The 70,203-nt window shown below is 40.9% G+C and overlaps 5 protein-coding genes and 3 pseudogenes across 12 annotated transcripts; 4 read left to right on the top strand and 4 right to left on the bottom strand.

Annotated features, from left to right (window-relative positions):
• Positions 1-826: 826 nt before the first annotated feature.
• Positions 827-3,564, top strand: LOC103417814 (multiple organellar RNA editing factor 2, chloroplastic-like). The gene is made up of 4 exons (XM_029096166.2): positions 827-1,328; positions 1,655-1,752; positions 1,853-1,918; positions 3,176-3,564. Exons 1-4 carry the CDS (start codon positions 895-897, stop codon positions 3,316-3,318), a joined length of 741 nt encoding a protein of 246 aa, XP_028951999.1. The 5' UTR covers positions 827-894; the 3' UTR covers positions 3,319-3,564.
• Positions 3,565-10,871: 7,307 nt separating this feature from the next.
• Positions 10,872-12,610, top strand: LOC114822101 (large ribosomal subunit protein bL28c-like). The gene is made up of 2 exons (XM_029096179.2): positions 10,872-11,252; positions 12,177-12,610. The coding sequence occupies exons 1-2, from the start codon at positions 11,021-11,023 to the stop codon at positions 12,407-12,409; spliced, it is 465 nt and encodes a 154-aa protein (XP_028952012.2). The 5' UTR covers positions 10,872-11,020; the 3' UTR covers positions 12,410-12,610.
• Positions 12,611-13,575: 965 nt separating this feature from the next.
• Positions 13,576-14,794, top strand: LOC103430869 (exopolygalacturonase-like; annotated as a pseudogene).
• Positions 14,795-15,481: 687 nt separating this feature from the next.
• Positions 15,482-16,674, top strand: LOC114822276 (exopolygalacturonase-like; annotated as a pseudogene).
• Positions 16,675-16,779: 105 nt separating this feature from the next.
• LOC103416726 (uncharacterized) lies at positions 16,780-33,731 on the bottom strand. 3 transcript variants are annotated; one of them, XR_011577485.1, is made up of 7 exons: positions 33,575-33,731; positions 33,364-33,464; positions 32,666-32,774; positions 32,540-32,580; positions 18,054-18,235; positions 17,520-17,658; positions 16,780-17,040 (listed from the first exon to the last, which is right to left on the bottom strand). XR_011577485.1 is itself a non-coding variant. In XM_008354949.4 (5 exons), exons 1-5 carry the CDS (start codon positions 33,590-33,592, stop codon positions 32,385-32,387), a joined length of 276 nt encoding a protein of 91 aa, XP_008353171.3. In that variant the 5' UTR covers positions 33,593-33,731; the 3' UTR covers positions 32,253-32,384. The 3 variants fall into 3 exon arrangements, 2 of the variants coding, with proteins under 2 accessions (XP_008353171.3, XP_008353170.3); XM_008354949.4 differs by lacking the exons at positions 16,780-17,040; positions 17,520-17,658; positions 18,054-18,235 and adding an exon at positions 32,253-32,391; XM_008354948.4 differs by lacking the exons at positions 16,780-17,040; positions 17,520-17,658; positions 18,054-18,235 and having other exon boundaries at positions 32,409-32,580.
• Positions 33,732-36,554: 2,823 nt separating this feature from the next.
• Positions 36,555-38,554, bottom strand: LOC103426452 (large ribosomal subunit protein eL14z-like). Its single transcript, XM_008364538.4, has 5 exons — positions 38,328-38,554; positions 38,103-38,204; positions 37,119-37,248; positions 36,925-37,037; positions 36,555-36,755 (listed from the first exon to the last, which is right to left on the bottom strand). The coding sequence occupies exons 1-5, from the start codon at positions 38,328-38,330 to the stop codon at positions 36,699-36,701; spliced, it is 405 nt and encodes a 134-aa protein (XP_008362760.2). The 5' UTR covers positions 38,331-38,554; the 3' UTR covers positions 36,555-36,698.
• Positions 38,555-49,276: 10,722 nt separating this feature from the next.
• Positions 49,277-57,699, bottom strand: LOC103417816 (uncharacterized; annotated as a pseudogene).
• Positions 57,700-58,350: 651 nt separating this feature from the next.
• Positions 58,351-64,590, bottom strand: LOC103439128 (protein NPGR2-like). 6 transcript variants are annotated; one of them, XM_070815312.1, is made up of 8 exons: positions 64,282-64,574; positions 63,520-63,803; positions 62,086-62,338; positions 60,262-60,804; positions 59,588-59,910; positions 59,119-59,272; positions 58,954-58,998; positions 58,351-58,869 (listed from the first exon to the last, which is right to left on the bottom strand). In XM_070815312.1, the coding sequence occupies exons 2-8, from the start codon at positions 63,781-63,783 to the stop codon at positions 58,553-58,555; spliced, it is 1,899 nt and encodes a 632-aa protein (XP_070671413.1). In that variant the 5' UTR covers positions 63,784-63,803; positions 64,282-64,574; the 3' UTR covers positions 58,351-58,552. The 6 variants fall into 6 exon arrangements, with proteins under 6 accessions (XP_070671413.1, XP_070671409.1, XP_028951482.2 ...); XM_070815308.1 differs by adding an exon at positions 63,986-64,049 and having other exon boundaries at positions 59,588-60,804; positions 64,282-64,420; XM_029095649.2 differs by having other exon boundaries at positions 59,588-60,804.
• Positions 64,591-70,203: the final 5,613 nt, after the last annotated feature.

Here is a 70,203-nt window from a genome sequence, read left to right as displayed (position 1 = left end):
TATTCCGATTGGTTGTAAATTTCAATTTTTCTTAATTCACTAGTTTTTCTCAGTTTCTTCAATTCCAATTACGAATTAGTACATAATTTGTTAATGTGTGATGATGACCTTAGATTGAGAATCAAAAGATTGGGATGCCAAGTTTACTTAAATCCTCAAAGTCATTTATAGATTTCAATGCTCTTAGGCATGTTTACTTTCAAGAAATGAAAATGAAAATTATTTTAATTCTTAAATTCTTTACATTTACTAAAATATAAGAATGGGAATCAGTTCACTTATAGTTTCCAGTATTTAGGACTAACTTCCCTTTAGGTTCTCTCATTCCCTCCTTATTATATTTATGTTAAGTATACATGTCGTTATTCACTCTAAAATTGATCTATACCAAGATTACATCATGAACAATTCTCTGAGTTATTGAGTGGAGGAATGATTTGATCATTGGAAAATATTCACTAATGGAACAATTTATAAGTCCCCATCTTTGAGTTTCTCTAGTTTTGGTTCTAAAAAAAAAAAAAAGGTTTCACTGGTGAATTTAACTCTATTTTCTTTTTAACCAAGAAAAAAGTAGGTTAAGTTTACAAAGTACCATATATAAGTGAATTTTGAGAATTTTTTTTGGTATGGACGATTATATTACGTGACTATCTGACCACACTCTGTACAGAAATAATTGGATGACATTTTGTATAGAGAAAAGGGCCTAATTTTGGAAAAAAAAAAACATTTCAAGCCCAGAAAGTAGCCCAATACCAGTTGTAGTGGCCCAACCCAAAAGACCTAACAAAAATCTAAAAGATAAACTCCCCTGTTAAACCTTATCCCCCACCCTAAACCCTAAACCCTCATCTCATTTCCTGACTCTCACTCTCCCTCAGTCCCCCAAAAATGGTTCAAACCCTAGTCCGAGCAATTGCCATGGCCGCCGCCACCACCACCGCAACCGCTCGCCACCCCACAATCTCTCTCCTCATACCCAAATGCCTCTTCTCCACTTCCAGACTCACCCAACCTCTCTCCATCCCATCCCTCATGCTCGGCCGTCGATCCCTCGCCCCTCTTTCCCACGCCGTCCGATTCCCTACCGCCACCACCCGATACACTCCGATCCGCTGCCGGGTCAACCGCTCTGGCGGTTCTTACTCGCCCCTTAACTCAGGTTCCAACTTCAGCGACCGTCCACCCACTGAAATGGCACCGCTATTTCCTGGCTGTGACTACGAGCACTGGCTCATCGTCATGGATAAGCCCGGTGGGGAGGGTGCTACAAAGCAGCAGATGATCGATTGCTATGTTCAGACCCTGGCTAAAGTTGTTGGGAGGTAATGGGTTCTTTGATTTCTTGTTTGGTTTGCTGGGAAAATGATGAAAAATAACTGGAAAAAGAAAATTCACGTTTTGATATATGTGAATTTTATTTATAGTGTATTTCCTAAGTGACTTCTTTTTTTATTTTTATTTTTTTATGAGAATTTTCGCTTATTTATTCTTTGCTACTTCTTGATGTGATGATGATAGATATGTATACTTAATGGCAAATAGAAATATGTTTGCAATTCAATGGTTGAATTTTGTTTGTATCTTCGGGTTTACGTTTACATAATTATATTTAAGATGTGGGCTTTTGTTGCTTGGTGTGGTGTGGCAGTGAGGAAGAAGCAAAGAAGAAGATATACAATGTGTCATGCGAGAGGTATTTTGGTTTTGGTTGTGAGATTGATGAGGAGACCTCAAATAGGCTTGAAGGTTTGTGCTGTTAAATTGCAGCTATGTTATAATTTCTAAGTATAATTAGTAGATTATTCATACTGTTTATTCATGTTTATGATTCTTTTCTTGTTATCAGGGTTGCCCGGTGTTCTTTTTATTCTTCCGGATTCGTATGTTGATCCTGAATTCAAAGACTATGGTGGTAAGTGTTTAAGGATCTAAAGTTTAAGAACTGTGATTTCAGATCTCGTGTGTTCTAATTTTAATCCGCATGCACCCACATTTCAACATGGAAGTTGCTTGAAGTGACATGGTGTTGGTTCTGAGGTCTAAGCAGTAGTTTTACTTTTTCAACTATCCAATTGAATGATGGAAGACTATCTGTTTTCCTTTTTTCTCTGTATAGGTTACTATAGGTTACGGTTCGCCTGCATTCTTTTCAAGATTCGTTGTCCATCTTGGAGAAGTTAAATAGGCCTTATAGGCATTATTTAACTTTGAATCCTAATGGACTTATATCAAATGTCTCTCTTGACTCTTCTGTACTTAATACTATGTGGAAATGCAGATCAGTGTCTTCTCAAAAAAAAAAAAAAATGCAGATCAGTGGAGATGAAACATACTATAAGATTTTTTTAGTGTAGTGCAATTTTGATGCTATTCATCTTTCCTTGGGTTTGTGTTTTATGAAGTTGCAGCCTCCAATATGTTGGCTATTGACTAACATTAATTTTTCAAAAATTGGAAAGACATCGTTTTTAAAAGTTTGTTTGGTTAACATTTATATTTCTTTTCGTTTAACTCCCAGTCCATCTTGGCGATGCCTAGCTTTGAATGCTAATGGACTTATAATGATTCACTTCTTCCTATTCTGTTGCTTCTTGAGTGTTGTGGAGTTTCAAAATCATTGGAGTTGATACATTTCGTGAGCTTTATCATTGAAAAGACAACCTTGCTGACAATGCAACTTGCAGTCCATCTTGGCAAAAGCTAATAGCCCTCAGTTGGCAATGCCTAGCTTTGAATGCTAATGGACTTATAATGATTCACTTCATCCTGTTCTGTTGCTTCTTGAACATTGTGGTGTTTCGGAATCATTGGAGTCAATACATTTGGTTAGAATTTGTCATGTGATAGTTCATTCATCTCAGACTTGTAATTCCTATGCGGTTCCATTTTCTCTCATTAATTTGTGTTATTTTGGAGCTGTTAATTTTGATTTCTTTCAGATTATACAGAATTCCTTGTTAAAAAAAGGCAAAACTTTGTATTTAGAAACAAGTATGTACATATCTGCATTGTATACTGTTCTCCTGCTAAATGGTTTGCCACTGTTGCATGTTCACCGCTGTTTTAAATGGATGCTTGTTCTGAATTTGTTCATTCTCTCTTAATTATTTTCAAACTTCTAAATGCAACCTATTCTTGTAACTCATGATTGTAACTTTCTTTAATGCAGCTGAGTTGTTTGTGAACGGAGAAATTGTTCAGAGGTCGCCAGAAAGGCAGAGGAGGGTGGAGCCACAGCCGTCAAGAGCTCAGGACAGACCAAGGTACAATGATAGAACCCGTTACGTGCGCCGGAGGGAAAATGCCCGGTGAAATAAATGGAAGGCTAGCTATGTAAATATCTTGGTGAAAATGGGAACTAGTTTCTGAAAGCTTGTGGAGCCTAAAATCCTATGCTCATCTGGGTCATGATTAGTCCAAAGTATGCTTAGTAGTTGAACGATTAAAGTTGTAACTGCGGATTTGTTGATCATTGTCCGCTGTTGTTAAACCCTTGAGTTCACGTTGAACTCGAGCCAAACCTTCAAAGCCATAAGCTATTCTATAACTTGAACAACATTAGTAGTTTTGTGCGATTTGAGACTTTATTAGTGGCATCAGGCCATTTTCTTGACTGCTTTTTGGATGATTCAATTTGAGGCTCAAAGCCCTCTCCTAGGGCAACCATCTTCTTGAGCCCGGCGTACGAGCCGGGTTCTCTTTCATATCTTTATATTGCCATGTTTTGGAGAAGGGTAGGAGATTAAGGTGATTCCACTAAAAAATTGGGCTAGAATGCTGCTGCCTTAGGCTTTGTCCAGCAAGGGAGCACTTCATTCTCATCATATCTAGGGTAAGAGTTCAATTCTTAGCCCTAAAGGAAAAGGGACAATCTCGTTTTGCACCCATATGGTTTAGGGATGTGACAATTTGGTCCATTTTATAAAAGATTTCATAAACGTCTCATCAAAATGCAAATCCCTACGCTATTATTGGTCACGTCGTTAGTTAAACTCTTATTAAAATTTAGGGTAAATATCAGTTTACTACTCTCAAGTTTCGTGATTTTCAACATTTGGTACATGAAGTTTTTTCATCCCAGAGTCATACCTAAATTGTTAATTTTGGAATAGTCTCGTACATCCGTTAGTCTGACTATTAAGTTTTTCGTTAATTGATGATGTGACGTTCATGTGGATAAGAATTAAACGTCACGTGTCATTAAGGGATCCACATGGAAATTAAAAATTCAAGCTGGCCCCACTTGGACATTAAAAAATAATTAAAAAATAATTAAAACTTAAAAACAAGAATAAAAATTTAAAGAAAAAAAAAACTAAGGGTTTTTCCCTTCCCCATTTCAAACCTCCGTCTTCACCATTGCAAATCCCCAGCAACCTTCTGCTCCAAACCCTCATCCTCCACCCTAAAACCCAACCTCAGCCAAGAGACGCCGCTGCATAAGTTATTCACGGAGCCCAATCCTCCAACATGCCAAGCCCAAGGCCGCATATCTTGATAGGTTCTAGGGGGACCAAAAGGCGAATTTGCAGAGAAAAAGGAAATGACAGAGAAATTGTAAAAGAACAGCTTTTCATTCCTATCCCAAATGGGAGTCGCAACAGGGATAATATGCCCCCACCCGCACTACAGACAAGAGTGTTAGGTAAACATGATGAGTCACTATCCTACTACTGATCCATTACTAGATAAAGGAAATAACTAAGGAAATGGGAAAAGGGTCTTAACAGGGCACCCCCCATATAACAAGCCTGTCCTCAGGCGTCAAAATCTGGAAAACGAGTTGCTATGGAGTCATCATCTTCCCATGTTACGTCATGCTCCGGTAGACCTTGCCATTTGATTAACTAGCGAGTGACGGCCTTGTTGTGTCGTTTGAACATGCCACGTTGCAGGGTGTGCTATGGAAACCATAGAAAGGAGCCATCAGCGACCACTGGGGGTAGTTTTGCTGAAGTCACAGAATGAGCACCAATCTTGGGTTTGTGGAGTGACACATGAAAAGTAGGGTGAATGCGGGACTAAGGAGGAAGGTCCAATGTGTAGGCGACTTGGCCGACGCGAGCGAGCACTTGAAATGGTCCGTAATAAAGCGGGGCCAGTTTTGGGCAGTGAGTTTTGGACACAGAAGTTTGCCGATACAGTTGGAGTTTGAGGAAGACCCAATCCCCAATTGAAAAGTCATTTCCGATCAATGCTTGTCTGCCTATTGCTTCATGCGATGTTGTGCCATGTGCATGTTTTCCTTGAGATGCTTAAGAAAGATGTCTCGGTTCCTGAGAGTGACATCCACCAAATGAGCCGGGAAGGTAGAACTGCACAGTGGGTGGAGGATAGCCGTAGACTGCCTGGAATGGAGTCATTTGGATGGTTGACTGAAAGGTGGTGTTATACCACCATTCCGCCCATAACAGCCATCGAATCCAAGTAATGGGTTTGTCCATGGCAAAGCTGCGAAGATAATGCTCTAATGTCTTGTTAAGAACTTCTATCTGGCCATCCGTTTGTGGGTGATAGGCAGAGCTTTTGCAAAGTGCCGTCTGTTGGTGTTTGAAGAAGGCTGTCCAAAACTCACCAAGGAAAATCAGGTCGCGATCACTAACAATAGAAGCAGGCATCCCGTGCAATCTGAACACCTCCTGAATAAAGACTTCAGCAATCTGTGGAGCGGAGTAGGGGTGCTGGATAGGAATGAAGTGACCGTATTTAGAAAGACGATCCACCACTACCAAAATAGCATTCTTGCCATGGTTCGAGGGAAGACCTTCGACAAAGTCCATAGCAATATCAGTCCACACTTGGGTCGGCACCGAGAGTGGCTGTAGAAGTCTTGGTGGTTTAATGGTTTCATAATGAGTTCGTTGGCAGACATCACAAGCGGCCACGAAGCTTTTAACCTCTTTTTTGATGTCGGGCCAATTAAAGTTATGAGTGATGCGTTTGTATGTCCGTAAGAACCCAGAATGTCCGGAAGAATGAGAAGCATGGAATTCCTGTAGAAGGCGGGCACGCCACTGAGATGTGGAATGTACGAAAATACCGTTCTTGTAATAAATCAGGTCACATTGCAGCTTAAAAGAGCCTGTACTGTGGGGGTTATGTTGTAAGTTCTGAAGAAGCTTGGCCGTGGAAGGATCGGCCGCATAGGAATTCTGAATCTCGGATACACAATCAAATAGTGGTTATGATATCCCCATTAGAGATAGAAGGTCGGAACGGCAGGACAGTGCATCAGCAGCTGCATTAGAAGCCCCTGGACGATATTCCAAGGTATAGTTGTACCCAAGTAGTTTCAACAGCCACTTTTGTTGTGCCGGAGTAGTAAGTCGTTGGTCCAAGAAATATTTGAGGGTTTGGTGATCGGTGAGAATTTTAAAGTGATGACCAATCAAGTATGGGCGCCACTTTTGTACAGCAAACACTGCAGCCATCATTTCGTTATGGTACATTGACAAGGTTTGGTGTTTGAGGGCCAAGGGCTTACTGAGGAACTCGATGGGATGGTTATCTTGTGCCAACACTGCTCTTATACCAACGTTTGAAGCGTCACACTCGAAAGTGAACGGCTTGGTGAAGTCTGGGAGAGCCAGCACTGGTGTGGTGGACAGTGCAAGTTTAAGGGCCGAGAATGCCGTGTCGGCTGCCGGGGACCAAAGGAAACTGTCTTTTTGAGCAAGTCTGTGAGAGGCTTGGCAATGAGACCAAAATGGCGGACAAATTTGTGGTAGTATCCTGCTAGACCCAAGAATCCGCGAAGGCCCCTAAGACTTGTAGGCGTCGACCATTCCACAATAGCTGCAATTTTGGATGGGTCAACCTGAACCCCACTAGCTGAAATGATATGGCCTAAATAGGCAATCGAGTCCTGACCAAAAGTACATTTGGATGGTTTCAACCGCAAGTGGTGTAACTGGAGAATGTCGAACACGGCTGTGAGGTGGGAAACACGGCAGTCGAGGGAGTCATTGAAGACTAAAATATCATCAAAAAAGACGAGAACGAATTTCCAGAGCAAGGGCTTCAAGATTGAATTTATCAGTGCTTGGAAGGTGGCTGGTGCGTTGGTTAGGCCAAATGGCATAATTGTGAATTGGTAATGGCCTTCATGTGTGCAAAACGCCGTCTTATGGATGACCGCCTCATGCATTCAGATTTGGTGGTACCCGGAGCGGAGATCAAATTTAGAAAATATCATAACACCTTTCAATTCAGCCAACAGTTCATCAATAATAAGGACCGGGAAGCAATCTTTGATGGTGATGGCATTTAGCTCTCTATAATCCACACAAAAACGCCATGACAAGTCAATTTTGGCCACTAATAAGGTCGGGGACGAGAAGGGACTCGAGCTGGGGCGGATAATGCCTGCGGCGAGCATCTCGTCAACTTGACGGTCCAATTCGGTTTTCTGGGCATGCCCGTAACGATATGGTCGAACATTGATAGGCCCCGTACCTGGGAGTAAGGGAATTCTATGATCGATCTCGCGATGAGGGGGCAAGGATGTTGGGGGTTGGAAGAGACTGTTATATTTAGTAAAGATGGATTGAAATAGGGCCGGTGGTGGATTAGGTTGGTGAAAAGGGTGAGTAAGGCTTGACAACTGGGATACAGCATGGAGAGGCTTGCCAGGAACAATCTCAATACTTGTAGGCATAGGAGAGTGCAGAACAGGGGGATTCGAGGACCCAACCAATCGGTAATTGGTTCTATGGATTGAGAATTCCATAATTTTTAACAAAAATTCCATTCGATGAAACCCAGTGTTTCCAACCAATCCATTCCTAATACCATGTCACATCTCGCCACCGCAAGAATGTGAAAGTCACTGGTAAATGTATAGCCCTGAATGCGCATTGAAACTTAGTGAGCCACCCATTTGGTGCGAAAACAACGTCCTATGGCGACCATGATTGCCTCAGTTCGAGACGGGTCAACGTGTAAGCCCAAACGAGTCATCACTTGCGGGTTGAGAAAACTTTGATCAGCACCAGAGTCAATGAAGACTTGGATCGGTGTTTGGAAAATGAATCCGTCCAAGTGCATCGCACGGCCCCTAGCACGCTTAGTGGCTAATATGGCATTGAAAGCGATGGGATGCTCCGGATGTTCCACCACGGGAGGGGGCGGTGGTGCGGGAATCTCTATCGCTGGAATAGGGTCGGGATCTTCCTCATCCGCTAGTAACAGTAAGATGTGGGATTGACGACACCGGTGACCGGGTCGATACTGGTCATCACAGTTGAAGCAGAGGCCATGCTCGCGGCGGTTGGGCATCTTGGCCTGGGTGAGCTGTAGGATTGGTTTTGGCAGGGGAAGGGTTAGTGTTGTAGGAGGAGGTCGAGATGTAGTGGGTTGGTTAGGTGGGGTGGGTGAGGGGGAAAAGGGTTGTTTAGAAATGTAAGGGGAGGAACGATAGTGTCCGGGACGGACCGCTGGTCGGCGACTCTGTTTGTGCTCGTAGATACGAGCGAGTTCAATTGCTCGTGCTAAAGAGGAAGGTCCCTGGGCCACGACATCATCTTGCAGCTCATTTTTTAGGCCTCCAAAAACCTGCCCAGTAGTTGAGCTTCGGTCTAGTCCGGAATGCGGCAAGAAAGGTGAATGAACTGGCCCACATACTCCTCCACTGTGGTGGTCTGCGTGATATGGGACAAGGCCATATTAATGTTCAAGGAGTCAGTTGGGCCAAATCGTTACAGCAGCTGGGTCGTGAAGGTGGCCCATGAGGAGAGGGGGAATCGTAGCTTGAACCAATGGAGCCAGTGGGCTGCATCGCCTCCAAGATGAAGACCTGCCACTGTGACACGGCGGTGCTCGGTTATCTCGTGATAGTTTAAAAACTCCTCAGCCATCGCAATCCATCCGTAAGGGTCGTCTCCAAAGAAACGAGGAAGTTCGATTTTGAGGTGTTTGTGCCCAGGAAAGGTCGGGGAAGTGGGTTAGGGTGTATGGGTGTAAAACGGGTCGGGGGGAACATAAGAGGTGGTAGGCCCAGTTGTGGATGAGGGAAGGTAGCGGGAGGTGGAGGGTCGGTTCAGAGCCTGGGTGGTGGTGATTGTTGGGGTGAAGGGAAGGGATGAGGTCCCCGCCGTGAGGTGAGATCTCGGGGGTTGAGTTGTTAGGAAGGGTGGGGAAGGAGAGAAAGACCATGTTGATAGTGGTATGGGGGTGTAGAGGCAAAGAAGGGGGTGGGTCCTAGCGAAACGGGAATGGAGCCGATTGGAATTTGTGGGTTAGGTAGGGGAAGGTTTTTGAGGGCACGAACTTCGTCTAAAATCGTTTGCTGCAATTGATCCTGACGAACCCGGTGGATCGAGAGATCGGCCATGGTGTACTGCAGGTCGTCGTAGCGGATATTCAACAGCGAGATGGATTCCTGAAACTCCTGTAGCTGGGTGAGTATCTGGTGTTGTTGAAACTCATGGTCCAATTCGTCCTCTGGTACATCTGCCACCATAACGGACGCCTTACTTTTGCCCATGGTCTCCAACCTGGCTCTGGATACCAAATGATAGGTTCCAGAGGGGACCAAGAGGCGAATTTGCAGAGAAAACGGAAATGACAGAGAAATTGTAAAAGAACAGCTTTTCATTCCTATCCTAAATGGGAGTCGTAACAGGGATAATATGCCCCCACCCGCACTACAGACAAGAATGTTAGGTAAACATGCTGAGTCACTATCTTACTATTGATCCACTACTAGATAAAGGAAATAACTAAGGAAATAGGAAAAGGGTCTTAACATATCTCTACCTTCCTCTTGCGGATCCGATCAAGGCCTCCAAGCCTTCGCTCGAAATCCGACGCCGACGTGGATCTTCCCGAATCCGACTAGGAATTTGTACCGTTGGGAGCTCCCAAATCGGACCCCTACCCACATCTAGCCTGGAGACCCTGACATCCTGCAAATCCACTTGTTTTTTTAGGGAGATTTGATTATGAACTTCCATCAAATTCACAAAAAATAGAAGAAAAAAAAAATCATAGAGGTAGAGAGACAGATCGAGGAGGAGAGAAAGAGTACCTGCAAGATTTGGGTGTCTTCGTGTAAAGAAGAAGAATTGAAAGCGAGAATTAATTACAGTGGGAACTAGTGGTAAAGGAGGGGGATGGTGGCCATCGAAGTGGGAGTTGGACAATCAATTGAATTTAGGGTTGGGTGGGTGGAGAGGAGAGAAGGGAGGGAGGGAGGGAGGGAAGGAGGAAGTGTTGGGACTCGGGGGGAAGAGTAGGAAACAGCCCAGAAAACAAATTTTAATTTTGTTTTAAAGATTTAATTTTTTATTAATTTTTAATGTCTAAGTGGGGCCAACTTGAATTTTTAATTTCCACGTGGACCTCTTAATGACATGTGACATCCAGTTTTTATATATATAAGCACCACATCATCAGTTAACGGAATACTTAACAGTCAGACTAACGGATGTATGAAATTGTTCCAAAATTAACACTTTAAGTATGACTCTGGGATGAAAAAAACTTTATATACCAAATGTTGAAAACCACGAAACTTGAGGGTAGTAAACTTATATTTACACTAAAATTTAACCAACGGAGGGACCAATGTGTAAAGATGAAAAAATCAGGATGATAAGTTTTTACTTATATTATAGGGCTAATTGTGTCTCACACCCTTCGGGTTTGGGTGGTGTTCAAAATGGCTATCAAGTTACAATTTTTTCATATTGCACAATGAAGCTTCAAATTGTTTAGATTGTTTCGGATACAAATGCGATTTTTTACACCAAGAGGAGTGAGAGTTTGGAATAATAGCATATAGAATTTAAATTCAGTGGCTACAAAAGTTGGAAATGATATTTCAGTTGTGAGAGCCCACTCAAAAGAGGTTCAAGGCCCAGACGTTAAGCCCATCATAGCCACAGCCCACGCTATGCCATGTCCCTCCAAAACCAGAGGCTGCAATCCACCGCAGAATCCACTTTCAGAAAATACAGATAAGAGACCAAAGAGATAACCGAGCTCCCAGAGTTCTTCACTGAGAAGAGCAGCAATGGCAGCAGCATCGGCAACCACCGCCGTGTTCTTCGGCACTACCCGAACTCCGTGCTTCCGCAGGGCCGACGCTTCCAAGCGATTCCCGCACCCTTTCAAGGCGAACGCAGTTTCCGACGTCGGGTTCGTTACCAGTCAGCTAAGCGGCGTCAGAATCTCCTACGACATGTCGTCTCAGCTTCCCAGTATCTCCACTCATTCCCTTCCCGCCCTTAAGCCCATCGTTGCCCGTAAATCTCTCACCTTTCATCTCCCATGTTTTCTCTGCTCATATGTTTATGTAGAAATTTTGGTTAGTCGCTTTTAATTTTTGTTAATTATGCAATTAAGTGCATTTTTGGAAAGTCTGCTTTGCCCAATTAGACAGTGAATTAGAGAATTGTTTTACATGTTTGGAAATTTGATGTGATGATAAAATGAAGCTCAGCAAATTTTTTCATTTACTTAATAATGTACCCATTTGTCTTTAAAAATGTATCACTTTGTTATACGTAAAATGTACGCTTTTTTTTTACGAGACGATATTCTAAGCTACTGTAATCTACGGGGGAGTTGGATTCGAACTTGGGTGAATGCCAGACTCACTACTCAAGCCAACTAGCCTAACGCATGTCTGCTCATTTCGTTAATTTTTTTGGAGTGGGAATATAGGGGTACAAATGCATTTGCTATACATGGTAGTAGGGAAACACAGTGATTTTGGTCACCAGATAGTCTGATGCTGGAGTAAGTTGAATATGTTTTCCTATTTTTAATAGGAGAAAATGTAAATGGTTGGCTTCATCGACATTTGGTTACGAGATTGTTTGAAAATAGCAGTGTGATCCTTGCTTTGTTTTGGGTGGTTTGGATGGAGAGGAATAGAAGGATTTTTGAAGATTTTGTGGGAGCTGGTTTAACTGAGCTTTGGCATAGCATCGTTTTGTTTGCACTTTGTGCTTCTGTTCCCCCAGAGTTCAAATGAATGTCTTAGTTCATTAACAGTTTTTAGAGTTTTGATGTTCCTTTGTGCTGCTGGGGGTTTAAGATATGGCATATGCCTTGTAATTGCATTTGTTCTCAACTCCCGTGGTCATTTGGTCATTATTTAATTTACTAAGTTTCGTTAGAATGGTGAAAATTGATTTACATTGTGATTTGTTCATCCTCTTCAGGTAGAATTTGTCCTTTCACTGGGAAGAAAGCAAACAGGGCAAACAAGATTTCCTTCTCAGCCCACAAGACCAAGAAGTTGCAGTTTGTGAACCTACAGTACAAGAGGGTTTGGTGGGAAGCTGGGAAGCGCTTTCTTAAACTGCGTTTGTCGACCAAAGCATTGAAGACCATAGAGAAGAACGGGATTGATGCCGTTGCCAAGAAGGCAGGGATTGATCTTCGCAAGTTATGATTCTTGGTTTTGTACACTAGTTCTATTGTAAGGCATGCCCGATCACTTAGTTCCAAATATTTTTTTCAATCTTGAGCTTTAGTTTCCATTAACCAGCAAGTTCTTTGCTCTCTCCGATGTATGTGTGGTCGATTAAGTCTATGACGATTATTTGCTTCAAGCACAAGGAATGTCACAACAGAGCATGCATATTTCTGCAAATATAGATCGTCTTGTTTTTTTTTTTTTTTTTATCTATGATACGTTGCAGATCCAACGTCAGTTATCATTCTGTACTCTAGAGGGAAAAGTGAACCCGTCTCATCTAATGGTTAAAACAGCTGATGAATGTCATACAACGTAATTTTCCCTGTTCTTTGGGGGATAAAAGGCATTTTTGTGCTCTAGTCTCTCAGTAAGAGCTCAATTTGCTTAACATGAAACCTTGGCGTGCGCTACTCCATGTTCAGATAATAATAGCAAGAAATGCGGGAATGGATGTTCATTAAACAGATCCTGAAAATATTATGAAAAAATTTGAAGTCACGTTCACTTTAGCTAAAGGCCCACGCTACAAGGCTCGGCAAAAATACTGCCAGTACTGGATGATTGCAGTTGTTAAGATGAAGCACTTTTTAGCTGGATGATTACAAAAGTTAGGTGATGACTAGTTAGGGCGGCTCTGTGGCAACTGAAATTTGTGATTGAGTAAAAACATTTGAAGAACAAGTTTTTCTTTGTTTGAAAGAAATCAACGAATCGCCAATTTCCGTGTCTTCTTTTCCTGTTGATCTTGCTTAACTCTGTTATGATATTGTATTTCATCGTTTTGGTCCTCATTTTCTGGAAAGTCCGGCCATTAGTGGGCAGAAACTCGGGAAATATCAACTGGCACTCGGTGTCTTTGAGGAGGAAAGCATATTATCAACAACTTAGCAAGTTCTTGTTGGTGATGGATGCTTCTAAGGCTATACAACTTACTAATTATAGGGCACAGAAGTTGAACTGCTGTGCAACTCCTTTAGGACTGGTATATAAATAGCAAGTCATTGGTTGATACGTTGATGGTATTGGGACTTCGACTCCGACAATAAATTGGCCCGAAACCAAAACGGAGTTTCATCATCCATCAGAACAGAAAAAACGAAAAATAATTAAGAAGGCGAACAATCAAATTTAATAAAAAAATGTGTGTATTGGGAATGTTTGTGTTGTTATTGTTAACATCTACAACTAAAGCTCATGGGTCCGAACACGATTCTAGTGTTTTTGATGTGACAAGAGCAGAATATGGTGCAAAGCCTGGCTCTGATATTACTTTTGCATTGGCCAAGGCTTGGAATGACTCGTGTGCATCACTGTCCGCTAGTAAAGTTGTTGTTCCGAGCGGGACATACAAGTTAAGAGGAGCAAGTTTTCGAGGTCCTTGCAAGGCTCCGAGTGAGCTTCAAGTGCACGGAACATTGCAGGCTCCAGAATAGGACAGCGAGCTCACAAATAATGAGACTTGGGTTGGTTTCGAGCACGTTGACATGATCACCGTATCAGGTAGCGGAACCTTTGATGGCCAAGGAGCACTTGCTTGGAGTCGTAATAACTGCAGCAAAAGCAAAAATTGTGCTGGTTCCGTTAATCTGAGGTTCAGCTTCGTCACGAATTCCACAATTCAGGACGTAAGTTCACGTAACAGCAAAAACTTCCACATCCATGTTTTCAGGTGCCTCAATGTTACGTTCCAACACGTTCACATAACAGCACCCGGAGACAGCAAAAATACTGACGGAATTCATATTGAGAAATCAACAGGGATCAACATTACTCACACAAACATTGGAACTGGGGATGACTGTTTCAATAGGTGATGGCAGCAACCAAATCACCGTGACCAACGTTACTTGTGGTCCAGGTCATGGCATAAGCATTGGAAGTCTCGGAAGATACAACAATGAGGAATCTTTGGCTGGAATCAGAGTCAAGAACTGCACCCTGACCAACACACAGAATGGTGTGCGCATCAAAACATGGCCGAATTCTCCTTTGGCTACCACTGCCTCGGATATACACTTTGAGGATATTATCATGGTTAATGTAGGTAACCCTATTGTCATAGACCAACTTTATTGCCCGTATAGGAAGTGTGATAATTTTCCTCCGTTGAAGGTTAAGATCAGCGATGTCAGCTTCAAGAACATTAAGGGCTCATCTGCAACTGCACTTGCACTCAAGATTGTGTGCAGCAGCGGCTCGCAATGTGAGAATGTAGAGTTGACTGACATTGATCTCACCTACAATGGAGCCAATGGAACTCTTACCTCTCAATGTTTGAATGTCAAGCCAACAATTTCTGGCCTGATCAGAGCTCTTGCTTGCGCTACATCCATTGTGATGCCTCCTCCGTTGATCTAAGAAGAAGAAAGTACTAATGTTCTCGAAGTAAATTGTTGTGTTTTTTTTGTATTCCTTTTGTATAAATTGAGTAAATAAATGATATCATAGCTGCGGACACTTGGTTTGTGACCGGGTGTGTGTAATGGGGGCAACTGAAATAAACCCCAGAGTGAGAGTGAAAGTGAAAGTGCAAGTGTATGTTAATGCAATGCATAGAGGGTATTATTCTGTAGAAACCGAGAAAACATCTTAAGGCTGCATATGAACAAATGCTGATGGGAAAATGGTAACGAAACTTCAAAAGAATGCTACATAAAAGGATAGAAAGGAATAATCATACATATCATATCAGTAACAAAGACACAGATTTAATGGCAATGGTTGAATCCAACGAAATTTCAGTGACAAAAATGGGATTGAACAGGTCGGAAATGCTATAAGAAATCTTGTTGGCATTTGATGTATGTTAGGGTGGACAGGTGCGTTGTTGTTAGTGATTAATATTCTCATTTTAAACAAATTACTAATTATAGGATAGAAAGTTGAACTACAATGCATCTTCTTAAGGACAGGTTTTGAAAATAGTTAGCAGTTAGTTACATATTTTCTGTTCTGCCTTCATGTAGGACTATAAATTGACCTGAAACTCACATGGAGCTTCATCAACTTTCAAACTAAAAGAAAACAATCAAGTGAAAAATTAAGATGGCTAGCAAATTGAATATCCTGGCAGTGTTTTTGTTCTTATTGTCGGCATCTAAAACTCAAGTTGAGGCCGGAGTGTTTGATGTCACAAGTGCAACATATGGTGCGGCTCTGATATCACACAGGCTTTAGCCAAGGCTTGGACTGATGCGTGCGCATCACCGACAACGAGTAAGGTTGTTGTTCCAATGGGGACATACATGTTAACAGAAGCAAGTTTTAAAGGTCCTTGCAAGGCTCCTATTGAGATTCAAGTCCAAGGGAAATTGTAGGCTCCAGCAGACGGCGGAAAACTTACCAAACCAGATACTTGGGTTGGTTTTGAGCACATTAATATGCTCACTGTATCAGGTGGTGGAACTTTTGACGGGCAAGGAGCACTTGCTTGGAAGCAAAATGACTGCAACATAAACAAAGATTGCAAATCTATTGCCATTAATATAAGGTTCAACTTCGTTACCAATTCCATAATTCAGGACATAACTTCCCTCGATAGCAAGAGTTTTCACATCAACATTTTGGGGTGTAACAATGTCAATTTCCACTGTGTTAATGTCATAGCACCTGGAGTGAGCATAAATACAGATGGAATCCATATTGGGCATTCAACTGGAATCAACATTACTGATGCACACATTAGGACTGGTGATGACTGTGTTTCAATTGGTGATGGAAACAAAGAAATCAATGTGACTAGGGTTACTTGTGGACTATGCCATGGCATAAGCATTGAAAGTCTTGGAAGGTACCCGAACGAAGAACCTGTGGTTGGAATCAGAGTTAAAAACTGTACCTTGACTAATACATCCAACGGCGTGAGAATTAAAACATGGCCTGCTTCCCCTTCGGATGGTATTGCATCAGATATGCACTTTGATGACATTATCATGGTCAATGTCAGCAACCCTATCCTCATAGACCAACAGTATTGCCCGTGGAACCAGTGTAAACAGAACGTTGCTTCGAAAGTTAAGATCAACAATGTCAGCTTCAAGAACATTAAGGGCTCATCTGCAACACCACTTGCAGTTCAGATTGTATGCAGCAGTGGCATACCGTGTGAGAATGTGGAATTGGTTGACATCGATCTCACCTACAATGGAAACAAAGGACCTCTTACCTCTGAATGTTCAAACGTGAAGCCCACCATTACACGAGTGCCTAAGGCTCTTGCGTGTGCAACATCTGCTTGATCAAGGAAGTAGAAAATTGTTTCATTCTTATATTCTTTTTTTATTTTGTACCACTACCGATATATATTTTTCTTTCGGCCATATACCTGCATTTGTCACAAGAACTGAAAAATACTAATGTATTGATCTTCCCAAGTATATTGCTTGTGTTAAAGAACAAAATACATTCACTGGTTCTTCACTGTCAAGATATTGGATTAGTTTCTACTGCTTATACTTAGCCTACGGACACTCCTATAACAACAGCAGGGCATTCGTCCTTCAATCCCAGTCACTTTTGAATTTGATAACACACCAAAAATATAATTTGAAGTTTATGAGTTAGACTTTTCCTTCTACTGTTTCACTTCTCCGACCATTGTGTACCTTCCAGCAAAAACAATCATGAATAACAAGGAAGGAGTCAGCCACAATTAAACATCAAACAGTAACATTCAGGAGAGGGATTGTAAGTTCAGTGGTAATGAGTAGCCTTGCATTCAAGGCAAAATTCAAATTGCTGTCCGGAGAAAAATTCTATCGGAAGTACATGGAAACCTTGATATCCAGACTTTTTAAAGTGAAACAAAATCTTTGAAGCACGTTTGGCTATTCTATTCTAAACTAAGATTTTCATCTTTTGGGAAAATAATGCATCAAGTTTTCCGTTGAATATTATTCGGAGTTAGGCATGTTTCTCAGAAAACCTGTAGTATCCCAAGACTCAATATCTCATAGCAAACATTTTCCATGGGATACCCTAAATGTACCAAAATATTTTGATATCTAATTCTGAATGACTTCAAGGCACAATGCAAGACAAAATCAGAATGCCGAAAAAAACAGTACTAGTATCTGGAACTTACATAATAAAAAGGACAAAAATATCTTTGCATGGAATTAGAGAATTCACTTCAAGAAGCTGGTTTTTGGTGCAGACCCAAATCATCAGCAGAGTAAAAATCTGAAATGAGCCTATAGATGTATGATGGATTAGGCCTCCCTCTGCATACGAAGTTAGAACAATGAGAACTAGTATACAAAAATCTTGAAGAGACCGCAAGTAAGATGAATTTATCTTATCGGTTAGAAAAAAAGGAAAGAATAACTTTCAGAGCACTTAAATTTGAACTGTGAAAGGGGGAATGATTCATTGAGATGAGAAATTTTTTTTGGCTTGCCATCCATCATAGCCAGACACTTCATTTCGTCCAGCTGCAATGGGGCAACTGAAATTGTCCAATGGTGAAAGTGCGAGTGCATGTGTAGTAGTGCTATTTATGCAAAAAAACAAAGACAACTAAAGCAAACTAAACATCTTGGTAAGACATCTAGATAGAAGATAAAGCTGATTGAATGTTGAACGGAAAGCTTATAGTGATGGGAAAACATGGTCTTACATATCAGTAACAAGAAGGAGACTAGCTCCGGTGGCACATAATCAAATGCAGGATTAACAACGTTAAGAATAGGAGCTACACTGCCGATCTAATCGGAGAATTCCCCAAAAGATAAATGGTTCTGAAGGGCATCTCGTATCATTCACCAAAACCTTTGGATTATTAGAATATAGTGGACCCAACTGCAAAACAAACAAAAATATATCAAGGAATAAAAATTAAAAGGAGACGAACAAGTTACCCAAACGTTGTGTGAATATGTTCAAATTTGATTATGCCTAGAGTGCCAGCAACCACAACAAATGGAACAGCATGCTTTTTTGCAGCAAGTGCAACCTGTTTGGGCCCAAAAATATTGTTTTGGGCCGAGCTTAGATCTTTTTCGGCCCAGTATCGGATAGGCCGAGTTTAGATTCGTTCTTGGCCCAGAAGTTGTGTACAGGTGTTATTGATATTTAGTCCATGGGCCACACGGTTAAATTTGGCCATATCATATGGGAAGTTGGAATGTAGACAAATTCTGTTTTGAAAAGGAGTTACGACGTGATCAAGATAATGAGATTGAATAAAGTTTGATAACAAGTTACGTTCAAAGTCCTATTGGGAATAGGATTGGCCGAGATAAAAGAGTTCTAATTCGAGAGGGATTGGGATTCAATACAAGTTGGCCGCTATAAATAGAGAAGGTTGTGCATCATTCAAGCCCCCTTTAATTCAACACACAACTGCCCTGCGCAAATTCTCTCAACAACCTTGAGATTTTTTCCTTTTCTTTTTTCACCGACACACCTTCAGTTTGGATAAACATCATTGTGAAGGCAACCGGTGATATCTTTAGTTAGCATAGATAGCACTGTCATCGTAGAACCAGTCGGTCTCGCAGCATCTTCAGTCGGCATAGATAACACTGTGTCGAGGGTGACTGGTTATCTATCCAAGTCTCAATCGAAAAAGATTTCCGAATCTTGATTGGTCGAGGTCATCTCATTAGCCTTCTCAGCGAAGTGAGGTGTTACAGTTTATTAGGCTCGACACATTGCACGCCAAGTTAGTTTATGATTGGATACTCTCAAGTGGGATTTAGAGTTCGACATTCCGACGGCCGAACCACATTTATTGTTAAGACATATAGATACGCTTTTAGTATTTGTGCCCTTACACTTTGGTGTTGATTCGGCGTGAGTTTACTCTGACGAATACCATCACTATGATCGAATCCGATGACGACGATTTGTGAACTTCGTAAGAATAGTAGCCTTGTTTTCAGGTTCGAGAACCCAAGAGGCCAAGACGTGTTCCTTCCTCGGTCGCAATTGCAAGACGAAGAAGTTGGCCGTGCACTCAACATAACATCAGCATATTTTACTCCTCGGTCGAGCTCGGCCGACGAGTTGGCACACCCCGCATTCAACCGAATGACGTAGTTAGCTCATAGATTACTCGGCCTGCGCGCCACTTAGGCTTGGTAGTTTTTAAGGTTAACATTTTGGCATGCCCAATGGGACCCAATGCTAAAACTATGAAGTTCATGCCAATTGAGACATGATTGGTTAAAAAAAAACAGCTATGGGAAAATCAACAACTAATTTGCCAATTCAGAACATAGGACAAAGTGTATCATAGGCACATAATCCCCTTAGTGCCGTGACACCTAAGTCCACAAACATAACTCGCCGAGAAAAGGAAGTTGGTCTCGATGGTCAGCTTTGCAGTCTAGAAATCCCTAACAAAAACACCCGCGTTCTCAATGAAGGGATAGTGGAGGACTGTGATGAGGATGGTGGTGAAGGCTCTGATCCATCAACAAGATCGTTTCTTCAAAGACGACTTGACGAATAGTCTAGGGCGGTTGAACAGACGTTTAGTTGAGGAATCGATAAACTGCACGACGTGATACGCAGTACCAATGAGGTACAAAACAGATTGTTTGAAATACTGATTAGCAAGGTCTGCGACGACAGGTCATTCGATCTTTCCCGGCAATGGCCACCAAGGAATAATCTGTTACCAATAGTACAGGCCGAGCCAATCCCTACTCGGCTCAAGCTAATTGACTTAGAAAAAAAAAGGATCGAGTAGCAGGACAGATGGACCCGACCGGAGAGTGGAAGTAACGTCCGTTGATATAACCGAGGTCCAGCGGATGATTGATTCGGCCATGAAAAAGGGGCCGAAGTTCCGAAATTCATCCATCCATATCCAGCTTATGTGGAACGGTTCAAATATCCTAAAGGTTTCAAAATTCCAGATTTTAGTCTTTTCGCTGGAGAATCGTCTTTATCCTCGTTAGAACATGTGGCTTGTTTCACCGCGCAATGCAGAGATGTCAACAGTGATTTTCACAAGCTGCGGCTGTCCAACTTTTCAATGACATATTTAGCATTTGCCTGGTATATCAACCTTCCACCTAATTCCATCCAAAGCTGGGAGGAATTGGTCGAGAGATTTCACGAGCAATTTTATCGGCTAGGGATGGAAATGTTAGTTTCTTTGTTGGCAAGGATGGCTCAAGCATCTAATGAGTCACCAATGGATTATCTTACCAGATTTAAATTGGCCAGGAATTGGTGCCGAGTACCTCTCTCTGAAGTCGAGTTTGTTAGACTTGCTTTGAACGGACTCGATGTAGAATACAAAAAGAAAATTTTGGGGGCAAACTTTCAGGATATGTATGAATTAGCCTAGCATGTCCTGCAATATGACTATTTTCTCTGAGAAGAGAAAATGTTGAAACCCCCATCTCGAGGGATGATTTACAAAAACCCTACGGTCAATCACGCGTCGACCGAAGGCGAGGAGTCTCAGTACGTCAGCGTGGATGCGGCCGAGACAGTTATAGATAAACCATACGTGTGCAAGGCATTGACTCAAATTAATTCTAAGGAGGTCAAAACCTACTCGGCCACTGAAGAAACAGCAAAGACATTAAAAGTTTATACCCTTGATATCACAAAGGCTGAAGCAATTTTTGATCAATTGCTATCAGCGAAGATCATTAAACTTCGGCCAGGGCATAACATTTCTAAGGCTGAAGAACTTAAAGGAAGGACATATTGCAAATATCATAACTTGACCAAGCATGCCACAAACAATTGTGTCATATTTCGTGATGATATTCAGAGCTAGATTGACAAAGGCAAGTTAAAGTTTCCTGAAAAACGCATGACGGTTGATACGGATCCATTCCCTTCGGCGACAATTGGCATGGTAGACGCCCGTTTGCCCAAAAGCAAAGGGAAAAAGAAGGTTGAGTTTGCCCCAGTATAACATATCTGAAAGCAAAGCTCCCAGCCTCGACCCAAGATCGACCTATTTTCCAACGCGCCACCTACCGAGCTCTTAGGACCGACCATAGTTGAACCCATGTCAAACTACAACGACGAAGAAAATGGCGGGCCAATAGTACCATATATCCTAAAGAAAGGTTCCCAACCTCGACTCAAGATCGACCTGTTTTCTAATGCACCACCGACCGAACTCTCAGGACCTGCCATAGTCGAGTCCATGTCAGACTCCAGCGACGATGAAAATGGTGGGCCGATAGTTCTGTGCAGCAATTGTAAGACACGCGTCGTATTAACCGAGCCCAAGAGGAAACTGCCTCCGATGCAGATGCCGATGTCACAACACCAATCGGTGATTATGGCGGAACCTTCAAAGGAACCTAGCAAAGGCCAGCGCCGGAAAGTATTCGACAGGCTCGGCCCAAGGAAACAGACAGATGGTCCTATATCGGTCAGACGGCGCCTTGATTTCGACATACTGTTTGACAATGAGGATTATTATTGAAGCAATTCCAGTAGCTCGAGCTCATCAGCAAATCCAAAAACCTTCAAGCCACCTAAACCACGTGACCAACATTGGTACAACTACAATTCTCCTACCAGCATGTATACCGCGCTTTCCAAATCTCAGAAACGTTGACGTCAGCGCATAGATTGCTTAGCTCAACAGCAAGTGGCCCAGCCTGTTTTGGCCACTAAATGGCAGCCGAAAGAAACAGCAGGAAGCAGAGATGAACGGCCAACCCCAACAATCATGGCTGAATTACAAGGGCAGAAGGAAACCAATTGTGACTTTGAAACTACCATTGAAGCATCTGAGAAGTGCATCAAACTTCTTCTTCGGCCCGGGGAAATGAAAGCTCATTTCGAGCAATTTAAGAAAGAGGCTGAAAGCCAATTGCCCCTGTTACCTTTGAAAGAACCACTAATCAGAGTTTGGCGGAATCTGCACCCCTCATTCCTCGGCGAATCATTGGAATATATGAAAGAATTTCACAAGAAATATTTTGCCAACGACTTGTATGGGTTGCCCAAGGCATGCCAAGAAGCTCTTGACTTGGCATTAACTTGCCCCGATGCTGAGCAGATTATCCAAAAAACCACTGATCCAGGAATGAAAGCCAGATTCTAGCACATTTGAGAGGCTAGGGTTCTCGGCTTTGAGGTCGACCCATATACAGACATTGACATAGCCGAACTCCTTTTTTCTCTTGAAGACCTTCAACACCTTCGATATCACTTCGAAGTCTTTTCGGTTGTATCCTTGTTCGGTTTAATGATCGATGAGAAAGAACGGGTGGCACGTCTGGACGCTTACCTGGACACAAGGAACGCCCGGATCGCCTATGAGGAATGAGCTCGTAAAATACGGCAGAAGCAGAGTCCGACACCAGATGCATGCAAGCCCGACGAAAACAATCAAAAGGACACAGAATTGGATTGTGTGCGACAAACGCACGAAGATGTTGAGACACACAGCAATCAGGCCGCGACTGCTCCAACACACGATGTTATAGTCCTCACCACCCTGGAAGATGACGACTAGGATCCAATGGGTCATTCAGTCCTTGAAAATATGGAAATCAGCATGGTCCATGTTCTACCTGCTGAATTTCAGCTGACTACACACCAACCAAGTTCCTTGGACGGTGATGTGGTTGCCGAGGAAGCAACACAAGTTGATTTCGTCAATACTACTGAAGACGAGTCAACAAACGGCGACGATAAACTTAAGCCAGCCTTGGACATCTTGTTTCCCCGTTATTCCTCGACTAATCTTCAGCATTTAAAACCGTTGTATGTCACGGCCCATATTGAAGGCTACCTGATCTTCAAGATTTTCGTCGATTGAGGAGCAATGGTCAATATCATGCCTGTATCCGTCATGAAAGCATTACGACAATCCAACGACGAACTCATTCCTTCAGGAATAACTATGAGTGCTCCCTCTAGACCAAATGAGTACTCATTCTAGACCAAAGGAGTACTCCCTCTAGAGGTCAACATTGCAGGTCGCAATCACATAACTGCATTTTTTATCGTCGACTCCAAGACCGAATATAATGCTTTGCTTGGTAGGGATTAGATTCATCAAACGCATTGCATTCCTTCCTCTTTATATCAAGTTCTCATTTTTTGGGATGGTAAATCAGTTGTGGTCCACTCGGCCGATACTCAGCCGTTTGAAACCAACATGATTCAGGCCCGTTATTATAATGATCACGTCGGCTATATTACCCTATAGGGTTTTAATGAAAATGAACAGTCGACTCGGATCTCAGTCCAGAAGGCCATCGAGGTAGGCGCCGAGACTGTCCACCAGGATTCGGTGAGACTCGGTTTGGCCAATTTACTCCCCACCACTGATGATTGACATTAAAAGCGAGAAGCGTTGGGCCGCGGTTTCATTCACGATGGAACACCTGCTGGCCTATTCGTATGCTATTTCCAAGCAAGCAACCATATTCAGGCATCAACTTAATCGAATTTTTGGCCAAAGAGGATAACGGCCAGGTACTATCGTTGGATAAAGTTCAGGCCGCGCTGGCCAAGCTCGACGATAACCAACCCCAAGTTAAGGATCCTCTAGAGGAAATAAATGTTGGAACGGTCGACGATCCTCGACCATTATTCATTAGTGCATTATTACCCCATGCCATGAAAGTTGAACTCCATCAATTACTTCACGAGTTTAAAGATTATTTTGCTTAGAGTTATCATGAGATGCCGGGTCTCGATCGAACCCTTGTCGAACATGAATTACGTATCAAACCTGGTTGCAAGCCCTTTCGACAACCTCCTCGATGATTCTCGACCGAAGTACAACTCGGCATAAAAGATGAAATTGTTCGACTGTTAAATGCCGGATTTATCTAAACGGCTCGATATGTCGAGTGGTTGGCGAATATTGTATCGGTACTCAAGAAAAATAGGGCCCTTACGCATTTGCATCGATTTTCGAAATTTGAATCTAGTAACACCCAAGGATGCATATCCCATGCCAATTTCAGATTTGCTAATCGACGTCGCGACTAATCAAGATATGCTGTCATTCATGGATGGACATGGCGGTTATAACCAGATATTTATTACCGAGGTCGATGTTCATAAAACTGCTTTCCGCTGCCCGGGAGCACTTGGAACCTACGAGTGGGTAGTCATGCCATTCGGTCTCAAAAACGCTGGTGCTACATATCAACGAGCGATGAATACCATTTTTCATGACCTGATCGACACTACCATAGAAGTATATATTGATGACGTCGTGGTCAAATCGAAAAGTAGCTGAACGCATATCGATGATCTTCGGTAAACTTTCCTTCACATGCGACGACATACCTTAAGATGAACCTTGCCAAATGCGCCTTTGGTGTGTCGGCCGGTAATTTCTTAGGTTTTGTTGTCCACCATCGCAGCATCGAGGTCTATGCAAACAAAGCTTGTGCGATTATTGATGCCCCACCACCGACGACCAAAAAACAACTCCAGTCCTTGCTCGAGAAAATAAATTTTCTTCGCCGATTCATAGCTAATTCTGCTGGCAAAATGATGGCATTCTCTACACTGTTGAAACTTAAGGACTCAGATAAGTTTGAGTGGCATGAAGAACATCGAGTGGCTTTCACACAAATCAAGGTTGCTTTTGCAACTCCACTTGTCCTTGTACCGCCTCGACATGATAAACCCCTTAAGCTTTACATTTCAGCGGTCGAAGAATCCATCGGTTGCCTCCTCGCACAACATACTAAAGCTGGGCAAGAACAAGCTATTTTCTATCTCAGCCAACACCTTAATCCTCCAGAGATCAATTATTCACCCGTTGAGAAACTTTGTTTGACTTTGTTCTTCGCCGCATCAAAACTTCGACATTATATGCTCCCATCCGTTACTCAGGTCATCGCCCAGACATATGTCATTCGATATATGCTTACTCGGCCAATAGTTAAAGGTCGAATCAGGAAATGGACACTGGCACTATTGAAGTTTAGTTTGCAGTACGTCCCACAAAAAGCCGTCAAAGGACAAGCGCTTGCTGATTTCTTAGCCCACCACCCTTCTCCATATGGGTTCGAGGGCAACGATGTTGATATCGGAATAGTGGCAGCACGCGACAATTATTGGACGATGTATTTCGATGGTTCCAGTATGTCGACATCGGTCGATGTGGGGATTGTACTCCAGTCTCCACACCAACACCGTTGGTTCTTTTCCCTCCAGTTGGATTTTAATTGTACCAACAATCAGGCCGAATACGAAGCCTTTGTTATCGGCCTTAGCGTACTCCATGATTTGCACGCTGCTCGTGTCCTCGTTTTTGGCGATTCAGAGCTTATGATTAACCAACTCAATAGAACTTTTCGGTGCATGAGTTGTACTCTGGCGCCTTATCACATGGTTGCCAATTACTTGGTTGAGTCATTCGACGGTATCACGTTCAATCATATTTCCCGTGGTCAGAACACCGTCACAGACGAACTCGCTTAGATAACCTCCGGAACATAACTCCTGGAGGACAAGTGTGGACCAATGATACCCGTTTTACGGCAATCGTATCCAGCTTTGGTTAATCAACAAGTCCTTTAGAGTGACCAAGTCATCCGTACACGAGTAATGTCCTTACCTTCGTTGTTGGAACGGGAGGATCATGTAGATGCTTGCCCGGTCGAGACGTTACCAAACGATTGGAGAAGGCCAATTATGCAATACCTTGATAATCCCAGAGGCAAACACGACTGAAAAACAAAGGTCCATGCCACAAACTATGTCTCATACCAGAATGAGTTGTATCGAAAAGGCGAAGACGGTTTATTACTCTTATGCCTCGGTTGGCAAAAAGCCGCCCAAGCAATCACAGAAGTACACGAAGGAATTTACAGAGCCCATCAATCAAGACGCAAGATGCGTTGGCTACTTCGTCGGCACGGTTACTTCTGGCCAAGCATATTGAAAGATTGTATTGAGTATGCACGAGGATGCGTCCAATGTCAAATTCATGGACCCATTCAAAGAGCCCCGGCCGATTACTTCATTCGGTCACCAAACCTTGGCTGTTCAAAGGATGGGCAATGGACGTGATCGGAAAAATTACGCCATCTTCTGGAGCAGCGAAATATGCATGGTTACTCGTGGCAACTGATTATTTCACCAAATGGGTCGAAGCAAAATCATACACCAAATTAACCTCCAAGGAGGTTTGCGATTTTATGGAGGAACATATTATGACCAGGTTCGGCATACCATAAACGATCATAACTGATAATGGCACAGTCTTCACAGCTGAAAGGTTCAAAAAGTAAACGGCGAGCTTAAAAATTTTGCTTGATCAGTCCACTCCATACTATTCGTAAGCGAATGGACAAGCCGAAGCAAGTAATAAGGTTTTGATTGGCATTCTCGAAAAAATGATAAAAGAAAGACCTGGCATGTGGCATTTAAAATTGAATGAAGCCTTATGGGCATACCGGACTTCACCCCCGTCGGCAATAGGGACCACCCCATATACGAGATGTTACCGGTCGAGCTAAGTGTAAATTCTTTACGCATGATGGAGCAGAGTAATCTGTCCAACACCGAATACAACCAGGCCATGTTACAAGAGTTAGAAGATTTGGAAGAAGATCGGCTAGACGCTTATAATCTTCTAGTGGCACAAAAGAAAATTGCCGAACGAGCTTATAAAACAAAAAACGTTCGGTGAAGGAGAGTTAGTTTGGCAAACTGTGCTACCTGTAGGAATTAAAGACCCCAGAATCGGAAAAATGGTCGCCGAATTGGGAAGGACCATTCGTCGTCCATAAAATCCTCGGTAATGGGGCGTACCATCTTAGAGATCGAACTGGTATTATTCACAAGTTGCCAACCAATGGAAAGTTCTTAAAAAAGTACTACCCAGTCACATGGGAGATGCAAGAATAAAAACGCGTTTCATTTCAATAATGTCACATGGGAGATGCAAAAATAAAAGCCCGTTTCATTTCGATGATAAGTCAGTTTACAGTCAAATAATTCTAAGGTGATGAAGGAAGAAGAGTTCCAAGAAGGGCCTTTAGCTCCAACCACCGCACTTCGCCCATGATGACCTCGGCTTGCCCATTTTTCTTGCCCAGTTTCAGCTGCTCGACTCGCTTCGCGTTCGCCGCATAGTCGGTTAAACAAGATTTACCGCCCGACTCAAAGTCTCTTGTAAGCTCAGAAGCAATATTCGACCTTCGTTTTGCTAGGTTGGCCATTTGACGGTCGAGATCAGCCAAGGCCTCCCATTTCGTCTTTAAAGCGTCGATCTTCGGACGCAGAGTGTCTTGAATGACCAATGCAGCTTTCAAGTCCTCGTTAGCCCGAAGAGCATTCTTGAAAATGCTGAAGGATTCCCGAACTCACTCCAAGGTGGACGATGCCTGAACAATGGCTTTGGCGCTCATTTGACCATCTGTTCTGAGGTCGTTTAGGCATGCACCCAACAAATCAAGACCTTTGCGCTCAAGGACTTGTGACGCCGAGAGAGACAAAACTTCTTACAGCCGAACTAGAGCAGCTGAATCGGCAGGTTCAGTTGTAGTAGCCGAAAGGCCAGCCGTTCCAGAAGTGCTTAACAAGAGAGCTTTAAACTCGACTTCCCATGAAGGCTATACACAAAAATCAGTTTAAGCACAAGGAAATCACAAAAGAATATAGCAAAAAGGTTTTGTTTTAAACCTGCTAAGAGGAGACTTCGGCCATGTCTTCGGGTTCATTGCTCGAACCTAAAGAACTTAATGGCCGAGCCCAGTGTCTTAGACTGCTTCTCAGTTCATGCGGCCGATGGAGGTTATCTACATTCGATGGCCACTGAGGCGGCTAGGAAATATAGATAACACCCTTCGGCGCGTAGAAATTTCGATGAAAAGAATGGGTAGGCACCTGACATTTAGTATCTTCCTGGTTTAGAGTTCTAAGGCAGAAAGGAAACCAAAGAGAAGCGGTATGGTTACTTACGAAGGCCGAAGTCACTTTTTGAGGAGGGGTGCCGAGGTCTTGGTCCTGAGGGTGAATTGGAGTTTCTGACGTCGCTTCAGGCTCGACGAGAAGCCTCTTTCCGCGATCGACCACTGGAGGATCAACCTAATTAGCTACCTCAACCACAGGGGGAAGATCAACGGTAAGAGCTTGGGTTGGTCGAGATCGACTCGCCAGCAGAGTCTCATCACTTTCATCATCCTGAAATAAAAGTGTTAATAATTATTGGTTACTTAATAAGTGAAAGGATTTGACGACATAATCGTACCTCTTCTACGATAACCGCCGAATGCCGTGGGTTCTTGGAGAGATCCTTCCCAATCGAATGAGTCGTCTCCCCCAGAACAGGAACTTCTGTTGACTCTGGAGCTACAGGCAAGACAATTGATGGTACAACAAGTGGCTCAATCATGACCTCGGGAACCTTAGGCATTGGTTGAGCTTGGGTTGCTAGGCTGGTCGAAGAAGGTTGGTTAGCTGCCGAAGCCTGAGCTACGGGAACAGGATGAGAGGCACTCGGAGCGATCGTCTCAGTGGTATGGCTGGAGATAATATGAATCTCCCGAGCTCAATTTTTCGCCAATTTCTTGACGCGTTTCGAGGGATGGGGAGTTGCATCTGCCATCTCGGTGACAGGTTGAAGTCATTTGGTCAAGAGGTTTTGTGCGGAGGGTTTGGTTTTCTTGGAAGAGAGGGCTAATTTCTTCTTAATCGTCATCGGGGCGATCACGTCTACTTGTACCCGATCACCTAGGAAAGCGAAATCCCGTTAGTAGAATCACGCGAGTAATTAAAAGAAAGACTAAAGGTAGAAACAGAGGTATACCTTAGGGTGCCTCTTTAGATTGAGGGGCATAGGGTTTTTTGGGCTGGTCACTAAAAATCTTGTTGATTACACCCTCGACCGAAGTGCCAAAAAAGTCTTGCGAATATTTTTTCCGCCAGTTGCTGAAGATATCAGTGCCAAGAGATTTAGGAGAATTTGGTCAAAGACGAAATTTCTTACATCTTTCTTGAAATTCTTTTTCGACATCTCTGCACTCCATTTCTGAAGAAAGAAAAGGCAATGGGCAACCTTGGAGGTAACCGAGTTGTCGGGCGGTAAAATGAGGGTGATAAATTTCCTAACTTGCTCGATGCGCATCACAGCCAAGGGGAAGGTCGCGAGTTAACACGAACGACCCCCAATTTTAACAGAATGCGGCATCATCGTTATCACTCTAGGTCGATGTGGGAAGTCTGATGGAGCAAGGATATTCTTGACGGCGACATATCAATAATTCGTCATCAGAAAGGACATCCAGGTCGAAGAGGTGTTTAAAGACTTCTTCGGCCCGGTGAGAGGGTACTGGTCGGGAAGCCAATTGAAAACCTAGCGCTACAGTAGACTGGAGGTCGGAGACTTCAGGCCGAAGTGTGGAGAAGTAAACTTGCAGCCAGAGTTGGAACATCTAGAGAGGTCCATTCTGGTGCGGGTCAATCTTGTTAAGGGTTGTCTCTGCCAAGCAACGGAAAAGGTTGGCGAGGACGGCAGGGATGAGCGCTAGAGAGTGGCCACTAGCCAGGGCTTCCGCCATCAGCATGTTCTTGACCAAACATTTGTTCTACTTGGTACAACAAATGAATTTGTTATACCAGAAAAACAGGAAAGCCTCGTGTTTTCCCTTCCGCAGACTCGCATTTCCTCTACTGGCAAAATATAGGATAAGGGTGTTGTAGTTTAGGAAATTTTTTTGCAATTTCTGAACATCGATTTTTGAAGGCTCTTGACCTTCCTGACTCAACGTCTCGATGGCCCGACCGTCAAACAACACCTTGAGGTCAAGATTGGAAGGGTATCCGATAAGGGTATCGTCGATCGGATGCCGGAAGGAGGTGTCCCAATGATAGTCGAGATGTCAATGATGGTAGGAGTCATAGGGCTGAATGGAAGGACCATGGTGTTGGTGGCCGAGCACCAAAGGCTAAGAGCTGCCATGAGAAGCTATTTATCCATTGTAATCTCCATGGTAGAGAGCTTGATGGCGTCGTAAATACCAAGAGTTTTCCACTCCTTACCAAAGAATCTTTCCATTCGAATGACCCATGCCACCCAATTCGCATTGGGCGAAGATCAGGATCCTTGGGGTTTTGCCTGGCACCACTTCGACCAATCAAATCCTTGCAACAAATCTGCCAAACAGTGTTCTTTTAACAAGTTGGTGATGGATGATGGCACCGTATCCTTAAAGAGTGGACCCAGAACTTGGTGAGTAGTGCTTAACTTACCCTCAAAACGCAGAGTTTTGATAGCATGATGATTGGTGAAATCCTTGCACTTGTTGCACTCAAAAAAGAGTTTTGAGACAAAGGAGGCCATTGAGGAAAGGTTAGAAATTTCTGAGATAAAAGGATCGAAATTCTTGATTTTTGAAAACACAGCGGCAAGAAAAATTTAAGGGTTTTGAAAAGCGTAAGGTACGAATGGGAGAAGTCCAGGTTTTATAGACATTTGGGAACGGAAGGCTAAACGGTTGATTTTCAAAATCAAGGGTAGAATCAAGCAGGAGTGATACTAATCATTGTACATGCTCAGAAAACTAAGGCGAAAGGATTGAGGTTTTCGCGAATTGAGGACACATGATGGCGTGTTACGACGGATCTAATGCAGGAGAGACATTTCGGCGGTCGCGTGTTTTCAAGGATCATGATTAAAGACTGCTAGGGTAACCAGGGGGTTGACACGTGGCGGCATGATTTGGAAATGTAGATCGTGGGATTACGTCTCATAAGCACGCATAAGGATGGTTCCCGAGAGTTAGTTTCACTTCTTCAAGGTCGAGGCAGTGTAGATCGACGACCTCAGAAGCGAGGGGGCAATGTTTGGGCCCAAAAATATTGTTTTGGGTCAAGCTTAGATCTTTTTCGGCCCAGTATCGGATAGGACAAGTTTAGATTCGTTCTCGGCCCAGAAGTCGTGTACAGGTGTTATTGATATTTAGTCTATGGGCCGCACAGTTAAATTTGGCCATATAATATGGGAAGTTGGAATGTAGACGAATCCTGTTTTGAAAAGGAGTTACGACGTGATCAGGATAATGAGATTGAATAAAGTTTGATAACAAGTTACGTTCAAAGTCCTATTGGGAATAGGATTCTCCAAGATAAAAGAGTTCTAATCCGAGAGGGATTCGGATTCAATACAGGTTGGCCGTTATAAATAGAGGAGGTTGTGCATCATTCAAGCCCCCTTCAATTCAACACACAACTGCCCTGCGCAAATTCTCTCAACAACCTTGAGACTTTTTCCTTTTCTTTTTTCGCCGACACACCTTCAGTTTGGAAAAACAGCACTGTGAAGGCAACCGATGATATCTTTAGTCGGCATAGATAGCACTGTCACCGTAGAACCAGCCGGTCTCGCATCATCTTCAGTCGGCATAGATAACACTGCGTCGAGGGTGATTGGTTATCTATCCAAGTCTCGGTCGAAAAAGATTTTAGAATCCTTATTGGTTGAGGTCATCTCATTAGCCTTCTCGGCAAAGTGATGTGTTACAGTTTATTAGGCTCGGTACATTGCACGCCGAGTTAGTTTATGATTGGATACTCTCAAGTGGGATTTAGAGTTCAGCATTCCGACGGCCGAACCACGTTTATTGTTAAGACATATATCCACTTTGAGTATTTGTGCCCTTACACTTTAGTGTCGATTCGGCGTGAGTTTACTCTGACGAATACCATCACTGTGATCGAATCCGACGACGACGATTTGTGAACTTCGTAAGAATAGTAGCCTTGTCTTCAGGTAGGCCGAGATGTGTTCCTTCCTCGGTCGCAATCGCAAGATGCAGAAGTCGACCGCGCACTCAACACAACATCAGCATATTTTACTCCTCGGCCAAGCTCGGCCGACGAGTTGGCATGCCCCGCATTCAACCGAATGACGTAGTTAGCTCATATATTACTCGGCCTATGCGCCACATAGGCTTGGTAGTTTTTAAGGTCAACACAACCATATTCGTCCCAACAGAAGCTATGATACTGCCATTGGCTATGACGGCATGAACCCCAACTATGACCTGTATGCGAAGTTTCAAAAAAATATGGGTACATTATTCATAAAATTCACATAAAAGAAAAAGAGTAAGCAAAGTGAACATTTACCATGTTTACTCGTGAAATCATGGCAAAAAACTGAAGAATCGGTAATCATTGTAATTTGTATACCTTTTGCAGCCAACTCTTTTACAATAACATGACCCAGATACCTAAGAAATACCAAGTAACCAACAGATCAAAACAAAAGAGGGGAAAGATCGATTAATCAACAAGTAGGTATGATCATGTACAGACTTTGGAGCACCCACAGCAACAAAGACCTGGAATGGTCGTTTCTTCTTTGCAGCACATAGGAACTTCTTCACGGTTCTCGACTGGCCTAATTAAGGTTAGTACCATCTCACTGAAAAGTAGATGCAGTTGTAATGAAGCCGGGATGGAAAATCAGATATTCATAAGAAACACATATACACAAAGTTCAATTGCTTATCGCAAGATGTGTGTCTAATGTCTATACATAGACTACTATGCTAAGTATGCATTTAATCAGGAGGAGCAAAAATTTCCGCTTCAAAATATTAAGAAGCACAGGTTATGAGTTACTGCTGCAAAGCCAATCCATATCCCCTCTTTGGCTTGGTCTATCATGTGCTTTCGGTAGATATTTAGGGAACAAATTTACTAATTAAGAACATTCTGGCCAAACTAATTCGTTGGGGATGTAAGACCAACAGTATATAACAACGTGTTTGGATTATTCCACGTAAATTCTTATCTACTGATATATGGGGATGATGATCAGAGTTGAGACTTATTATCTCCATGATTTATGGCATCAAAAAGTTTTGAAGCTAGAGAATAACATCACTAAGTGCATAGTACACGTGAGAAACCAGAAGAGCATGAATTGAAAAAAAATAAAGAAAATAGTTTCAATGCTTGAAGAAACTCGGTAGTGAAAAAAACATGTTCAGGGTGAAAGAAAAAATTACTTTTGATGTATAAGCTCCACCATCAGATCCGCAATCTGTTCATGGCAAGTTTTTATATCTTCAATGAGGTCATTAACTGCTTCTGTGACAACTTTTGTCAGCTGCAAAGAAAATATGGCAGTTAGTAAAGAAATATATTTTACAATGCCTAACTAAGATTTAATTATGTGTTAGATCTTATATATAAACTTAAGCGATTGCTCAAACTTGCCTTTCCCCTGAATTTCATGATTCGTTTAAGCTGGTAAGTGGTAACACAGCGATTTTGGTCCCAAGAAGATCAGCCAATGAAGGGGAACGCAGAAGCCTTTGAGAAGTAACGACAGACACAGGAATGGTTTATCATCTCCCTCATCACTATCTCTATCCTTGCCTTGAGTGGATAAAAACAAAGTGAAAGCTCCTCTTCCCTAATAATATGGAAAATATGCCTCACGATGTTCCCAATAGCAAAAGGTCCTTGTGTTTGCACCGAAAATGTGCCCATTTTTACTTATTTGGGCCATTGGGGTAAAATATGGTATTTGAAGGATTAATATGCAAGAAAGCTAACTTGAAAAGATATTTGGCTGCAAGTGGATGGGTTTGGCACTATAATATTGTTTTTCCCATTTGTTTGGGTGGTGGAGGTTTGTCAAGCATTTGTTTAATCAAGATACATGCATCCTTGCAAATGGGTTGGAAGGCAACATACGGATGTGGATGCAGAGAACATGTGAAAGAAGCCAACTAGCTTCTTTTAAATGTTAGTTTATTACAAGTGGGAAAACATGTGATGAAAGCATGTGCTGGAAATGCAAGTTCCTCTTTTAATATTATTTCTCCATGCAAGTTGGCAAAACCAATGCAAGCTGCCCAAGTTTCTTTCGGGCAAGTACAAGATTCTCAGCATGTGGCTCTTTTCAGATCTCTATTTAAAGGGGCAGATGCACAAGGATTATGGAGACTCAATCAAACAAACAAATACAAGCACAAACTCTGCTCAAACCAGATTTGCCTTCACAAAGCTGTAGTCAGCCCCCAAGCCTTCATCCTTTTTTAGGATCAGCCTTCACAAAAGCCATCTTTTGTTTAGTTTATTAGCTCTGCTGCTCACTTGTAGTATCGATCTCATTTGTAGTCTTTATGTACAACTCATTTTCAGTCATTTAAATTACAAGCAATCTACAATATTAGTCACTTTCCTCTGTCATTTACATTTTCGAGCAACCTTGTCATTTACATATTGTTCTATCTCTCCATATAAGTAAAGTCCTTATTTTTAAGGCAAAGAAAGAACCTTGATTTGAGCAACTCCCACTCAAATGGCACAATCTCTTGATTTGAAGTCAAAAGGCATAACCTCAATCATTCAAATCCTGTCTACTAGCGGCATCTAGTAGTGGCACGCCCGCACCCACCAATCTTGTATGTGAAGTAAATCCCCGGCTTGCCTGCGAGGCCCATGACAGATTTAGGGAGCAAACATATTTTGGCACGCCAGGTGGGACCCTTATATAGAGTTAGATTATGAACAATCCTTATGTTCATGATTTTTCTCAATATGCTTTTTCGGAGTATGAGGAGGATGACGGTGTTGAAGAGCGCCCAAGCTATGGTTATCACATAGAGTCAACCTATGAGTCGCCAACTTATGGATACATGGCTGAAGAGTACTTAAGTCCCATGAAACATGATTGTCGGCAAACTAATAGCCATCAAATAAATAATAATCTTGAAGATTGGCCAACTTATGGCTATGATGAAGGTTATTATTCTTTTGAAGACTATGATAGGCCAACAAATGGCTTTGAGTATCCAAATGCTTCCAATGAGTACAAAGAGCCAATATATGAGATGCCAACTCATGATCATCCGGATGAAAAGCTCTACAAAGAGGATGTGGGCAAATTAGAGAAGGTGTCCAAACTCCATGTGGCAAGCATCGAGTATGGTGAAGAGGTGACTAATTGTTTTAAAAGGGTGGAGGAAAGCTATACAACTTTTGGAGAAACTTTGAGAAAGTTGATAGATCAAATGTGTCAAATCCCCTCTACAAAGCACACTCACCCTACTACAACCAAGGAATAACAAATCATACACGTTGATGAAGGCCAAACAATGGCCCCACCCAATGAAAAATCCATGAAAATGGATATGGTTGTAGAAGACCAAGCCGTTGTAGGCCAAACACCAATGCTCGGGGGGCTCGAACTCACACCTCATGTGGAGCCCGAAGAAGAAGAAAAAAGCTCATACACTCCTCCCCGCCAACACAAGCATGTTATCCATATCGAGATCTCAAGGAGGGCAAAGCTCGGGATCAAACATGAATGGCCACCTCCTATGGTTCCCAAGCTACATAGCATGGCCAATTTAAAAGGTGGATCTGATCTTTCTATACTCAATTTTAAGAAGAGAAAAAGATTTGAGTGTTAAGAAGAAAATAACACATGGGCAGCCAATGGGCTCCTACAACATGCCCGAATGGCTTTCCCATTTATTATCCTCCTGTGCATTTTTTTTAGTTACTTTCTTTCTCATTTTCTCTTTCTCTCTTTCTTCCCTTTTTGTCTGAAAGGGCCTTTCTTTGGCTTTTTGAGTTATCAGGCAACAAAAAACAAGAATATATATATATATATATATAACATTTTCTCATACTCTGCCCGAAAGGGCTGTAGTTTATGTTTCTATTGCCCGACAAGGGCTTTCTTTTTGTTGTTTTGATTTGTCTGAAATGGCTCTCTCTCTCTCGGTCTTTTCCTTTTTGTTTCCTTTCTTTCTTTCTCTTTTCCTTTCCTTTTCTTTTTCTTTCTACTCCTCTGTTTTGCTTACTTGCCCGACTTGGGCAGATGTTGTCTTGCCCGACTGGGTTATCTTACCCAATGAGTGGTTGCCCGAAGGAGCTACAATCTTGCCCGATGGGCAGGACATTTTTTCTACTGCAATTTGTTCAGATGTTGTCAATTAGATTGAATAAATCAAACAGAATTAACAGACGATTAAACAGGATTGTGGGGAGATCAAGAGGAGTGAGCGGTTACATTTCCCAATCAAAATTATTCCAATTCTCAGGTTCAACTCACATGTATGGGCGGGTACAAAATACATTTGTGATGAACTCGATTTCTACTCAAGTTACAAACGATACTAACTCTTGGTTATGGGAACTTTTAGGTGCAGAATCCCCATCAGAAAACACAAATCATCCATACAGGAAACTGAAAATCTATATATCAAAACAGTGTCAATGATATTAGAAACGGAAAAAATCTCTGAAAAGCTAAAATTGATAAAAGATCCGATACAGTTTCGAAAAAGAAATCCACGATAAAATTGTAAACTAAAATTATTGCCTAAGCTGCACTCTGCTTCTTCAGTTTTGCAAGTTCATTTCTGACAAGCCCAGCTTTCTGCAAATGAGGAAAAGGGATTTAATTTGACAGAGTTCAACATGACAAAGATGAACAATTGCAACCGTCTACAAACATTCCAAACTAAGCCACATAAGGAAACATGCGATTTTACAGAAACAAATACGTAGTTTGAAACTTAGTAGTTATTAATGGCAAAATAACCAACCTTAATCTTAGCCAGCATGAGCTTGAACCGATCAAAGTCATTAAGAGCCGCCCTTCTCTTCTGAACAACCAGTTTTCTACCCCACGAGCTGTTCTCCCACTTCTTCTTCACATCTGCCAACATGTAAACAAATATTTAGAATAAACCTATGACATGAAAACAAGACTATTACTGTTTACGAGTTGTTGGCTTACCAGCAGTCTCCATGGCAGCAAGCAGTTCCTTCTTCTTGGGGACCCTCTTGATCTCGATTTTGATGTCAGTCAGAGAAAGTCTCTTGAAATTCATTTGGGACCTCACCATATCAGGGGCATCAACCAGAGCCTACAGAGACAATTACTAGAGGATCAAAACACTGACGTCAATGCAGAAGAAACATAAAAAAAAAGACAACCAATCATACAATTACATATGGGCAGAGATTGAACTGGTTCTGATTGAAGCCCAGTCCAACACCAATTAAAAATTAAACAACTCAAGAAAATTCGGGTCAGATTGGATTGGTAATCACGTTATAATTTGCAGTAAAACGAAAAGTTTAGATAAAAATTTCTCACTGGCAAGTAGCAAAGTAACAAAATGCAAGGCCCAGAGGATAAGTTGTAAGAAATGCTAAAATTTAACCCTTCTAATAGGAAACTCAATGAAACAGATTTCCGTACATTAAAACTATAATTCTAAAGACATCACAACATACACCCGAGAAATTATGCACATAAAACACAATGGGAGAAGAAGAAATTCTAAATTTTCGTATTTCAATCCAAAACTCTTTCTTTACTAAAGAATCTATTATTCCATTAGTTCATTTTGACCTCATTTATACATCCAAGTACAACTCAAACAACACAGTAAAGCCTTATTGTTTACGGAATGGTTGAGTTTGTCTAAAATCGTTAGTTCGAGATTCCGAAAACAATGGTAAAAACTCAACTCAGAGCACAAAATATGCTTACTAGATCCAAAATACTTGAGGAAAAAACAAATACATGTAGCACTGAAGCTTCCGAACCATACCCAAATGAACCCCAATACAATTTCCCCCTATTTCCCCTCAAGTTTTGTACTCAGAAAAACAGAATGCGTAAAAAATTCAAAATTTACAGACAAATATTGAAATTTGATCAAATCAAATAATAAAAATAAAGTAAAATTGGAAAAAGGAAGGAGAAGGGTACCCTGTTCTGGTCAAGGACGTCGACGATGACGACGAGCTTCCCATAGTCCTCGCCGTAGTTGACGAGAGCCACCCTTCCGATCTCAACGTACCTCTTGAAAGGCTGTCCAAAAAAAAAAAAAAAAAAAAAAAAACAGGATGAGATCAAAGAAGAACAACGAAACAAAGTGGTTTCTAAAGAGTATACAGAGAAGATAAACGCCATGGATTAGACGAGAAAGCTCACCATTTTTCTGGTTCTGGTGTGACAGCTCTGGCAGTAGAGGAGGCGGAGCGGAGAAGTGCAAGTGTAGTCAAGGTCGGGGATTTAGGGTTTTGTTATTGTTATTGTGAACTAGAATTAATAATTTAAAATTGAGTCCGGTGAGTACGGTACCCTCAAATGATAAAGTATAGTAGCATATGGGCACACTAAAAGTGCATGAGAAAATTTTTTATTTTTATTTTTGAAATAGAAGAAGAGATGAAGAGAGTGATAGAAAACGTGGGAGTGAGAATTTTTTTTTTTTTAATTAGAGATATGTTAGAATTACATGTAGGTGAGGCTTTGAAAAAAAATAACAAAATTTGATTGTGTGAAATTACATTTCTGTCCTATATTTCTTATTCATGTTTTGTTTTTATTAGAGGGTTAAACTGATAATTTCATTGGATTTTGATTGACAATGAATGTTTTATTAATTAGCAGAGATTTATTCGAAATATATTTTGTAAATCAAATATTGTAACAGTTTTAAAATTTTAGTAATTTTATAAGATTAATTTTAAAATTCTAATAATTTTGCCACATTTATTTTAGAATTTATGCACTTTTGCAAGATTAATTGCTAAATTCCAACACTTCTGTAAGTTCATTTTCAAAATTTATTTATCCAAATATCAAAACCACAAAATTAAACACTTTTAGAAAAGACAATATAAAGAATAAAAAATAGAAAATCTCAATCATTCTCATAAAAGTAAGATTATAAAAGACGCTAAGTGCTAGTTAAGCGATGTGTTGGAGTCTAGCGCCTAGGCTTCTAGGCAAAAGCTAGGCGGACTAGATGGATCTAAGTAAATTATCTATATCGTATAAGTAAGTGCCAATTTATACTTAAAAAATACATAATTGTATTGAAATACATAAATTGCAAAGTAGAATGACATTTATCTAGATTATAAAGTATTAGAACATATTGAAAACATAGGGAACAAAAATATAATAAGTGTTCATCCAAGTATTCCACAAGTCTCTTGTAGATGCAAATTTCTGCCTTCTTCTCCTTTGATGAAAATACACCTACAAAACAATAACATCTAAGATCAAGGCCAAAAGTCTCACGTGCCCACGATGAATAGAGGGGGGGGCTTTGGCCAAAGAATCTCCGATGCCAAAGTTTGAATTTGAGAGATAAAGTGTTTAGAGAATTTTAGGGAGAAAATAGACTTAGGTTTTTGGAGAAATATGAGGCTATATATAGGGGGTTTGGCTAGCCCTATTTGGAGAAATAGGGACTGGCCACTTATGATGGTGTTTTTAATATTATTGCAAGATATTATGTCAAATAATATCTTCTAATTAATTTGGTAATTAATCCCAATTTGAAATAAATAATTGGGAGTTACCTTGTGGGTGAGGATTTGATGAAGAGTGATGAGAGGGTTTTGAATAAATATCATTTTGATCACATTTGATCTCGATTGAGCCATTATTGTCCGTTGTATGTGCGTGGAAATCCCGGTGTGTTTCAAGAGTAATTTTGTCTTTTTCACCCGAAAGTCCACATGTTGCCTCCATAATTTTTTTGATTATTTTTTTGCTTCACATCTCTTACATTCTAGTGAAAAAAAATATAATGCAACATGTAAGTTATCTATTTTCTGTCTAAGTAAGAGTAGTGACACAAGCAATGTGACAACCTGTCCCTAAAATTTCGTTTTTTATTTATTTTAATCGAGGGAATTGACGAAAATGCCTAGAGGCAAGGATTTTGATTTCTGTTGACCATCGTCTAGAGGAACGTATGAATTATTCTTTTGGCGTATTTAAGCAGTACTCGTCGATACGAACACATAAGTGAAAGCCGTTTATGAGTCCGGATTATAACGGTATAGTTACGAACGTTTGAAGTTGGTTATTTAAAGTTAATTAATCGGTTAAGGAGGACCAATTAGATAAAAGGTAGAAAAAGGACAGCAGCCCAATCAGAAATCAGAAAAGAAAAAAAAAAAAAAAAAAAGGAGAAAGCTCCCAGCTTACCTGTGCACGCGACCACCCAACTTCCAAGGCCGATTCCGGCCAATTACGGTGGAATTTTTCGATGCCACCACCGCCATCTTCAAGCTCTCATTCCCCTCTACAAAATCCACCCAAGAACCACCTTGATTAACCTCTATATGTGGCGGTTTGAGGCCACGAAAGTTGACGGTTCTCACGGTGCTCCGGCCACCCTTTTTTATTTTTCCGGAAAATCGGCAAAGCGATGGCCGATGCTAGCCCATCATACCAGGAGCAAAACCCAACCAACCTTGATCCCGTTGGACCACCGTAGACGACGAATCGACATCGGGAAGCTTTAGGCACCCACCGGCTTCATGGGCACAATTGACCATCTTTCGTCCATTTTTGGACTTCGTCACAGGTATAAACGTTGTTCCACTCGATGAGATCTTCATTTCTGTAAATTTTGGTAATTTTTGGAAATAGTTTGATTTTCCGACGAATCGGGGCGGCAGACTGCCACCCACGGCGGCACGTGTCGAGCGCATGGCCAGGGGGTCGTCGATGTTATTCTTAGGCTAATTAGATGCCTTGAGTTTAGTTTTGGTAATTGTATGACGTGGGTTGATTGTTGGGATCTAAATTCTCTACGTTACTTTAATAGGTCATTGTATGAATCGACGATCCGACCTTTGGATCGTTACCAAACTTTAATACATTATAGTACATAATATTTGAGGACTATAGGAACTTACGGATTGGGAATCCGATATACGGATCTTCCCAAATTGGATTTGTAAGTTCATAAAATAAAATGTTGACCGCCACTTGGTTTTGGCAATTGACGGAGATCCGACTGTTGGATCGTAATGAAACTTTAGAATGTTGTTCTAGAAGTATAATGTGGATCTTTGGAAGTAATGGATCAGAAATCCGTGATATAGATCTTCCGAATTGAATTATGTAGGGATGTGTTTTCTATAAATTATGTATTCTACCGGTAAGAACTCTGAGATGTGATTTGATAATTGTTCTAGGCGACGATGGTTCGTGATGTCTCTATATGCGTGCTAGGAAGTCGTAGCACGGACTTCAGGTAAGTGGGTCTTTTCCTTTCTATCCTATATTATATATATATATATATATATATATATATATATGATTGACAATTCCACAAACGTTTATAAATTGATTATTGCATATAATTACTGTGAATGCTTTGAAGTACTAATGTGAACTACGAATGGCTCGATCCTTGTTTAGGGTACGTAGGCAGTCTAACGAGACGTTAGATGCATCCATACAATAAATGAGACTAAATAATTGAGACAATAGCCTTGTTTAGGGAATTGAGTAATGTGAGGGACATTGGTGGAAAATATAAGATTTAACCTTATGATTTGGTGGTTAAATATTGGTCATAAATCAATGTGTGAAGAATCAGGAATTTGAAGTAAGGAAACGTATGTAATGATAGTTAATTAAACTAGTATCTAGTTGGGCTTATCATCGATAATTATTCCCGAAAATAAGTAGTTCGGGAGTAGGGCGTTACGGATTATGCATTTTAAGCCATATTATATATATTTGGGAATACTATGTTATGGTTGAATTTTGACTGCATCATGGCATATTCATATGTATATTACCTGCACATAATCATTGTAAATGCTTGGAAGCGCGAAAGTGAACTCAGGACACACAGGTAAGTTCAGGTGAGTTTATGGTATTAGTTGAAATGATGGAGTTATGGCATGATTACATGTATGTTTTAGGCAACTCCAACCTTGTCATACAGGTTGCAATGGTAAGCAACTCTGACACTGTCATACAGGTTACCCATGAGTCGTATATATTACATTAGATGCAGTTATAGCTCATAAACCTACACCCCGGTGTTAGTGCTCCCACCAGTGGCCATGGCACATTCCTTCACGTGATGTTCACCTCCCGCACCTTTACGCTCACCTTGGATCCAAGGTAGGTGCACAAGCCTGTTGTACAAACCACTATAGGTGGTTCCGACTCGTAGGTGACCCGCGTTTATTCGCACAGTCTTCACGTGATCGTAGCACTTGAGCGTACTTATTTACACCCAGTCCTATCGTACATACCACTTAGGTGGCTTCGACTCGTATGCAGGGATATGTGATGAGCTGTGGGTTCAGCCGTACAGGCCATTAGAGGTGGATCCGGCTGACATATTACTAGGATGTTGATTGATGAGATATGGATAAGTCGTACAGGTCACTATAGGTGACTCCGACTTATTGCTAGCTTTGATTGATGAGATATGGATAAGTCGTACAGGTCACTATAGGTGACTCTGAGTTATATGCTAGCCTTGATTGATGAGATATGGATAAGTCGTACACGTCATTATAGGTGACTCCGACTTATGTGCTAACGTTGATTGATGAGATATGGGTGCAGTTGTACAGGTCACCATAAGTGACTCACCATAAGTGACTCCGACTTGCATGCTAATATGGGTTATTAATCACATGATTATTGATATTGCTGATTAAATGCTATGTCGTGGTATATTTATGGATTTGTTGTTGATATACTTTTGATTTCACATTGATACGTGGTATGATTTTTCTGGAAACTACACAAGTGTTGCAGCGAGGGGTTATAATGTTTTATATGGTTTCTATTAAAATTTTATTTCTAGGGCCACTCACCCTTGTTTTGTTTTCACCCTTCAAGTTTTATTAGCTTAACTTTCTTATCGTTGAAGATTCGTGGTGATTCTTAGTATTGGAGATTCTTTCGAGGGTACGATTCTTAATTCACTCTACTGTACTTACTTATGCTATAACGTCACGTGTGAAGTGGGTTCATTCCCGGTCACCAGCGCACTCTAGTATTTAGGCACTCTTAGGTTTAAATTTATTCACATTTTTCCACATCATCACACTTTATGGCTTCGTCACCTTCCAGGTGTCGGTCAGCGCAGCTTGATTCGGAGTCCTAGTGGACATTCCGGGTTGAGGTGTGTCATGCGGGTCTAGGCGGGCGTCTATGTTGGCTAGGTGAGCGCCTAAGCATGTCTACGCGCCATTTCTTAATTTTCTAATGCCGAGCATTAATCTAGGCGATGACCAGCCGCCTAATGCTTAGGCAAGGCTTAAGCAGCGCTAAACAATAATTTTTAGAATAGTGCATAAAAAAAACACTCATAAATCTAAGGTATAACACGAATAAGAAAGAGGAGGAGAGAGAAAGAGAAAAGTAGGAAGAAGGAGGAGGAGTAAAAGAGAGAGACGCATTGAAGAAAAAAAAAAAGAGAAATAAGGAGAAAGAAACTCATCTTTCAAACACAGAAAGGTAAAATTGGAAATGCAAAGGTAATTAGAAAAATAATTATGACATCACCAAGAAATTATTAGATGGTACACTACCATCACGTGGCATTGACAGCTGGTAGTACCCACCAATAAAATAAATGACACGTGGCATAATAATTATTAAATGAAAAACAATAGTTAGATTTTCATTTTCTCTAAAGTAGTTAGAGTTCTTTGCCGAAACCAATAAATGCTACCCCTCATATTTCACCTCCTTTTCCGCCTCCATTTTCACTTGAATCAAATCCACAAACTGCAATCTTTCTTTTCCACCAAAACATAAAATTCCCTCCACCTCTCTTTTTGCTTGAATCTTATCTCTTTTTGCTTGAATTTTGCTTGAAATCAAATCCACAAACTGCAAAAATCAGAAATCTCAGGCTATAGGCACTGTAATTTTTTGCTTGAATTTTGTTTAATCTATTTGGATTCCAGGTTGTGTGAATTTTGGGGTTTGATTTAAGCAAGCTTGAATCTGACTGCAATTTCTTACTTGAATTTTATTTTACCCTTTTGGATTCTAGCTTGTGTAAATTTTGGGGTTTTGGGTCATCTTAGATTTCTCTGCTTATTCAATTAATTGGGGCACCAACTCTGTCTCTGTTCTTATTTTCTTCTTAAACCTAAAATTTTTCTATTATAAATGTTAGGGCAATACCAGTTTTCTATTTAACAAAGAGAGCTAGAGAGAAAGTAAGAGGTAGAGGTACTTGAAAGAATTACAAACGCGATACGAAAGACTTGAATGCTTTGTTTTATGGTTTGTGTCTTTTCTATTTTTTATCGATTCGTAATACTTTGGCAATTTATGAGTTTAGTTAAACAAATTGGGTCTTAAAGTGTCTTTGTTTTTACTAATTCATTGTATTTGATTAAGTGGGATTTTGGTATGTACCAGGAACTAAAATAATGTCTATCAAGATCTGATGAAACTCCAAGAAGTGCTCTATGTCCTTTGGGTATAATGTCCATGGATTGAAAGAGAACTTCTATGGGATTTTTTTTTCATTTGATTAAGCTTTTCTCTCTACTGTTTTTAGGGGGTGTCAGATTGCAAGAATGAAAGGCAGCTTGAATTGGATTTTGGGTTGCTTTAGATTATTACTTTCAGCTATAACTACCGTTCATTTTAGGTTAGATGTATAGAATTGGATTTGTTGTATCAAATGCTACAATTTTGTAGTGACATACAAAGTGTTAATAGCCTTTTGCTATTGTAAGTACAAGTGAGCCTGTGGTTGTAAATTGTAATGAGAGAAAATGGTATCTTATACAACTCATCGTATGGTTGACATGATTTCTTATGCCTTGGCCTTTTGCTCCTTATATGCTTTATTCACTATGATATATTGCATGACAGTATATTACTCAAATGATAGGCGCACTCAATCTTAAAATGAAAAAGATATGGGAAAATAATTAAGAGCAAAGTTATTGTTTCCAGTGACTGTAATCTTAATGCTTCATACTATCCAAAATAACAAAGTTGTCGAACAAATATTCACCACAGTATACATCCAGTTCAAAATCAAAATAAGTAAAGGCTTCTAATAAAAAAAAAAAGATTTAAAGGTTTCCAACCCAAAAGATAGCATCTTCCACCTGCACCCAAAAATTATAAATCAAGTTTAGTAGTGAAAAATGTAACATCCCACATTACCCAGGGGTGAGGATCTTGTAAGCATTATATGTATATTCCAATCTCTACCTAGCACGAGGCCTTTTGGAAGCTTACTGGCTTCGGATTCCATAGGAACTTCGGACGAGAGCGATCCTAGGTTGGATGACCCACTGGGAAGTTCTCGTGTGAGTTCTCAGAAACAAAACCGTGAGGGTGTGGTTGAGGCTCAAAGCGAACAATATCGTGCTACGGTGGAGTCGAGCTCGAGATTTGGTGGGGGCCCGGGCCGGGATGTGACAATTTGGTATCAGAGCCAATCCCTGGCCGGAAGTGTGCCGACGAGGACGTCGGGCCCCTAAGGGGGGGTGGATTGTAACATCTCACATCGCCCAGGAGTGAGGATCCTGTAAGCCTTATATGTATATTCCCATCTCTACCTAGCATGAAGCCTTTTGGGAGCTCACTAGCTTCGGATTCCATCAGAACTCCAAAGTCAAGCGAGTTCGGGCTAGAGAAATCCTAGGATGGGTGACCCACTAGGAAGTTCTCGTGTGAGTTCCCAGAAACAAAACCATAGGGCAAGGTCGGGGCCCAAAGTGGACAATATCGTGCTACGGTGGAGTCGAGCCCGGAATGTGGTGGGGGCCCGGGCCGGGATGTGACAAAAAACAAGAAAAATCTTAGGGTGACTTAAAAGCATTTAAAAGTGATTTACTCTTTATATTGTAGAAATTACTCCTTTGGATTATGTTGTCGCCCACAAACATATGGATGTGAACCTTGCATTGCATATAGCTTCACATTAACTAGATGCTAAAAAAACAAATATGCCTTATGTGATAAACAAATCAAACCTGGAATTTAGTCTAAAAGGTTCGTGTGCGATAAAACTTGAGGATGAATTTTGCCACATGTATATAACAAATGCATAAAACAAACAAGAATTACCATATGTATTCATAAATTCCGCCTTCTCAAAGTAAATCGATCAATACCTGACACGCCATAAGTTGACTATCTTGTAGCATACTTGAAAATGAAAAACTAGCCTGGATTACTTGATTATATGGAGGCAATGTATGATTATTTGTTGTTAACAAGCTCACAGCTGGAAATACCTGCTTAACATTTATAAGATGATATGCAATTAGTCGAATTTTGAGAGATAAGAGCATTCATGGTTGTTTGATTAAGACGGGTCTTGAATTTGAACCTGATATGGTAGATGAAGGGAAACACCAAATGTAATATTGTAGAATGCCACGATCTTTGGTTATGCGAAGAATGGTTATGTTGAGGAAGTTGATGAGCTATTCTGTTATCTCCAGTTGACACTGTTAAATCTGGTTGATGAGTCAACAGGTTACGAAATTAGAGAGGCCATGACTTTTTTTGGTGTAGAAGATTAGAACTTCTCTATGAAATAAAAATAAATTAAAAAAAAAAAAACTTTGTCTCTATCCAAAGGGGAATACTTTTGCTCACCACCTTATTTATCAACGCTTGATGAGTTTAAATTTCGAGGTATGTGTAGTAGATAGACACAAATTTCAAAATTTAAACGTACCCAATGCTAATAAGTAGGGGTGGAGAGCATTACCACCACTTCAGTATTGAGCAAAAATCCACCCCCTCTCGAAAAATAATCTTATAATTTGGCTCTATGTGTAATTTCTCCTAAATTAAATGGTTGTTATTTTAGTCTTTATTTGAAGCATCGTATTTGTTCATTTTCTTCCCTTCAATTTAATCTTTAATTGTTTGTATTTGTCTAACTTTTTGTAAAAATATGTATAAAAATAAATGAATTAAAATGTAAAGTTCGGATCATTGAAATAAATTACATAGTTGGACCTTTAAGGAAAAGATATGTCAATGATGAATTCAATATCAAATTATTATAACTAATTTATTGTGTAACTCAATTGAAATCTCCACCACAAAGACATCTCTACCCACGCACCTATTGCCAAGCCTAAAGACTAGAATTCATTCTTTGGGAGAAAAAAACCCACTCCACCCATGCAACATTGCCAAAGCAATTAGTGGTCCGTATCCAACCCGACTAGCAGCCCAATCCAGGCTAACCCGACTAGCTGCCTTAGAGCAACTCCAGCGGGGGAGGTTGCTTGGGGGACAGGCCAGCAAGCAGGGCCAAATTGTTGGGGGGATAGGGTCCAGCGTATGGGAGCCCGAGGGACAGGCGAGGCTCGAGCAACAGGTCTGGCAGGGATTGCCAGCCCGAGAGCCCGAGGGCCATGTGACGTGGGCTGACATCAGGACGACGTCATCCATAATATAAAATTAATAAAAATATAAAAAATTAATAAAAAATGTAAAAAATGTAAAACTTTGGCTTCGAACTCAACGACTCTCACCGGAGTTCGTCGCATAGACTGATGGCACCTGGGATCCAAATCCACAACAAATGCAGAAAAAAAAATCCAATCAGACCAAATCTTCCATAACAGAGGCCATATTCAACGCAAAAATTGAAAATATTAAAAAATCGGTTTGGTCACTGGGTTTGTGCTCCCCACCACCGTCTTCTCCGGCTACTGGGTTTTGTTCTCCACCGCCATCAAACTGACTCTCTGGCCGTAAATCTGGGTTTTGTTGACCACTGCTGTCAAATGGGTGGGGTTAGGGTATGGTGGTGAGCTAGAGGTGGGTAGGGTATGGAAGGATCAGGGGAGAGAAGAGTGGAATCGAAGAGGGAGGGGAAGGTTGGATGTGCGGGGGATCGAAGAAGGTTAGGTGGGCGCAAAGGAGAGAAGGGAGGGGAGTGAGAGAATGGGAAGGAAGAAGAAAGATAAATGGTAGAAGTTTCGGGAAGACCAAAAGGAAAATATAAATTAATAATATAATATTAATTTATAAAAAATAAATAATATAATATTAATTAAGAATTAAAAAAAATACTAATATTTTATTGCCAATTGCCAAGGCTATTTAGTGCAAGGGTAAAGATGCAAAAGACAATTGCCAAGGTAATTACTGTTTATTAAGGGCAGTTACTGTTCACTAAGTAGATTAAATAGTGAATAGCCTAGGGGGAGGGCTTCCATGCTGGAGTTGCTCTTAGGCAAGATGTGAGGTTTTTTGTTTTTTTTTTTTGGGGGGGGGGGGGGGCGGTGCTGAAAGCCTGAAAACTCTAGGGAGTTGGTATTGGGTGTAGATGGAAGCAGTCCATATTTATTCAGATCATCCGCCGCCTAGGTCTCTCCTAAACACTAAACTACTAGCCGTCGTTTCTATTAATTCTTAGACATTTAAAAAGTAAAATAGGACACTTAGATTTGGGGGGGGGGGGGGGGGGCGGTGCTGAAAGCCTGAAAACTCTAGGGAGTTGGTGTTGGGTGTAGATGGAAGCAGTCCATATTTATTCAGATCATCCGCCGCCTAGGTCTCTCCTAAACACTAAACTACTAGCCGCCGTTTCTATTAATTCTTAGACATTTAAAAATTAAAATAGGACACTTAGATCTACCTAGACGCCTGCCTGAGTTGCGACTCTCACTTGGACAGAAAATAGATAACTTCCATCTTGTATTTTATTTTTTTCAATAAATTGTAAAAAACCTATTGAATACTTAGATGATTACTCATTATATGCTTGTTTCCTATGTTTTGATTATGTTTTAATACCTTATATGTTATTCTATTTCGCAATTAGTCTATCCCAATATAATTATATATATATTTTTAATTATAAGTTGACATTTATTAATGGATGGTGCTGCCCACACCTACATTTTACCTCTCACACACCCGTCTCAATTTATGACCAATGGATCTAATGAATTAAAAAATCAATGGACCAAATTAATAAAGGTGTGTAGAAGGTAAAAAAAAAAGAGAATAGAACTACCTCATTTATATGTTATATAATAGATTCAATTAAAATTAGAAAACCGTCTAAACCGCACCTAAGTGTCCGAGCACTAAGCTCCTGCTGTCCGCTCGACTAGTGCCCTTTAGATCCTTGATTCTGATTCTTGCAAATTGTCAATTTTTTCGATCTCACGTTTTAGATTCGAGCTCTTCTTGTTAAACGACAGTTTAAAAAAAAAAAAAAAAAAAAACATAACTTAAAAGAAAATTGTAACGAAGGACAAGTGGACTTATCATTCAAAATATATTTGCCAATAGACACCAATCCCAGCCACAAGGATAACAAGTATCAGTTTTCGACTGATGAAGGATGATGGAGTGCTGGATTGACGAGGTGGCTGGTATGGTCTTCCTCTAAGCTTAGCAGACAACCTAGATCGCAGCTGAAGGGGCCGACCAGGTTTATTGGCATCTGCAAGCAAACATCAGAAGCTGTTAATGAATGAGTAACAACTATATCGAGAAATACTTCAATCCTAGAGGGCGTATGGTATCCAGACCGAACTGAAAGCAAACTTCCACCTACAGGAAACTCTGTTTCTGAGTCCTGTCCATAAATAAACCCAAATAAAAACCAAATTACGTTTGGGAACGTATAACCTAAGGCATTTTGTTAAAGATAATCGATATGTTTCAACATCTGCAACGTACGTGGTGTTCTAAATTAATACTCATGCCGTATTGTGAAACCATGAGATTGCCAATCAATATTGCGCTACAATCAATCTAACCTTTGCTCTTCGCAAGTCTTTCCTCCTTGCCGACACGCCTTCGAAGCACATTGAGCAAAGCACCAAAATACAAAGCATAGATAGTGCATGTAATTGTGATAACATTGTAAGGCATGCTAAAATCGGGTGTTGTCAAGGGTACAAGTAATACTTCTGTGTATGCCAGAACAGCGCTGTTTTCCTGAAGAAAAAAACAGAGTGAAAAATGAGCATAAAAATCCAAGGATTGGAATGTGTACCAAGGAACATTACGTCGGATAGAATACCTGGAATCTAGATAAAATGGACGACTTATCCACAGATTTATCTTTGAAAAATTGTATGCTTGTATGGAAGTGGGGAAAGCTTATTATGGCTGATGGAATATCAAATCCTTGATTGGCATCTGGCGGATATTCATCAATATGCAAAAAGCCCTACATAGATATCGTAGCACGGTCATAAGAAATCAACAATTACAGAAGAAATTAAGTGCACATTCAACTTCAGCGTGAGTTTGGAGCAAAAAAAATATGATATTGGAGTTCCTATCACCAACGCTTCAGCAGCCATTGTTTTGCATGAACTTAGCGCAAAGTTTAGGAAATAGAGGAATTCACATCTTATAGAACAACAAAAAAGAAATCACCAGATCATACCTTATCAAAATCTGAGATTATAGCAGCTGATTTCATTCCACAAGGGAATTTCAGGATCATCTCCATCACCCCAGGTGACACCTTGTCTACAGAAGGTGAAACATGCATCTTTTCAACGACATCTGAAACTGCTTGAGGTTGTTCATCAACAAACACTTGCAGTGTATGATAATAAACCTTAATATACCAAGGCACAACTTGGAAGACTTTGACTTCCAATTTGCAGCTGCCTTCACTTGTATCAGTATGCAACCGATCACTCACTTCCATATCTCAAGGATATTGCGATAGCACCCCTTTCATTCCCACTTCCCATCAAGAACCTACTAGCGTGCAGCGGTGCTTTCTGACAAGACCAAACTACAGGACGCTTCCAAGTTAGGCCTAAATCAAATGGCCTAGACTCACTGGACTTCTCAATAGAAAATTCATATAAAACAGATGGACTCTTCTTTTCAAAGCCATTCAGTTCTTTTAAGATATTGTCTGGCTCGACTGAAAACTCAAAGACAGATTCATCAGGGGCAGATATCTCATTTTCTTTCTGCAAATAATCCAGTTGAGCAATGAGTCCCCTATCAAGCTGAAGGTATATGATGGAAGACTTGGCAAGCACACATCTTCCACTGACCTTCCTCCCAAAAATTGAAGTCAACGACCAACTTGGTTGTAATTTTGTCTCGTGTGAATAAGTTATAGCAGATCTCTGACTATTGGGTTCTACAACAACTGTGAGTGTTTGCTGAAGAACAATTCCTAAGCCTACACCTTCTGATTCGATTTCACTTGAGGCCAAGCGCAATTGCTGTGAATGATAAAATCCTTTGTATATAGACGGTCTATCCATTAACGCAGAAAGCCCAGCTTTATCTCTACAAGGAAGGAGCTTGAGCCAGGGAGTTAGGTTCTCAGTACAAACAGCCTCACGGGGCAATGTACTATACCTCAGACTGCCTGCCGCAGGGCGATAGCCCCATTCAGGGGCAGAAAACGTCATAGACGATTCCAGGAAGTTAATTGATGCACAAAAGAGACCCGAAAGAGCATGGGTTAAATTCTTCCAAGAATCATCCACCTGCTCATGAGGGACATCAAAAACAGCCCACAACTCCACTCCAGGAGGCTTGGCATTGTTGCTTGCTACGGGATCAAACGCACCCCAGCGATCATAATTCCATCGGCCTTGAGTAAAGGATAATTCCATTCCCTTAACATGAAACTTCTTAACCTGCCCAACCAACACTATCCCGCAAGTTACTTAGTAGTTCAGGATACTAAGACAATTTTCATAAATTCATAGAAAATTTGTGGAGGCAAGTGGACAGTTGGGTTGTGCTAGCAGTAAGACTTAGATGAATGTTAAAAAAAGGTAGAGGGGGTTGTCAGGATCTCGGATGTGTTACATGATGAAACTGTTAGCCGTTAGGGTTAGGGTTCCTTGTTTTTAGGTTTATTTCTGTTATGTTGAATAATTCCTCCCTAAACTTGAGGAACAAGATTGCTTTTCTGTTTAACATAGTCATGCATCACGATTATAGGACCTGTAAAGTCGTGGGTGGTTATTTTCCTTCTATCTCAGTGTAAGGCTATTTATTAGCCACAATAGTTGTTCAACATAATAACAATTCTCCCAGTTTTCGTGCATTCAAACTTTGCAAAAGCTCTCTGCTATTCCTTTGGTTTTAACATCACGTATCAGAGCCCCATCACGGGGCCTGATCTAAAGCTTGTGACTCAGGTACTCGAGTGATGAAACAAAGATATGGCATCCGAGAGTGGCTTCGTGCAACCTGTCATTCCAAGGTTTGATGGTCACCATGACCATTGGAGTATGCTGATGGAGAATTTTCTGCGTTCCAAAGAGTATTGGAACTTGGTAGAGACGGGGATCACTGCTGCAGCAGGAGGATCGCATCTTAGTGAGACACAGAAGAAGACCTATGAGGATAAGAAGTTGAAAGATCTCAAGGCTAAGAACTATTTGTTCCAAGCCATTGATCGTTCGATACTGGAGACTATCTTGAAGAAAGATACGGCAAAGGATATATGGGATTCTTTGAAGCAAAAGTATCAAGGAACAACGCGTGTCAAGCGTGCTCAATTGCAAGCTCTTCGCAAAGAGTTTGAAGTGCTGCACATGAAGGTTGGGGAGTCGGTTAATGATTATTTTGGCAGAACTCTCATCATAGCTAACAAGATGAGAATGCATGGAGAGCGAATGGATGATGTGGTAATCATTGAAAAGATTTTGAGGTCTATGACTTCAAAATATGATTACGTTGTTTGCTCCATTGAGGAATCCAATGATCTGGACACAATGTCCATAGACGAGCTTCAGAGTAGCCTCTTGGTGCATGAACAACGGATCAGCCGACATGTGGACGATGAACAAGCACTTCAAATCACTCATGGATCCCAGCAAGGAGGAAGAGGTGGAGGCCGAGGCACTTACCGAGGAAGAGGAAGGGGTAGGTTTGGGTTCGACAAATCTACCCTAGAGTGCTACAATTGTCATGAGCTAGGGCACTTTCAATGCGAATGCCCTAAGCGAGCCAAGGAACAAAAAGCGAATTATGCAGAAACAAAGGAGGAGATGTTGTTGATGGCTCTTGTGAACTCAAAGGAGGCTGCGATGGAGCACATTTGGTTCCTTGACTCTGGGTGTAGTAATCACATGTGTGGGAACAAAACCATGTTTTGTGATCTTGATAGCAGTTTTCGAGAATCAGTGAAGCTTGGCAACGACTCGAGTCTTACTGTACAAGGCAAGGGTAAGATTCGAATGGACGTCAATGGGTTTGTGCATGTAATCACAGAAGTCTTCTACGTGCCAAACCTGAAAAACAACTTGTTGAGCATCGGTCAGTTGCAAGAAAAGGGGCTAGCAATACTTATCCAACGTGGAACATGCAAAATCTCTCATTATGAGAAAGGTTTAATCATGGAAACTGAGATGACACATAACAGGATGTTTGCTGTGCTTGCTCGTTGCGCACCAAAGGAACAACAATGCTTCTCCTCACTGACTACAGATCAAGCAACCCTTTGGCACTGTCGATATGGACATCTTAGCTGGAATGGGCTCAAAGTGCTTCAACAAAAGAACATGGTGGTAGGGTTGCCTCAGTTTAAAGCCTCTCAAAAAGTGTGTGAAAACTGCTTGGTGGCAAGACAACATCGTGATCCATTTCCAAAAGAAAGCATGTGGAGAGCCTCCAACATTCTTCAGCTGGTGCATGCCGACATATGTGGACCAATCAACCCGATTTCAAACAGCAAGAAACGGTATCTCATCACCTTCATCGATGACTTCAGCAGAAAAACCTAGGTTTACTTCTTGGTGGAGAAGTCAAGCATTTGCCACATTCAAATCTTACAAAGCAAGAGTTGAGAAGGAAACTGGGACATACATATGGAGCATTAGAACAGATCGTGGGGAGAATTCACATCACAGGAATTCACCAACTTCTGCAATGAGAATGGAGACAGCTGCCTATACACCTCAACAAAACGGTATCGCGGAAAGGAAGAATCGCACCATTATGAATATGGTGTGAAGCATGTTGTCAACGAAGCAAATTCTCAAAACCTTCTGGCCTGAAGCAGTGAATTGGACGGTGCATGTTCTAAATCGATGTCCAACACTTGCCGTGAAGAACAAAACACCTGAGGAGGCGTGGAGTGGGCACAAACCATCAGTGGACCATTTTCGAGTTTTTGGATGCATTTCCCACGTACATGTACCTGACAACAAAAGAGTAAAGCTTGATGCCAAGAGTTTCAAATGCATATTACTGGGGGTAAGTGAGGAATCCAAGGCTTATAGATTATTTGATCCTCTTTCAAATAAAATAATTGTTAGTCGAGATGTGGTATTTGAAGAAGATCAACAATGGAATTGGGATGATGGTCACAAACAAGCCATATTGGCTGATCTCGAGTGGGAAACTGAAGAAGAAGCGGATGTAGAAGACAAGGGAGATGGAGAAGAGTCTGAAGTCAACGTAGAATCTGGAGAAACTGAACCCGAGTCTGATGGAGGTGACACTTCAAATGATGAAAACTCACCTTGTGAAATGCGAGCTCGAAGACCACCTGTGTGGATGAGGGACTATGAAACTGGACATGGTCCCTCTGATGAAGAAAGTGCAAACTTGGCACATTTAGCCTTGTTTACTGACGGGGATCCCATCACATTCGAAGAAGCTGTGAAGTCTGAAAAATGGAGGAAAGCCATGGATCAAGAAATACAAGCCATTGAGAAGAACGACACGTGGGAATTAACAGTGCTGCCATCAGGAGGGAAAACCATAGGAGTTAAGTGGGTCTTTAAGACAAAGTTCAACGAAAATGGAGAAGTGGACAAGTACAAGGCTCAGCTAGTTGCAAAGGGGTACTGTCAACAACATGGAATTGATTACGCTGAAGTATTCGCACTAGTGGCTTGCTTGGACACCATTCGAATTGTTATATCCCTTGCTGCTCAGAAAGCTTGGGTGATCTACCAACGTGATGTCAAGTCGGCTTTTCTGCATGGGGAAATTAATGAGGAAGTCTTCATTGATCAGCCTCCAGGCTATGAGCAGAAGGGGCATGAATCCAAGGTTTATCGACTCAAAAAAGCTTTGTATGGAGTCAAACAGGCTCCCCGAGCCTAGTATAGTCGCATTGAGGTATATTTCATCAAAGAAGGCTTCACCAAGTGTCCTTATGAGCATACTTTATTCATTAAAACTGCGGGTGGAGGTAAAATTTTAATTGTATGTCTTTATGTTGATGACCTTATTTTTACTGGCAAAGATGAAGTGATGTTCGAACAATTTAAGAAATCCATGATGATCGAATTTGACATGACTGATCTTGGAAAAATGAGATATTTCCTTGGTATTGAAGTGTTACAAAGGACAGACATCTTCATCTGTCAACGGAAGTATGCTCAAGAGATTTTGGAAAGGTTCAATATGGATCAGTGTAACTCAATACATAATCCAGTGATTCCTGGCTTTAAACTCACGAAAGATGAAGGGGGAGTTGAAGTTGATAGTACTGTCTACAAGCAAATGGTGGGAAGTCTCATGTATTTGACTGCCACACGCCCTGATTTGATGTTTATCGTCAGTCTGATCAGTAGGTACATGGAGCGTCCTACCGAGTCTCACCTATTGGTAGCAAAAAGAGCTTTGAGGTACGTGAAGGGCACTGTTAGTTTTGGGATGTTCTACAAGAAGGAAGGAAGTGAAGAACTCGTAGGGTACACGGACAATGATTATGCCGGCGATCAGGATGACAGGAAAAGTACCTCAAGTTATGTTTTTCTAATGAACTTGGGAGCTGTCTCTTGGTCTTCAAAGAAGCAACCAGTGGTTACTCTCTCCACCACCGAAGCTGAGTTCATAGCTGCAGCATCAAGTGCATGTCAAGTCGTATGGTTAAGAAGAATTCTAAAAAATCTAAATCAAGAGCAAAGCAGTCCAACGGTGGTGTTTTGTGATAATATCTCAATGATTAAACTCTCAAAGAATCCTGTGATGCATGGTCGTAGCAAGCACATAGATGTAAGATTTCATTTCCTTCGAGATCTTGTCAAGGATGGAATTTTGGAGTTAATTCATTGTTCTACACAAGAACAAGTTGCAGATGTTCTAACAAAGCCATTAAAGCTTGATGTATTTCTGAAGATGCGAGGCTTACTGGGTATGTGTGAATATCCAGGTGTAAACTGAATGACAATGGCATTCAGTTTAAGGGAGGATGCTGAAACTGTTGGAGCCTCCTAGCCGTAAGGGTTAGGGTTCCTTGTGTTTAGGTTTATTTCTGTTATGTTGAATAATTCCTCCCTAAACTTGAGGAACAAGATTGCTTTTCTGTTTAACATAGTCATGCACCACGATTATAGGACCTGTAAAGTCGTGGATGGTTATTTTCCTTCTATCTCAGTGTAAGGCTATTTATTAGCCACAATAGTTGTTCAGCATAATAACAATTCTCCCAGCTTTCGTGCATTCAAACTTTGCAAAAGCTCTCTGCTATTCCTTTGGTTCTAACATTACATACTGGAGAAGCAGAAGCAGAAGATAGTGTGATAGAAAACTTTTAAAATGTCGGTTCCAATCTGGATTAACATAAGAGAATCAAGTACACAAAACCTTCCCCAATGCACAGTGAAGATTAAATGACACGGAAAAAAAAAAAGAAAAAAAGTAAGTCTTGTAACTATCGTGCCCATACGACATTCGGGTTCCAAATTCCACCACAGAACATTTATTGCAAAAGCCTAACAGTTTTCTCCTAGCCTCATTGTTAAACACTTCTTGTTTCTAATTCCAAATTGCCATATATAATGAATTGTGAGATCGTTATTTTTTTAATACAAGCGATATTTTTAATCTAAACTACTCCAAGTGGAGGGGAGATAGTTTGAACTCGGGATGCGCTGGGGTTGAAAAGGAAGGCCCTAACCACTGGGACAATCCACCACTTGCAAAATTGTTGTTAATTTGTAAGCTACATCAAAATTGACTACATAACACAAAAAACACCAGAAGCCTCCAGAGTGACACAATAAACCCTAAAATTGAATCTTAATCCCAAAAACTCAAAACACCTAGTCAGCTATCAAACTACCTTAGGAACCCTAATTAAACAAAATCCACATACAAGATCCAAACTTTATCTGTTTACTTCCTCACCCTAATCCCGAATTAGCAAATTTAAACAAAAAAAAAGGGACCTACCAGCTGAGATATGGCTTTGGGGAAGAGATGGTGGTGGCAGCCATTGGAGCTAGTATGTGGGGCCCTGCTCCGGAAGTGGAAGTGAGCCAGCACCTTTCGATCCTGCAATGGCCTCAGAAGCAACTCCTCAGAGAAATCTTCTTCTTCGGCGATCGATCCCGAGGCAGCTTGGGAACGGAGAATTGGGGCGGATAGTAAGAGAGAGAGTAAGAGGACCGGTCTGAGAAGAAGGAGAAGAGCCATGAGGAGGAGCGAGCGAGCTTGAATCGGAGTGTGGGCAGCGTTGACAGAGTGGCTATGACGAGTAGTGTTTAAAATACCGGCTCTATCGGACGATATTCCGGCGATGTGCCGGAAATTGGGGAGTCGGCATAGAAACTAGGAAGAGGGAGTGAAGTCAATCTTCCACGAGTATCCGAAATTTTTTAAATGTTTAAGCTTGGGGGCTTATGGTTAATTTTTAAATAACTCAAATTTCCCTTAATTTCCATTAGTTAAAAATTAAAAAAAAAAATACTTATGATGAAGCGAAATTAGGAAACAATTAAAAAATAAATAAACAGAAATTAAAAACCACGTGATGAAGAGATTTGGAACTATTATTATGATTGTACGTGGGAAGACTCACATGAAACCGGTTGATCTTGAGCGTTGTTTTTCAAAAATAATAACATCCGTATATGTAAGTTTTTATCAAGTATTGAATTGAAAGGCTATGTGGCAGTGGACTTGTTAACCATTAAATACAGAGTTACTCTAAAAAATGGTAAGTCGTTTAAGTCGTTTTGCGGAAGGAGAGAGAAATGCGAACATGCAAGGTTGGGTTGAGAAAAAGAAATGCGAACCTAAACCATTAAACATGAAACGAAAACAGTTCAGAGAACAAAGTTTATGATAGCAAATTGTTATTAACCTTCGCACCAGACTAATGACTAGTACTACAATATAACGGTATTCTCAACTGCCAAGCAGCAAGGGAAGCAATAGCGCCAACTCACAGAAATGTTATCACATACACAAATGCTTAGATTAATGTCAAAGTTAAACCATCCTGTTTGGGTAAATAATAGGTGAATAAATAAATAAACAAACTTTCACATATATATTTTCAAGTGAAGCAGATAAAACAAGGATACCAACATTTTATCTTTTCTATGTATTCACCTTTTTGTATCATTTCAAAAAAAAAAAAAAATATATATATATATATATATATCTTACAAACCACTTTCTGATTCTATCATACATAGTTTCGAAGGTGCAACAAGTAGAGGTGGTCATCGAAAGGGTTCGATCGGAGCATTTTCTTCAAAAAAGGCTGCTGCCTCAAAGCACTCGGCTGCTTCTAGCATTGATGCCCTCGCATCAGCTTTGTACAGCAGCCCGAGATTGTACCAAGCGCAAGGGTTTCCTCTGTCAAGTCGTAGCGCATCCATGAGAAAGCTTCTGGCGACTGGTAAAGATTGGCCACCGAACTGTCTTAGAATACAGGCAGCGGATATCAAGCTTGGGACGTGGGTAGGTTCGACATCTAATGCCTTCCTGAAAGATTCCAAAGCTTCTTGCTGGAGACCCTTAGCTTCATAGAGTAAACCTAGCAAAATAACCAAAGTTTTACAAGAAGGTCCACAGTGAAGGATTATGAAAGACAGTTTTCGCAACAAACTTGAGTACTTGCCTCCCAAAAGTAACAAGCTATGGCTTTTTACTCTTTTGAGATTTTCTGCTAAGGAGACACATGCGTAGCAGAAAGTAATCATGCCATCAATATAAGAATCCAAGACGGAAAGACTCCAACTAGTTCCAGTGTTTCATATAAACAAATATAGCTACAGCAATATACCTGTAGAATGCCATCTGGAAGCAGAATGAGGATTGATGCTCTGGGATTTTGAAAGGCAGACCTCAGCATCCCGCCATTGGGACAAGCTTGTATATAAATTGGCCAAGTCGTGCCAAGTCTCCATTTCCAAACTTCTATTATGGTTTCTCCTACTCTGTAAATGAATAAAGAGACATAATATATCCTACAATTTGCTACCTAAAAACAGTTTTCTGTAAATATTAATTGGGTACTCAGGATAAACTTTAAATAGCATATTCCTTAAGCATCTCAAATAACAAATAATGGTTATGCATTATAACGCTAAAATATTGTCAAATCTATATTTGGAAATACATGAAGTTTATGATCCACTAGTGTTATGAAATAATGCAAATTTTGGCTATAAATAAGAAAATATTTGCCAGCAAGACAGTGAAGACACTTTTCAAATATAGTAAATGGATCACAATGAATTACCACCATTTACCTTTAAAAGCCTCTTGTCAACACCTAAGTTTTTAGTCCGAACTTGAAGAACAGCCAGAAGATGGGTGTATGTTTCTATGGCATTCTTCAGCTGGCCTTGTGCAATATGTAGTTTTGCTTTTGTTCGCAACAGTTCTCCTTGATCCCACTTCCCCGTCTGATCTAGAGCAGCATTGATTACAGTCTCAGCATCAATGAACCGTTTTTGAGCTGACAATATTTGTGCCAAAAGAGCATATGATTTTACACTGGACCCAGCCTCAAGTTTTAATAGCTGCTTTGCATAATAAAGTGCAATATCCAACTTCCTTTGCTCAGCGTGTTCTAGACAAAGATGAAATAAAATGTAAGGATTCCTATATTTCGTAATTTTATTAGCAGTTTGTAGTGCTTGTATTGCTTCAGACTGCTTCAAAATCCTTTCAGAATCAGAAGTGACTGATCTGGATTTAACTGACAGGGAAAGACCAAGTAAGCAATTTGCGATGGTCGACATTTGGCTGCATTTTCCATCCAAATCTGACAGTGCTTTGTACGCGTATTTGGTCCCATCCTCAATGCAAACCAAATTTTCACTGCAAATCTTCGAAGCCAGTAACAACTCCAGAATGCAGTCCATGTTCTCTCGATTATTTAAAATATTTTTCAAAAGATTCAAAGCAACCAAGTCCTCACCTTCACCATAGTAACAAAGGGCTAGAGTGCAATATCTTTCTTGTCTTCCCATAATTCCAGGAATCAATTCTTCAACCTGATGGGCTAGGGCCCTCACTTTCCCTGAAATGGACAAGGCAAAAGAAAGATGATCAAGGATTGATGGGTCCCATTCAATCGTTCCGGCAACAAATTTTCCTAGTAGAACCAACAACAGCAGAATAGCCTCTTCTATATTGTTTCTTGGCACAAAAGAGCTTTCCATCTGCGAACAGAGATTTGGAGGGTTCGCATCACAACCACTGTACAGGAGAAAAACTGCAAATTCTTTTTCCATCTTTGAAGCAAGTTCAATGTCAAGATTCCAACGATAGAGGAGAGCCTGCCGGTATGATAAGATAGCTTCTTGGGGAGCCCCAGCAAGTATCCACAACTCTGGAAGTAACTCAACAGCTTTACCTACAGTCTCTTGTAATTTACAATCTGAAGCAAAGTTTTCGGGCAAGCCATCTGGTAATGCAGATTCAACAGTGTCCAAAATAAGTTTGCAAGATTGAGCAGCTTCTGCAAAATTAGGTAAGCAAGTAAAATTAGCACTGCAGAATTTATAAATAATAAATTGTATTATCTTAATAATCTTACATGTTCATAATTTTACAAGTAGAAAGCACAGCAGAAGCAGCCAAACTATGCAGCTTAATGTATCAAACACACATGCATTAATTTCCGTTTTGGTTCAAACTTTAATTGTGTGATTGACAATAGTTATATTCTTTATAAAGTTCTATAGTTGTAGACGAAAACTAAATGATCCAGGGTGTCACATCCCGGCCCGGGGCAGACCACTTCCCGGGCCCGCTCCACCACCGTAGCACGATATTGTCCGCTTTGGTTCCTAACCAGGCCCTCACGATTTTGTTTCTGGGAACTCACGAGCAACTTCCCAGTGGGTCACCCATCATGGGAGTGCTCTGGCCACCTTCTCGCTTAACTTTGGAGTTCCGACGGAACCTGAAGCTAGTGAGCTCCCAAAAGGTCTCGTGCTAGGTAGGAATGGGAATAAACATATAAGGATCACTTCCCCTGGGTGATGTGGGATGTTATAATATTGTAACATCCCACATCGCCTAGGGGAGTGATCCTTAAATGTATATTCTCATCCCTACCTAGCACGAAGTCTTTTGGGAGCTCACTGGCTTCAGGTTCCGTAGGAACTCCGAAGTTAAGCGAGGAGGCCAGAGCACTCCCAAGATGGGTGACCCACTGTGAAGTTGCTTGTGAGTTCCCAAAAACAAAACCGTGAGGGAATGCTAAGCCCAAAGCAGACAATATCATGCTACGGTGTTGGAACGGGCCCGGGATGTGACAAAATGGTATCAAAGCCAATCCCTGGCCGGAAGTGTGCCGACGATGACGTCGGACCCCTAAGAGGGGTGGATTGTAACATCCCACATCGCTCAAGGGAGTGATCCTTAAATGTATATTCTCATTCCTACCTAGCACAAGGCCTTTTGGGAGCTCACTGGCTTTGGGTTCCGTAGGAACTCCGAAGTTAAGCAAGAAGGAGGCCAGAGCACTCCCAGGATGGGTGACTCACTGGGAAGTTGCTCGTAAGTTCCCAAAAACAAAACTGTGAGGGAATGGTAAGCCCAAAGCGAACAATATCGTGCTACGATGATGGAACGGACCCAAGAAGTGGTGGATCTGGGCCGGAATGTGACACAGGGAGCATTCAAAGCTCATGACATGAAAACATATCATAGACAAGACGCAAGAAAGTTGCAAAAGTATGAACATATATAAGACAAACAGGAACAGGAAAGTGAACAAGAGATGGAAGGATACCTCCCAACCGTCCAAGGCCCTGCAACGACTTTGCTTTGAGAAAAATAGCTTCAAGGAGTAAACTAACAGCATGCATAGACATGGGTGGGACAGAATCGCTTTGAGAACGGCGTCTGTTGGTCTCGCATCTTCGAGAAATGGAGACTTTCATCTTGGGAATCACACCAGCAATGTCAATTCCTTCAAATACATGAAGAGCAGCTTCTGTGTTACCTTTTTGATACTCAAGCCTTCCTAATAGAGCTCTTGCTTCCTATAAAATACACAGGTCTCTTAGCTTTTGGAATTATGGATATGACTGAATATTCAAAGCAAACTGCAGCATCATATAAGTGCAACAATGCAAATGATTTGATATGAGGTCATTTTGTGAAATCTGAAGACTCTCCTATTTAAGAAAGGTTGGATTCTATCAATGGAATAATTGACCAAATTCCACTCCTACAAGAAATTAAGCCTGGTTGGACTTCAGTGTCCCATGACAATGATTATCCAAAACTAATTTGTCAAACGAACTTTCCAATTTCATCCAAATGGCAAACAATGGCACTCAAGATTTTGTCAAAATTGGCATTACGTACTTGAATTACTAAATGCATTTATAGGTATCTATTTATTTTCACAGAAGAGATGGTTTTAAAAAAAGGTTTTTCAGCCAAAATGATCCCTGAGATGAGCATAACTCCTCGCTTTGGTTCCTGAGATTTAAAATCGATAGAAATGGTCTTTGAATTTGTCCACAGTCAATCATTTTGGTCATTCTACAAAAAATCTCCATTAAATTGAGGGTATTTTTGTTAAATCAACCCCTCCACTAGCTTTTTCACCCTTTTCTCTCATTTCCCTAAAAAAACCACTACGTTGCTGATTTTGGCGGAGGGGAATGGGTTGAAGGGTGAAAAAGAAAGTGAAGGGGTTGATTTGACAAAAATACACTGAATTTAACGGAGATTTTTCACAGAATGACCAAAATGATTGATTTCGGTGGACAATCTCAGCGACCACTTCTATCGATTTTAAATCTCAGGCACTAAAGTGAGTAGTTATGCTAATCTTAGGGACCATTTTGGTGAAAAAGCCTTCTAACTAATGAACTAATTTAGGTTATATACCACTATATACCACATTGTAACAGCTAACACAAACAAATTAACAATTTGAAGGATAAACTCAAAGAAACAGTCCCACAACATAAGTTTCTACACGATCCTGGTATAAATTTTCAGGACTATAAAGGCAGAACTAACCACAAAACATAATCATTCATAGCATTTGCAGCTGCACAAAATGTGCAACTTAATTCAATTCTACGAAAATGTTCAGATTTGTTCAAGTTGTTGAACTTAATAGATAAAGGCTTACAAACAAGGAATTAAACTTAAAACAAAAGCCAACAAGGAAGTAAAAGGTATGTAAAATTCAGATGCAACCAACCTCATAGTTCAAATAACCACTCTCTCGCAGAGACGACTCAGCTTCTTCGATATTGCTGTTATCCACCTTTGTTTCTACCTCACCCGTCCGCGTCGAGCAGCCAGTGCCACCACTAGCTGAGTAGTCCCGAGTAGCAAGGGAGTCGGATGAATGAGGAACTTCATCTACCCTTAACTGCTCACCGGAACGTATACACTTTAGAATTTTTTCCAACCTCCCTTTAATGCTGAATCTTCTCTTACTCATCCACTTCTTAGTTCTCATACCGTATCATTCCAATCGAACTGTTTCCGAATTAACATCAACAAAAAAAAAATCACAGCTTTTCAATGAACATACATGACAGAGCTCTCACTAGGTTTACACTTCATATAATCATAGATCATGACCAGAAACACCCCCATTGACAGTATAAACACATTTTTTACTCTCAAATCCTAAATTCCCATCATTAAAAATTCCAAACCTTTCCCTACGTATGGAAGATTCAGCAATATTCAGGAAACCCACTTTCACAGAATCACCAGCATCTATCAATTGCAAACATTAGTCATCAAACTTGCTCATAAAACATGAAAAAAGCAAGGAAATTTAAGAGAAACACCCAGAAATATCAGAACCCAAGTTTCAATTCAGCACAAAAAACACCACAGCACGAGAAAACACAACGATTTCTGGAGCATAAAAGTTGAAGAGTGGAAAAACCCAACACAGCATGAGAGAAGAATAGCTGAGATCAAAAGCAGCTTCCAAGAAAAGCACCTTTTGGCTGGCAGCAAAAAGCATTGTCTGAGCCCACAAGCCATCAACAATTTCCCCATGCATGATGCATCCCCTCTCTCTCCTCCAATTCATCCAAGGAAAGGTGTCGCTTGGACTTCTCCTCCCCAAGAATCCAAAGCAGCCAAAGTGTCCTTTTTTTCTCTCTTTTTTTTGTGGGTTGCTTGAGAAATTGCTAAACAGTTGTGGCTCCGGAGCTGCTCAAGTTTGGTGCATTAAATTATGAATGCCAACCCCTTCAAATCAAAGGTGCGAACAGAGGTAAGACTCTGGGCACCTGTATAATCACACGAAAACAAATAATCAATTAATTAATTAATTTTAAGAGTGCCAGGCAATTCCACTCGAAAGGAATGTCCTGGGCCCACTTTGAAAAATTAATCCCCTTTTTTTCACTTTATGTGTTGTCAACTGCCGGCCCCAGCAACAAGATAAAGGTTAACTGTGATCACAAATTTCACTCTCTGCCTGTCATGTATTTTGCCTTTTTTTTTTTTTTTTGTGGTGAAATGAGGGGGTTATGTGCTGGACGAACTAATATTTAGCATTAATAACAATAGAGTGGTTCATATGGGTGCTTACAAGATCATCGGTTAAATGTTACTATAAGCACGAAAATTCTATAACGAATAAAACGAGAACACGTGTACAAAGTAAATTTGTATTTATTTGAATTTGTAGGGTCACAATCATTGTTTACAACTTTTCCTTTGATTCAGTCTTTAAATTTGATGTAGATGATTGATTGTTGATCCAAGGGTCGCAATGACTTGATTTCGAACGAATGGTTGAACAATTGCTTCAAGTTTTGAGCTTGAAAACAACACGTGGATGATCATCACCTCAAGGGTGCGGCAAATGTAATGTTTGATGCAAGATTTCGTTGCTTCAAGTCTTGGCAACTTGATCTTGAAACGAACGTTGGTACAAGTTTATAAGCTTGTAACAAAGTCTTGAAGGAATCGGCACGAGCGCTTGTTGATTCTTCAAGGAAGTGCTTCGGCTTTGGTTGAATGTTCTTCGAAGAGAGTTTTAGCAACATATTAGTCTTCAAAGGTTTGGCAGAGGTTCTTCTGTGTAGAGATTTTTCGACCCTTATGCTTGTGGGAGGACCTTGTATTTATAGGTTTTTCAAGGCTTGCCTTTGGGTGGATTTGGATTTGATTTATGTAATTCGTCCATGGAAGAATTTAGGTATGTTTTCTGTCTTAATTTCAGCCATTTTACTCCCTTGGCCTAAATTATGAGGCCTTGTTGCCTATTTTCTGGGCAATCTTCAATTTTTGCTTGTTTTATGAAAATGCCTTAACTTTCTTTCCGGTTTTGAGAGTATTTTGAGCCCTTGCCAAATTTAAGAGGGATTCTCCCTTGGTTGCCGAGTTTTTTGGGGAAGTTTTCTACTTTGCTTGATTTGTGTCACATGTCGTTGATAACTTGTCCATTTGTGATGAGTCATATGTCGCGTAGAGCTTTGTGATGCATCAATTGTATACAACGAAATTTACATGTCTACAAATGCCCCCACTTCAAGGCACGTTGTAGGCATGTTCTTGTCACATGTAGGAAGTGTGTTTTGAAGTCCTGCAATGTGAATGTTCTAACTCAAGGGTTGTCGAGACTTGATCTTGAATTAATTTGCTTCTTCAAGGGCCATAGAAGTGTATTTCTTGAATTGCAATGATGAATTTTGTCAAGGGCCGTTGAGGCTTGGTCTTAAACAGAGGTGATGAATTTTGTCAAGGGTTGTTGAGGTGTATTTCTTGAACGAAACATTTCTTCAAGGGCCATTAAGGCTTGGTCTTGAATTAAACAAAAATTTTCTTCAAGGGTCGTAGAGGCGTATTTCTTGAACGAAACATTTCTTCAAGGGCCGTACAGGCTTGATCTTGAAAGAAATTTTGAAAATGAATAAATCGGCACATACTTATTGTGCGTATTTGATTTCCCATAATCTTTGGCAAAATACATTTGGTGTATTTTAGGACTTGATTTTCTTTTCCTTGTGGGTGCAGGAAACAAATGTTTTTCCTTGTGGTCGTAGGAAACAAATGTTTTTCCTTCCTTTGGTAGGAATCCTCTTGAATTTTGGTAATGAGAATGACTTCCTTCAAAGTTGGAAAGCTTATGTAAATTCCTTCAAGGTTTTGGAAAGCTTTAATGCTTGTCCTTGAGTAAGTAGGATGTGCATTTTTTTCACTTTCCTCTTCTTTTTTTCCACGGCAAGGAGGTGTCTTTTTCTTTTCCCTTTTATTTTCTTGCAGCAAGGAGGGTGTTTTGTTCTTTCCCCTTTTGATTCCCCACAACAAGGAAGAGATTTGATTGTTTCTTATTTTGATTTCCATGGCAAGAAGGACAACTTTCTTTCCTCTTTTTGATTTTCATAGCAAGAAATGAGTTTTTCTTTCCCCTTTTGATTTCCTATTGCAAGGAGGGATTTTTTATTTTATTTTATTTTTTTTTGTCTTTTGATTCCCCACGGCAAATAGGTATTTTTCCTTTCCTTTTTTTTTTTTGTTTTGGGAAACATGTCATCTAATTTGTAAGCCCAATTTGAGGTTGATTTCTCTTTTGGAAAATTCTGTAAAAATATGGAAAACGTAGCCTTATCCCTTATCTTTTCAGGCATATATTGCATGCCTCTAGGAATAATCGGGAAAGCCTTCAACTTTGCATTTTCCTACAGCTGCGCAATCTTGACGAGAAAACAACTTCTGCAAGAATAACTTTGAAAACTGGAACGTTTTGCTTTAGGGAAAATTATGAAATTGGACACAATAATCCTTAGCCACTTAGCTTCCTTCTCCAATTGTCCTTGCATCAAAACTCCTTTGGAAAGTTGAATTATCACCAAAAACGTCCTGGTTGTGCAAATTGGCTAAAACTTGCCATTTTTTGGAATTTGCTTCCTTCTTTTGGTTGGAATGTGCTTCCTTGTTTTGATTTTTCTTTTGCTATTTGGGTATGTATTTCCCTTATAGCATTTGGAAGCAATTGATGTTGCTTACAGTATTCCCTCGGTAGTGACGTTGTCATGCGCATCTATTGATGCTGTTGCTGTGCCCTTTTTATTGTTGTTTGGTGCGAGTTGTAGCTGCTTGAAGCTTGTTGCAGTGCGTCTCTTTTACTGTGTAGGGCTATGCAAAAGAATGCCGCGAGTTTATGCTATGTAGTGCCTTTTGGTCATAGCTTTCCTCGTGCAGTGTAAGAAACTGCTTGTGTAATTGTTGCGGGGTTGCGTGGTGCAATTACGTAGCATTTTGGTTTCCTTTGCTACTGTACCGCGCTTTGAAGGACCATCCTATAGCTGCCATCTTCATTATGCAATACAAGAAACTGCTTGCGTAATTGCTGCGAGGTTGCGTAATGTGATTACGTGGCGTTTTGGTTTTCTTTGCTACCGTAACGCGCCTCGAAGGATCGTCTTATAGCTGCCCTATTTGCCGTGCTTGATCAAGCTTTGTGGTTGATTTCTTCTTGCCATTGTGACGTTGTCATCGTCATTTTTCAATGTTCACGAGGTTTGTCTCACATGTCTTTTGCTTTAGTGAAACGATTTTGCTTTCTTTGCCGCCCCACTTTTGTGCTTATGTTGCTTTGTTTATTTTGTTGCAGCCATGGTACTTTTCAAGTTCTTTAAGAGCAATATCATCACCATTCTTGTGAAGGAAGGCGATTCGCAAGATAGGGGGATGACATTAAAGCTTTGCGTGCCGTTGACTGGCCCTAAAGCGCTTGTTCTTCCTACAAAAGACAACTGAATGCACATCAAGTCGTGGTCTTCTGAAATGTCTTGGGAGGTGATGGATTTTGGTCAACCAACTCCAAAGAAGAAGGTGTCTACATCAAGGATTCTTATTTTGAATCCTTAGCACTATGTTTGCGACAATTCACCGACTTCTTTTGAGCTTTTTGGCGATCGCATCCGTAGTAGAGCCATGACTTGGAGTGGCACCTTGTCGACTATTGGAGAACCCGTCTTTGTTTTTTTGCTCATTTTGTAATATGGCTTTGTAGCCGACTTCTTTCTTTAAAGAAATAAAGTATTCACATTTTGAATTTGTTCTTTATACTTCAAAGTGTTTGTGTTTTTGTTGATGATGTCACTGTACTTGAAGTTTTTGAAGTTTCAAGTTGCCTACGGACCCTCAATTGAGGATGGATCAAGTCATGACGTAGTTCAAAGGGGTGATGGGTTTTGGCGATTTTGATGGTGATTTTTTTTTTTTTGTTTTGTTTTGCCATACACAGTTATGCTCTTGCGAGCCAGGAGCGTTGAGTGTCACCTTTTAAACTCATGCGAACAAGGAGCGTTGTGTCATGTGCAGTTTAGGCTTGTGCAGGCGATGAGCATTACTTGTTTTGGTTTAAGGGTAGTAATGCTTCAAGAATCTACCGCTGATAAGGCCAATCTTTAAGCCGATTTTCTGATCTACAAGAAGGTTCCATTGGTGTAGACCTTTTGTATTATGTAAGGTCTATCCCACTTTGATGTGAATTTGCTTTTTGTCTTGTGAGTTATGATGATGGGCCTTCGTAATGCCAAGACAAGATCTCCAGTTTGGAAAGACCTTGGGCGGACCTTCTTGTTGAACACATTAGATAACTATGCTTGGTAGCATTCTAAGTGTTGTTGAACTTCGAGCCTCTTTTCGTCGAGTGTTTCCAACTCTTGAAGTCACAGCTTTGCATTTTCCTCTTCAGTCAAGCCTTCTTATATTACCATCCTTAGTAAGAGGATTTGACTTTTGAGTGGCAAAACAACTTCCCCGCCATATACGAGAGAACAAGGCGTAGCTTGGGTAGAAGTCTTATGTGTTGTCTTATATGCCCAAAGTGCTTCACTTATTCTTTCATGTCAGTCTCTTTTTGTTTGGCTGATCACCTTCTTCAGGAGGTTGCACAACAATTTGTTGAATGCTTGTACAAGACCGTTGGCCGAAGCATGATACATAAAAGACTTGTGTTGCTTGAACTTGTATTTCTCGCAGAGCTTGTCCACGAGTTGGTTGGAGAACTGTTTTCCGTTGTCAGTGATGATGTAGCGAGGCACACTATATCGGTAGATGATATGCTCTTTAATGAAGCGGACAATAGTTTCCTTCTTCACTTCCCTTAGGAATACGACTTCAGCCCACTTGGAGAAGTAATTCATTGCGGCTAGGATGTAGGCCTCTTCAATGGATGATTTTAGTTCGATTGGTCCCACAAAATCCAATCCTCATGCATCAAATGGCCATAAAGCAACCATATGGTGTAATGGCATAGTCAATTGATGTATGAAGTTGGCGTGGAACTAGCAGGCTTGGCACCTTTTGGCGTGCTCCAGGCAATCCTTTACTATGCTTGGCCAGTAATAGCTTATTCTTTTAAGCTAGAAGTGTAGCTTTAGTCCAAACTAATGTGCTCTGCATACGCCTGAATGTGCTTCTTCTATGGCTTGATTGGCTTTTTCCTCACCTAGGCATCTTAAAACTACTCATTCAAAAGATCGTCGGTAAAGTGTTCTTTTATAGTAGAGAAAGCGAGATGCTCGTCGACGTACTTCAAAGCGGCGTCTAGGATCATCCGAAAGCTTTCCATACTCAAAGTAGTTGATCAGCGGCTATCTTCACTCTTCAATGTCAACTGGAAGTACTGAGATGACGTTTATATCATCTAGTAGCGTTTAAGTGACAAGCGGGATCACCTATCTTTGGCAAACTGGCACGTCTACAGCTTCGTCTTCTCTTAACGCCATACTCGAGGCTAAGTTAGCTAGAGCGTTTGCCATTTGATTTTTTTTTCTTGGCACATGTTCTAGTGTCATAGCCTCGAACTTTCGTAGTAGTTGAGTTGCTAGCCAGAAGTACAAGACGAGATCATCATTCCTTACCTCATATTCAGTCAAGAGTTTATTGATTACGA

Source organism: Malus domestica, chromosome 16 (genome assembly GCF_042453785.1).
Source record: "Malus domestica chromosome 16, GDT2T_hap1".
NCBI lineage: Eukaryota > Viridiplantae > Streptophyta > Magnoliopsida > Rosales > Rosaceae > Malus > Malus domestica.
The sequence above is the reverse complement of the archived record's forward strand: the minus strand, read 5'-3'. Positions and strand labels throughout refer to the sequence as shown.

What these genes read in the sequence shown, in the direction of transcription:
- LOC103417814 (XM_029096166.2), top strand. Translation starts at nt 895, where the DNA reads ATGGTTCAAACCCTAGTCCGAGCAATTGCCATGGCCGCCGCCACCACC. An exon ending in CTGGCTAAAGTTGTTGGGAG is followed by an intron (nt 1,329 to 1,654) that starts GTAATGGGTTCT and finishes GTGGTGTGGCAG; the next exon opens with TGAGGAAGAAGCAAAGAAGA. An exon ending in GACCTCAAATAGGCTTGAAG is followed by an intron (nt 1,753 to 1,852) that starts GTTTGTGCTGTT and finishes TCTTGTTATCAG; the next exon opens with GGTTGCCCGGTGTTCTTTTT.
- LOC114822101 (XM_029096179.2), top strand. Translation starts at nt 11,021, where the DNA reads ATGGCAGCAGCATCGGCAACCACCGCCGTGTTCTTCGGCACTACCCGA. An exon ending in CCTTAAGCCCATCGTTGCCC is followed by an intron (nt 11,253 to 12,176) that starts GTAAATCTCTCA and finishes CATCCTCTTCAG; the next exon opens with GTAGAATTTGTCCTTTCACT.
- LOC103416726 (XM_008354948.4), bottom strand. An exon ending in GTGGAGCTTATACATCAAAA is followed by an intron (nt 32,775 to 33,363) that starts GTAATTTTTTCT and finishes TCTACTTTTCAG; the next exon opens with TGAGATGGTACTAACCTTAA. An exon ending in GTTGCTGTGGGTGCTCCAAA is followed by an intron (nt 32,581 to 32,665) that starts GTCTGTACATGA and finishes GGTATTTCTTAG; the next exon opens with GTATCTGGGTCATGTTATTG.
- LOC103426452 (XM_008364538.4), bottom strand. An exon ending in ACGTCCTTGACCAGAACAGG is followed by an intron (nt 37,249 to 38,102) that starts GTACCCTTCTCC and finishes TTGTCTCTGTAG; the next exon opens with GCTCTGGTTGATGCCCCTGA. An exon ending in TGCTGCCATGGAGACTGCTG is followed by an intron (nt 37,038 to 37,118) that starts GTAAGCCAACAA and finishes ACATGTTGGCAG; the next exon opens with ATGTGAAGAAGAAGTGGGAG.
- LOC103439128 (XM_029095649.2), bottom strand. Translation starts at nt 63,783, where the DNA reads ATGAGAACTAAGAAGTGGATGAGTAAGAGAAGATTCAGCATTAAAGGG. An exon ending in GTGGTTATTTGAACTATGAG is followed by an intron (nt 62,339 to 63,519) that starts GTTGGTTGCATC and finishes TGTATTTTATAG; the next exon opens with GAAGCAAGAGCTCTATTAGG. An exon ending in TAGCTTGTTACTTTTGGGAG is followed by an intron (nt 58,870 to 58,953) that starts GCAAGTACTCAA and finishes TTATTTTGCTAG; the next exon opens with GTTTACTCTATGAAGCTAAG.